The 70364-nt window shown below is 50.9% G+C and overlaps 2 protein-coding genes across 6 annotated transcripts; both read right to left on the bottom strand.

Annotated features, from left to right (window-relative positions):
* Positions 1-7167: 7167 nt before the first annotated feature.
* Positions 7168-22171, bottom strand: LOC137348515 (ER membrane protein complex subunit 9-like). Of its 5 annotated transcripts, none has more exons than XM_068013820.1 (6): positions 22031-22171; positions 18235-18466; positions 15243-15319; positions 13727-13796; positions 9641-9735; positions 7168-7666 (listed from the first exon to the last, which is right to left on the bottom strand). In XM_068013820.1, exons 2-6 carry the CDS (start codon positions 18436-18438, stop codon positions 7486-7488), a joined length of 627 nt encoding a protein of 208 aa, XP_067869921.1. In that variant the 5' UTR covers positions 18439-18466; positions 22031-22171; the 3' UTR covers positions 7168-7485. The 5 variants fall into 5 exon arrangements, with proteins under 5 accessions (XP_067869921.1, XP_067869920.1, XP_067869922.1 ...); XM_068013819.1 differs by lacking the exon at positions 22031-22171 and adding an exon at positions 21483-21525; XM_068013821.1 differs by lacking the exon at positions 22031-22171 and adding an exon at positions 19329-19399.
* A 6842-nt stretch (positions 22172-29013) lies between these two features.
* Positions 29014-59702, bottom strand: LOC137349116 (proteasome activator complex subunit 2-like). The gene is made up of 11 exons (XM_068014473.1): positions 59566-59702; positions 54236-54268; positions 52744-52806; positions 49754-49837; positions 43132-43189; positions 41724-41821; positions 40798-40866; positions 34489-34556; positions 30568-30622; positions 29645-29731; positions 29014-29305 (listed from the first exon to the last, which is right to left on the bottom strand). Exons 1-11 carry the CDS (start codon positions 59605-59607, stop codon positions 29222-29224), a joined length of 741 nt encoding a protein of 246 aa, XP_067870574.1. The 5' UTR covers positions 59608-59702; the 3' UTR covers positions 29014-29221.
* Positions 59703-70364: the final 10662 nt, after the last annotated feature.

Below are 70364 nucleotides of genomic sequence, written 5' to 3' on the forward strand. Positions count from 1 at the left end.
ACCCTCCTCCACCTCTGGCCCCAGGCCAATGAGCGGTCCTGGGGAGACAGAGGTTCCTGACTCCGCAAATCCAGCCGGAGCCGAGACCGGAGGCGGAGAGAGGGAGCCAGCTCCCGCCCCGCCAGCGCCCACAGGCCCAACAGACAGGGCATTAGACAAATTGGTCTCTGGGTCGGGTACATCCTGTGCGGCAGCGACAGGCTGTTGGGTGAGCCCTGTTTTTATGTCCCCCAGATGGTGCAGGTGGGGAAGGAGGAGCTCACTAGGAATGAAGGGCGGGACATTTGACAAAACGTATGAGAAGGCCCCGCAACTGCCGAAGAGGGGCTTGCCATGGGGCTGAAGAGTCACGCCCACCCCTAAGAAACAAAGCAAACAAGTTTCTTTTTTAAAAAAAACTTAAACAATATGATGGGTGGGGGGAGGGGTTTGGGAGTAGAGGAGGATGGGGGTGAAAAGGAGAGGATAGATGGCCGAGTTTCGGAAGGGAGAGATGAGCTGTGAGGATGTTGCTGTCGAGCGGTAATTGGAGCACCTTACTGCAGAGTTCACAGTCCAGTATTCCAGTTAGGGGAGGGTCCTACGCCCGGGTCGACTAGAGCCACCCAGTTCTCTCTTTTCCTGCTGTTGTATAAAGACTTTCTTCAGCCGGGCGGCTCCAGCTGTCCGAGCCACACAGTTGGGGGTGGGGAGGGAGCCCCCTTTTGTGCAGGATGGAAGGTAAACACAAGAGCAAGTACAGGGGCTCCCTATAGAATTTGGCAGCCCCACCCCTGGATCTTCCGGCGCCTCCTCCCTCCCCCAACAGTCCAAACAAAAAACAGTGCTCTGGTGCTCTAACACCCACCTCTCCAGAATAACCGGCAGGTCTTCTCTGTTCTTGAGAAAATAGCAACAGTCCCACAGTTGAAGCAGTAAAGTTGCAGCTCTCTCCACTCCATTTTTTTTCTTTTTTTTAACAGAGGAATAGTGAGGGTGGGAGAGGTAGAGGGAGCTGTACTCTGCATCTAACCCCATTTTTTTTTGTGGCCTTTATACCCCAGGCCCCTTTTAAATTTTTCATGTCGAGGGGGCCTTTATATACATACTTATATTTTTAAAATAACTTTATTAAAAACAGAAATAAACAAAAACTCAAATTAAAATGCCATTTTCGGCGTCGACAATGCACTCCAGTCACTGCGGTGCCCACCAGTCGCGGAAGGCCTCAAGCGTACCGGCGGACACCGCATGCTCCTTCTCCAGGGACACCCGGGCGCGAACGTAACCGCGGAAGAAGGGCAGGCAATCGGGGAGGACGGAACCCCCGACAGCCCGCAGCCTGGACCTGTGAATTGCCTCCTTGGCAAGGCCCAGGAGCAGACCTACGAGGAGATCCTCCTCCTGGCCCACGCCCCTCCGCACCGGGTGCCCAAAGATCAGGAGCGTGGGACTGAAGTGCAGCCAGAACTTGAGGAGCAGCCCCTTCAGATACTCAAAGAGGGGCTGCAACCTCGCACACTCCGTGTAAACGTGGAACACGGACTCGTCCAGGCCGCAGAAAGTACAGGCGGCCTGGGAGTCCGTGAACCTACTTAAAAGTCTATTGCACGGGACTGCTCTGTGCAACACCCTCCACCCCAGGTCCACGATGTAAAGGGGGAGGACTCCCGCGTAGAGAGACCTCCATCGGGGTTTCTCCTCGCCGCCAGATGGCAACGCGGACCGCCAGGGCGTGTCCGGCCGGCTGACGAGGACGAGGAAGTGGAGAGTGTGCAGGAGCAGCCCGTACAGGAAACTCCTCCGCACTGACTGGAATGGCATGGAGGGCATTTCCAAGAGGCGGCTCGGGTTGTGCGGGACCGGCTCCCGAGGAGGGTTTCGGGGCCTGGGTCCGATGAGCAGTTCCGGCCGAGCAGGGGTCTGCTCGGCCGGGATCGCTCCGCACTCCCGGGGCGTCCCGGGGGTTTCGGCTACTCCTCCGCCCGCCGGACAGTCCCCGTTTTTTTTTTCTTTTTTTTCTTAAGGTGGCCTTTATACCCCAGGCCCCTTTTATATATTTTTCATGACGAGGGGGGCCTTTATTCCTCAGGCCCCCTTTATATACATACTTATATTTTTTTAAATAACTTTATTAAAACCAGAAATAAACAAAACTCAAATTAAAATGCCATTCTCAGCGTCGACAATGCACTCCAGTGCCCACCGGTCGCGGAAGGTCTCAAGCGTACCGGTGGACACCGCATGCTCCTTCTCCAGGGACACCGGGGTGCGAACGTAACCGCGGAAGAGGGGCAGGCCATCGATATAACCCCGTTTTGTTTTTTTTCTTTTTTTACCCAAGGTGGCCTTTATACCCCAGGCCCCTTTTATATATTCTATGTCGAGGGGGCCTTTATTCCTCAGGCCCCCTTTATAAACATACTTATATTTTTTTAAATAACTTTATTAAAACCAGAAATAAACAAAACTCAAATTAAAATGCCATTCTCGGCGTCGACAATGCACTCCAGTCCCTGCGGTGCCCACCGGTCGCGGAAGGTCTCAAGCGTACCGGTGGACACCGCATGCTCCTTCTCCAGGGACACCCAGGCACGAACGTAACCGCGGAAGAGGGGCAGGCAATCAATATAACCCCGTGCTGTACCTGTCCCGGGAGTGTTTGATGGGGACAATGTAGAGGGAGCTTTACTCTGTATCTAACCTGTGCTGTACCTGTCCTGGGAGTGTTTGATGGGACAGTGTCGAGGGAGCTTTACTCTGTATCTAACCCCATTTTTTTTTTCTTTATTATGCAATTTAGTCCCTTCCTCTTCAGGCCGAGAACAAAGAACTCCCGTTTCTCCAGCACCTTTCACCCCCTCAGGACGTCCCAAAGCCCCTCACAGACAATGAAGAACTTTCCGAAGTGTAGTCACTGTTGTAATGTAGGAAACTCGGCAGCCAATTTGTGCACAGCAAGATCCCACAAACAGCAATGTGATAATGACCCAGATCATCTGCTTTTAGTGATGTTGGTTGAGGCATAAATATTGACCCCAGGGACAACTCCCCTGCTCTTCTTCCAATGGGATCTTCTCATTTCACCTGGGAGTGTTTGATGGGGACAGTGTTACCAAGCTGTTACCAAGTCTCCAAGGGTTCAGCTGAGAGGAGGGATTTCATGAACTCAGCCTGTATTCCAGAAGGTGAAGAGGTGATTTGATTGAGGTTCTTAGGAATTTAAATGGAAGTGATGGGGTAGATGGAGTGAAACATTTCCCGCTGGCGAGGGAGTCTGGGACCAGGGGGCATTAACTTAAAATCAGAGCCAGGCCGTTGAGGAGTGAAGTTAGGAAACATGTTTTATACAATCGATCTTCAGAGGCGGGGAACTCACTCCCACAAGCAGCAGAAGATGCCAGCTCAGTTAGTAATTATGGATCTGAGTTGGAGAGATTTATGTGAGCCATGTGCATTAAGGGTTTTGGGAGCCAAGGCAGGTGGAAGCAGCTGGCGACACAAACCAGAAAAGGTCCCAATGAACGTCGGCACAGGCTCAAAGAACTGAATGGCCTCCTCTTGTACACACATGGAAACACACACTACGTTTTTAGCAAGAGTCAGGGGACAAGTCTTCAGGACTCCCTAACCTCAGGAGCAAATGCGCCTCAGTTGCAGCCCCCACCCCGCGATTGTGCACCCCGCTGGGATCAGCTCTAACTCAGCACAGACTGAGGGGAGGAGAGGATGGAAGCTGGGATCTTCCTGACTCGACTTGCCATTTTGATGAAAGGCAGGCGGCTCCGTGAAGGGTAGGCAGCAGACATTTGTAAAAATTCATTCACAGGATGTGATCATCGCTGGCTAGGCCAGCATTTATTGCCCATCCCTAATTGCCCTTGAGAAGGTGGTGTTGAGCTGCCTTCTTGAACCGCTGCAGTCCATGTGGGGTAGGTACACCCCCAGTGCTGTTGGGAAGGGAGTTCAAGGATTTTGACCCAGCGACAGTGAAGGAATGGCGATATAGTTCCAAGTCAGGATGGTGTGTGACTTGGAGGGGAACTTGCAGGTGGTCATGTTCCCATGCATCTGCTGCCCTTGTCCTTCTAGTTGGTAGAGGTCACGAGTTTGGAAGGTGCTGTCTAAGGAGCCTTGATGCATTTCTGCAGTGCATCTTGTAGATGGTACACACTGCTGCCACTGTGCGTCGATGGTGGAGGGACTGTTTGTAGATGGGGTGCCAATCAAGCGGACTGCTTTGTCCTGGATGGTGTCGAGCTTCTTGAGTGTTGTTAGAGCTGCACCCATCCAGGCAAGTGGAGAGTATTCCATCACACTCCTCACTTGTGCCTTTTTTTTTTCTTTTTTTTCCAAGGTGGCCTTTATACCCCAGGCCCCTTTTATATTTTTCATGTCGAGGGGGCCTTTATTCCTCAGGCCCCCTTTATATACATATTTACAAAAATAACTTTCTTAAAACCAGATAAATAAACCAAAAACTCAAATTAAAATGCCATTCTCGGCGTCGATGATGCACTCCAGTCCCTGCGGTGCCCACCGGTCGCGGAAGGCCTCAAGCGTACTGGCAGACACCGCATGCTCCCTCTACAGGGACACCCCGGCGCGGACTGACTTGTGCCTTGTTGATGGTGGACAGGCTTTGGGGAGACAGGAGGTGAGTTACCCGCCACAGACGTCCCAGCCTCTGACCTGCTCGTGTAGCCACAGTATTTATATGGCTGGTGCAGTTCAGTTTCTGGTCAATGGTAACCCCACGATGTTGATAGTGGGGGGATCCAGCAATGGTAATACCATTGAATGTCAAGGGGTGATGGTTAGATTCTCTCTAGTTTGAGGCAGTCATTGCCTGGCACTTGTGTGATGCAAATGTTACTTGCCACTTATCAGCCCAAGCCTGGATATTGTCCAGGTCTTGCCACATGTGGACACGGGCTGCTTCAGTATCTGAGGAGTTGCGGATAGAGCTAAACCTGAAGGTGAGATGAAGTCATGGTTGGGAGGAGGCCCCCGTGGAACATAAACCCCGGCAGGGAGCAGCTGGCTGAATGGCCTGTAAATACAAAGTCCCCCTTCCCCATGGCAAGATCCCACCAACAGCAATGCGATAAACAACCAGATCACCTGTTTGTTTTTTTTATAAAGCGACATTGAGTCGAAGGATAAATATTAGCCCCAGGACACCGAGGAGAGCTCCCTCCTGCTCTTCTTCCAACAGTGGTAAGCGGGATCTTTAACGTCCATCCGAGAGGGCAGTCGGGTCCTGGGTTTTAACGTCTCCTCTGAAAGATAGCCCCTCCGACAGTGCAAGCTGAGAGGAGAGAGGGAGGCCCACAGAGGCAATGACCCTTTAGAGACTCGAATCCATGCGACGTGGTGGATTCTGACATCATCCTCTTGTTACTCTGGGATTTAACTCCCTCTGTTTCAGTGGCAGGATATGTTGACAGGGTGGATAGGAGGAGGCTCGTGCAAAGCATCAACACCTTTTGGGCCGAATGGCCTGTTTCTGTGCTGTACGTACTGTGTGATTAAGCAGTGCAAATGCACTGGTGAATATATCATTTATTGTGAGGGGAATTAAATAAAACAGTAGGGAGGTTATGCATCAGCTATACAGGGCATTGGTGAGACCACATCTGGAGTACTGTGTACAGTACTGGTCTCCTTATTTAAGGAAGGATGTAAATGCATTGGAAGCAGTTCAGAGAAGGTTTACTAGATTAATACCTGGAATGGGCGGGTTGTCTTATGAGGAAAGGGTGGACAGGCTGGGCTTGTATCCGCTGGAGTTTAGAAGAGTAAGAGACGACTTGATTGAAACATAGAAGATCCTGAGGGGTCTTGACAGGGTGGATGTGGAAAGGATGTTTCCCCTTGTGGGAGAATCTAGAACTAGGGGTCACTGTTTAAAAATAAGGGGTCGCCCATTTAAGACTGAGATGAGGAGAAATTTTTTCTCTGAGGGTCGTGAGTCTTTGGAATTCTCTTCCTCAAAAGGCGGTGGAAGCAGAGTCTTTGAATATTTTTAAGGCAGAGGTAGATAGATTCTTGATAAACAAGGGGGTGAAAGGTTATCGGGGGTAGGTGGGAATGTGGAGTTGAAGTTACAATCAGGTCAGCCATGACCTTGTTGAATGGGAGAGCAGGCTCGAGGGGCCGAGTGGCCTCCTCCTGCTCCAAATTCGTATGTTTGTTTGTATGTGTTTAATCCTATTGAGAAGGGGAGCTGATAGTTGCAGAGAAATGAATTGTGTTGCAGGACTATGGGGGGGTGGGGTTGTGCACACAAGGGAGGGATCACAATGATCTATACAGGAAGGAATCGGCAGTAATGTGCGGCGAGACAGTGCATTTAACATCAGCAGCCATCCCAATGTAAAAATCAGGCAAAAATGGACGCTAAGCCCAAGAGGGTCGTCAGGGTGGAAGAGGTTACAGAAATAGGGAGGGGAGGCGAGGAGAACATTGGAATAGTCATGTCTAAGAGGTAACGAAGACATGGATGAGGGTTGATGGATGGAGGAAGGTGGGAGGATGGAGTGGGCCTGGAGGACCAAACAACTTCACCCCCCTCCCCCACCACACCACCAATCCCCCATCCCAACCCCCTGCTGGAAATGAGCACAAAACCTGCGTTAACAAAACAACCCAAAATAAATTGAGGCTTTCACGTGCGTGTCCGTGTGTGTGTGTGTCTCTTCCTCATTCCCCATGATAAATGCTCCTGTCTTTGCCTTTAAGGGACCAACATTCACTTTAGCTACTCTCTTCCTTTTTACATATTTGGACAAGCTCTTCTTCTCTGAGGAGGTTGTTAATCTTTGGGATTCTCTTCCCCAGCGAGCAGTGGAGGCTGGGTCATAGTATATATTCAAGGCCGAGTTAGACAGATTTTTGACTGACACGGGAGCCAAGGGTTACGGGGGAGGGCAGACAGAAAAGTGGAGTTAAGGCCACAATCAGATCGGCCACGATCTTAATGAATGGTGGAGCAGGCTCGAGGGGCCGAATGGCCTACTCCTGCTGCTATTTCTTATGTTATGTTCTTATGTTACAATTGCTCCCAATGAGAGGGAGGGTGGGGAACCCCAACATGAGCTGAGGGCAGGTAAACGATGAAAAAGACAGCAGGGATTGGGAGTGGGGTGGGGAGAAAGAGAAACACACAAACTGGAGTCGCACATGCGAGGTCCAAATGAGAAGCAGCTCAGTTTATTCTTAACCTGGACAGACAGATGGTGATCAAGAACCTCGTTTGGGTACAGGAAGCCCCCCCTGCGTCGCCATGTGCCTGGTTGGGGAGGGGTGGGGGAATGCACAGCCACCCTGATCTGTCCTGCTCCCTGTCTATCAAGGGGAGGCGGGGGGGGAACAACCAGCTCCGCCTCCACTCCTGGTCCTCCACCGCCTGGGAGCGGCTTGGCGAGGGATTTGACACCAGGCCCCCCCCCACCCCGCCGCACAAGGGTTTTTTGGGGGTGGGGGAGGGCAGCAGGGGCACGGTTACGCTCTGCCGTTGGCGGTGGGGGCGTGGGCCCCGACCCGCTCGTTGATGTGGCCGTTGGACCAGTCGCGCCGGATATCGTCCAGGTGCTCGTCGAAGTCCACCAGCCGGCCGTACGCCCGACCCTCCATCAGCTCGCTCACCAGGGACCGCGTGCCCACCCAGTCGCGCCACATCACCCTGCGGGCCAAAAAACACACACCGGGCAGGGTGTTACACCAAGCGCAAGCACTCGGACACAGCATCTCTGACCGGGGTGGGAGGGTCAGGCGCTGACCTTTCACCCTCTGGTGACCTGACCGGTGGAGGGGGGGGGGGTGGGGAAGAGGGTGGGTGGATTGGTCAAATTAAGCCCAGCTCCGAAACCAGGCAGCGCTCGACGTCCAAATGAATCGCTTCTGAAGCGCAGCCACCATTGTTGCGTTGGCTGCCATATAGCACACAGCAAGATCCAACAGACAGCAGAAGCACTGGTTAACTTTTTTTTTTAAAGATTGGTTTTGGTGCGAGGGAGGAATATTGGACACTTTGGTGAACTCCCTCTGCCTCTTCTCCCAATGGCGGCTGTGGGATTCTTTACCTCCCCCCGCAAGGGCAGATTGGGAGGGGCGGGGGTGGCAATCGGGCCCTCTTGTTGACGTCTCATCTGAAGCTGGCAATGCTACACCAGGTCTGCCGATCCCGACCATACAGCTAGAAGGGGTTGGTCTGAATAGCTGAGCTGATCCATTCAGGGGACTATGACTTGTTGGCATTCAGGAGGATTTGGGGCCCTTATACACAAAACACAGAAAGTTAACGTGCAGCTACAGCAAGCGATTAGGAAGGCAAATGGCAGGTTGGCCTTTATTGCAAAGGGGATTGGACTACAGGAATAAGGAAGTCTTGCTACAATTGTACAGGGCTTTGGTGAGGCCACATCTGGAATACTGTGTGCAGTTTTGGTCTGTTTACCCAAGGAAGTGTATACTTGCCTTGGAGGCAGTGCAATGATTCCTGGGATGAGGGGGATTGTCCTGTAATGGAGAGACTGGGTAAATTGGGTCTGTGCTCTCTAGAGCAGAGAAGAATCAGGTGTTTTGAAACATACAAGATTCCGGAGGGGGCTTGACAGGGTAGATACTGAAAGGTTGTTTCCGCTGGTCGGGCAAATTTAGAATACGGGGGACACAGTCTCAGGATAAGGGAAAGTGGAGTTGAGGCTGAAGATCAGCCGTGATCGGATTGAATGGTGAAGTAGGTTCGAGGGGACGATTGGTCAACTCCTGCACCTATTTCTTACGCTTTTGTGTTCTTATGTGAGCTGCAATGGTGTCACCCATGGCACCCCGGTGTGCTGGGACTAAATGAAAACTGGTCGTTATTGCACCGCTGCTTGCGGGATCTTGCTGTACGCAAGATGGCTGCAGCGTGTCCTGCATTACAGCAGCGACGACACCTCAAAAATGACCTCCCAAAGCAGTTTACAGGCAACCAAGTACTTTTTGAAGTGTCGTCACTGTTGGAACGCGGGGGAAACGCGGCAGCCAGGATACGCACAGCAAGCTCCCACAAACAGCAAGTGCGATAAAGTGTGACCAGTTAATCTGCTTTTGTGACGGTCAATGAGGGATAAATATTGGCTGCAGGACAACCGGGGAGAACTCCCCCGCTCTCAGATCGGATAACTCAGCAGGGCCAAATGGGTCGGTCAGAACCAGTGCTCTTGCAGCCCTGTGTGGGGCTCAGTACCAAATGTAACCCCCTGGCTGGGATCCCCAGCACAAGGCGGGGAGGGGAGGGGGGAGGGGTGCAGGGTTATGGAACCTGGGCCATTCCTGCTCTGTAATATTATACAGTGGGAGGTGAGGGCGCAAAATCTACACACCAGAGTACTGAGGGGTTGATGTATGAAATTATTAATTGTTTACCCCTCTGAACCCGGCCGCCCTGGGGGCCAGTGGTGCCCGCGGGCCTGGGTCCCGCCAGCCCAGGCCTGAGTTTTGTCCTGATGGTGCCGTCCTTGCTAGGACCCTCCCTCGGGAAAAGGGGGGAAACGCGCGCCCCCGTGTGACGCGACGGGGCGTATCGTACCGCAGGGGGGGCGGTGACGCAGGACGTGCCGGCCCATCGCTCTCTTGCTCTGAGGTCACCGAACCCGCCAAGGTCACTCACAGATTCTTGTCCTTGGGCGTCCACTTGCCGTCCTGCCGCTCGTGCACGATGACCGCTGGCCCGCCGTACTCCCCTGACAGCTTGGCGTTGTCCAGCTGGAGGAGAGAGTGGCGGCAGTGAATAAAACAACAGTGCACCTCACACTGACCCGACGGGATCAATTCCACCATCCTTTCCCCACCCACCCTCCCCTGCGATTCCCACACTGACCAGACAGATTATACCATTGTGTTAAACATTCCCTCGCCCTATGCCAGGGCATCGGACACACCCAAATGTTCATTACACCACTCAACATTCAGTTCTGGGCCCTTTCTGTGCTTTGGGCGTATAACTGCTTGATCGGTGAGCACCAGACAGAGCAGGAAGAGGCCAGGGTCCAGCCCCCTTCGCAAGAACGTAAGAAACAGGAGCAGCAGGAGGCCATTCGGCCCCTCGAGCCTGCTCCGCCATTCAAGAAGATCATGGCTAATCTAATTTTGGCCTCAACTCCACTTTCCTGCCTACCCCCATCCCCCCTACCTCCTCCCTCCCCCCCCACCCTCCCATAACTCCCTGGTAGATCAAAAATTAACTCAGTCTTGAATATATTCAGTGATCCAGCCTCCACAGCTCTCTGGGAAGAGAATTCCAAATATTAACAACCCTCAGCGAAGAAATTCCTCCTCATCTCTGTCTTAAATGGGAGACCCCTTATTCTGAAACTGTACCCCTTTGTTCTAGATTCCCCCACAAAGGGGGACATCCTCATAGCAGCTACCCTGTCAAACCCACCTCACAATCAGAATACGTTTCAATAAGATCACCTCTCATTCTTCTAAACTCCAACGAGTATCGGCCCAACTTGCTCACCCTTTCCTCATAAGACAACCCCTTCATCCCAGGAATCAGCCGAGTGAACTTTCTCTGAACTGCCTCCAATGCAACTATATCCCTCCTTAAATAAGACCAAAACTGTAGGCAGTACTCTAGACGTGGTCTCACTAACGCCCTGTACAGTTGTAGCAAGACTTCCCTACTTTTACACAGTTAGCTGAACCCTGCCAGGAGCAGTGGGGGGGGGGGGGGGGGGGGGGGGTGGTGCGGGGAATGAGGGCAGCTGAACTGGTCTCCGATGGGAGAGGACGGAGAGAGAATGGGCCACGGATCCTGCTACTGGTCAGAATCTGAAGACTACTGCTGGAGAGGTTACATGTGTGTAAATACAATGCAAGTACAGGATTAAATCTGGACTGTGATACCCCTCCCTCATCAGTGGGCGAAGGATCACCTCCCAGCTCCCCTAATCCCCGAGCACACTGACAGCCACAGGGTCTCACAGCATGCGGTAGTCAACGCTTTCAGGAGAGGAGGGGGAAATGCTGATGAGTCATAGAGGGCACGGAGGGAGGCTGTTCGGCCCATTGAGTCCATGCCTGCTCTCCATGGAGCTATCCCGTCAGTCTCCATCCCCTGTTCGATCCCCGTAGTCCTACAAGTTTATTTCCTTCGAGTGCCCATCCAATTTCCTTTTGAAGTCATTGATCGTCTCCGCTTCCACCTCACGCTTGTCAGTATTAAATTCCATCTGCCACCCGTCTGCCCATTCTGCTCATCTATCTATATCCTGTCGCAAGCAGTTCGTATCATCCTCACTGTTTGCCACTCCTTCAAATTTGGTATCATCGGCAAATTTGGAAATTCTACTCTGTATCCCAAGATCCAAGTCATTTAGATATAGTTTTTTAAAAAAAGCAGTGGTCCCAGCACTGACCCTTGGGGAACACCACTGTCTACCATCCTCCAGTCTGAAAAACAACCATTTTACCACAACTATAAATTTGTTAACCCAGCTTTTATGTGGTACTTTATCATAGAGTCATTGAGTTATACAGCACAGAAACAGGCCCTTCGGCCCACCGCGTCCACGCCGACCATCAAGCTGATCTATTCTAATCCCATTTTCCAGCACCTGGCCCATAGCCTTGTATGCTATGGCGTTTCAAGTGCTCATCTAAATACTTCTTTAACGTTATATATCAAACACGTACTTAAAAACCAGCTAGACTACATCTACCGCATTCCCTTCATCAACCTTCTCTGTTATTTCATCAAAAAATTCAATTAGATTAGTGAAGCCTGATCTGCCTTTTATAAATCCATACTGGCTCTCCTTAATTAATTCAAACCTCTCCAAGTGCCTGTTGATATTTTCCCTGATTATTGTTTCTAAAACCTTACCCACAACTGATGTTAAGCTAACTGACCTGAAATTTTTAGGACTGTCCTTACACCTTTTCTTGAATAAGGGTGTCCCATTTGCCACTCTTCAATCCTCTGGCACCTCCCCCATATCTAGGGAAGTTTGGAAGATTATGGCAAGCCCTTCCACTATCTCCATCCCCACTTCCTTTAGCAACCTGGGAGGCAAGCCACCTGGACCAAGAGACTCATCGACCCGAAGCATAGCCAGCCTTTCCATTACCTCCTCTCTCAATTTTTACCCTGTCCATTGCCTCTACTCTCTCCACTTCTACTGATATTTTGTCAGATTCCTCTTCCTTAGTGAGCACTCATGCAAAGTACTTATTAAATATTCTAGCATTGCCCTGCACCACTAAGCATTAATATTACTCTTTATCCCGAACAGGCCCCACTCCTCCTCTTACTACCTGCTTACTATTTACATGCCAGATGATGATTTTTGGGTTCCCTTTTATGTTGACGGCTATTCTATTCTCATATTCTCTCTTTTACCAGTCTTATTTTCCTCTTCACCGCATCTCTCCACTTATTATGTGGGGCCTGGTTCTCACTTGAAGAATTCAACTATCCTGCATCATCCACCCACTTTTTTTGTTTCATCATAAATTCTATCTCCCTCATCATCCAAGAAGCCCTGTTTTTGGTTCCCCCACCTTTCACCCTTGTTGGAGTCTGTACCTAAAGCATCTCTTCCTTAAAGATAACCCATTGTTCCATTACAGTTTTTCCTGTCAGTCTTTGGTCCCATTCTACCCTGGCTAGATTCCTTCTCATCTAGATCCCTAAAATTAGCCCTTTTCCAATCTGGACATTCTACCTTCTCTCGTTCTTTCCTTTTCTGCACGACTAGTCTCAACCTTATGATACAATGATCGCTCTTACCCAAGTGTTCCCCCACAGACACTTGATCCACTTGGCTCACCTCATTTCCCAGCACCAGATCCAGCAGTGCCTCCTTTCTATATTAAAATAAAAGCAAAATACTGCGGATGCTGGAAACCGGAAATAAAAACAAGAAATGCTGGAAACACTCAGCAGGTCTGGCAGCATCTGTGGAGAGAGAAGCAGAGTTAACGTTTCAGGTCAGTGACCCTTCTTCAGATGCCTCCCTTCTAGTTGGGCTGAGAGCTTCAACCCTCCCTCCCATTTCCTGCTGGGAAACAACGGTCCATGTCTTACCAGGAATTCAGGAGAAATTTCTTCACCCAGAGAATGTGGAAACTCACTACCACACAGAGAGAAATTGAGGGGAATAACGTAGATGCATTTAAGGGGAAGTGAGATAAGCACATGCATTTGTACAGCACCTTTCACAACCTTAGCAAGGCCCAAAGTGTTTTACAGCTTTAAATATAGGAAACGGGGCAGCCAATATGCACACAGCAAGATTTCACAAACAGCAATGCAATAATGAACCCAATCAGCTGATTTTTTTATTTTGTTTTAAGTGATGGAGGGATAAATATTGGCCCCAGGACACCGGGGAGAACTCCCCCCAAACCCTTCTTCAGAATAGGTGGATGTAAAAGATCCCACAGACCACCGAGAGGGCAGACGGAGCCCTCGGTTTTACCTCTCATCCAAAAGACGGCACCTCCGACAGTGCAGCGTTCCCTCAGTACTCCCGGTGCCTGTACTGATGGAGCGCTGCACTTGTCAGAGGTACCGTGTTTCAGACGAGACGTTAAACGGAGGGCATCGCCTGCCCTCTCAGGGGGACGCAAGGGCGAGAAAGATACGTTGCTCGGGTGAGGTGAAGTGAAGTGAAGTGCGGGGGAGGGGGGAGGGAGAGGAGGCTCCTGAGGAGCATAAGCGACGGTCAAATGGCCGTGGATCACTCACCATAATGAGCACAGCTCCTCTGAGGTGCTCAGCCACTCGGTCTCCAATCTTCACGGCGACTGAGTTTGGACTTTAACCGGGAAGAGAAAGAAAAGGACAGAAAAAAGGAAAAGATTAGAGAAAAAGTCAAGGCCTTTTTGCAGGTGAGCTGTGTGCCCCACTGCGTTCTTGGAGAGGTCTGATGTCTGCCGACTCATTCTCCGAGACGGGTTTCACTCAGCAGAAGAAGGCTTCCCCCCCACAGCACCCATTTTCTAAATAGCACTAGTCCCAATTTGGACATTATGTCGGCAGTTCCTTCATCGTTGCTGGGTCAAAACCCTGGAACTCCCCTTCTAACAGCACCGTGGGATTCGAACCCCTGCCCCCACAGCATTGGCCTGAAATACTAGCCTAGTGACATTACCACTAGGTCACCACCTCCCCTCTCCTATGTAACAAGCTCAAGGGGTTGAGCATTCTCAGCCCATGCGGATCAGCGCAGGTGCGAGAGGTTAAGAAGGGTCTGTGAAAGCGCCAGCCGTGACTCGGCGGGTCTCACACTCGAGTCAGAAGTTCGAGACCCCACTCCAGAGCCTCGAGCCCTCGAATCCAGGGCCGACACTTCCCCGGTACCAGTACTGAGGTGCTTTGGGGTCAAAATTTATCCCTCAACTAACATCGCTAAAAAAAAAACAGATGATCACATTGCTGTTTGTGGGATCTTGTGTGCAAATTGGCTGCTGCATTTTCCACATGACAACAGGAAGTATGGTTTAAAAACACTGGTTGTCAAACACTTTGACATCCTGAGGTTGCGAGAGGCGCTAGATAAATGCAAATCCTTTCTTTTCCGTCGTGCAGCACCGCAACGATCGCATCCCACCACCACACCAGGGAACGGATGAGGTAGATAGACAGAAACTATTTCCACAGGTTGGGAAGTCTAGGACTCAGGAACAGAGTCTAAAATTAAAGCCAGACCTTTCAGGAGTGAAATTCGGAAATACTTCCACAGGCAAAGGGTGGCAGAAGTTTGGAATTCTCTTCCTCAAACGGCAATTGATCAATTGTTAATTTTAAATCTGAGATGGAGAGATTTTCGTTGTCCAAAGTTATTAAGAGGTGCGGGACCAAGGCAGGTATATGGAGATAGATCGTTCGATCTTCCGTGATCTCATTGAATGGCGGAACAGGCTCGAGGGGCTGAATGGCCTCCTCTGGTTTCGAAGAGACACTGGGAAGGAACCCAGAGCGCTCCTGGTCTCCAAAAGCTCCCGGACTTTTCCCATGCAAAGCACTGGTGCCGGGCTGCACACTCTTCTCAACTGAACGTTTCGCACACGATAATACGGAGCATCTTTTGATGAAAGCGTGACAGAAAACGGTTTACGTTTTTCCAATCAGTCTCGCCACCACCTCCCACGGGCCGAATTAACCTGCCTCCTCCCCTGGCCATACCCAGACACCCCCTGCATCCCCACACCCAAAACCCCATCCGCCCACTCCCCAACGCAACACGCTGGCAGCCCCTTACCTGGCGTCCCTCACACGGTCGTTGGCCTGGTAATAACCAGCGATCACCTGGTTATTTGCTGCACTCCACAGATCAACCTTTAACAGCAACAGCACGTGATCAATGTTAATCTGTTAATTGTGTGTCAGGGGTTTGATTATACGCAGGGGAAGGGTCTTAGTTGAGCACTGATAAGCAGACGTTTACTGAGACTGGTTGCAGGGTTTTTTTTGAGCGTCATCTTTTTCGGGTTTTTTAAAAAAATCCTTTTGTTCTGCACAATAAATGTGAAACGGAGTAAATATAGGCTCCAGCATTATCCTTCCATAAAGTGCTTTCTGGAATTTAACAGTACATCCTCCTATATCATTCAGCCACTTTACACACCCATCTCAACATCAAGCATTTAGATAAGTAGTAAAAATCTCCCAACGTGCTTCACAGGAGCATAAATCAGACACCGAGCCACAAAAGAAGATATTAGGACAGGTGCTAAAAAGCTTGGTCAGAGAGGTAGGTTTTAAGGAGTGACTTAAAGAAGGAGAGGGAGAGAGAGAGATAGAGAGGCAGAGAGGTTTAGGGAGGGAATTCCAGAGGTTGGGGCCCAGGCAACTTAAGGCACGGCCGTCCAATGGTGGAGAGATTAAAATCGGGGGATACTCAAGAGGCCGGAATTAGAGGAGCGCGGAGATCTCGGAGGGCTGTGAGGCTGGAGGAGGTTACAGGAGATAGGGAGGAGGCGAGGAGGCCATGGTTGGATTCGAAAACAAGGAGGAGAATTTTTTTTTTTAAAAGAGGCATTACCAGACCGGGAGCCAGTGTAGCTCAGTGAGAACAGGGGGTGATAGGGGAACGGGACTTGGTGCAAGTTAGGACACAGGGCAGCAGAGTTTTGGATGACCTCAAGTTCATGGAGGGTAGTCTATGGGAGAGCAGCCGGGAGTGCATTGGAATAGTCAAGTCTAGAGGTAAGGAAGGCGTGATTGAGGCTTTCAGCAGATGAGCAGAGGCAGGGGCGGAGTCGGGCGAGGTTACAGTAGGCGGTCTAGCTAATGAAGAAATAACCCTCCCTCCACCTGCACCCTGCCCGACACCACAATAACAAGGACCCGGGAACACAAGCATCTCCCACCGGCAGCTCCACAGCACAGAAGGGGATTGCACCCCAGACTGTTCTGCTCATTAGATGTGAGTGATGGTGGGTAGACTGTATTTATGGCCCATCCTTAGTCACCTGGACAATATATACGGAAGGGTCAGTCAAGAAAAGGCTGACTGTTCCATCCAGCCTGCCCCAAGTAAATGGCCCCTCACATATCACAATACGGACCCTGACAATTGCACGTAATATGTCAGGAGAGGCGGAAGACTAGATTCAAAACAAAGGTCAATTGAGGAGGGGGGAGGGGAAAAACAATTTCTCTCTGACACCTGTTGTCAATTGAAGCTCGTTCAGGAGGGAGGAGTGCAGCGTACATTTACCACAATGATACCTGGACTCTAAGGGTTAAATTACGAGGTGAGATTAAACAAACTAGGGTTGTATTCCCTGGAATGTAGAAGGTTAACGGGTGATATGATGGAGGTTTTCAAGATATTGAGAGCAGACAGACACAATGAATCTAAGACCAGGGGGCAAAGTCTAAAAATTAGAGCCAGACCCTTCAGGAGTGAGGTTAGGAAACACATCCACACATAAAGGGTGGTAGACGTTTGGAACTCTCTTCCCCAAAACAGCAATTGATGCTCTATCAGTTGTTAATTTTAAATATGAGATTGATAAGAATCTTATTCAAAGGTATTAAATGATACAGGGCAAAGGCAGACATATGGGGTTGAGTCACAGATCAGCCACCATCTCAGCGAATGGCAGAAAGGGCTCGAGAGGGGCTGAATGGCCTCCTCCTGCTGCTATGTTCCTGGGAGATTACATTGATGATATCTACTTCATTGGGTGATCTCTGCCCCAGCCAGGAATTCATCCAGCTCCCTGTAGCCCCCGGTTAAGTAAGTGGGCAAAGACCTGGCAAATGGGGTATAAGGTGGGAAAATGTGAAATTGTCCATTTTAGCAGGAAGAATTTAAAAAAAAACATATCTAAATGGTGAGAGATTGCAGAGCTCTGAGATACAGAGGGATCTGGGTGTCCCAGTGCATGAATCACAAAAGGTTAGTATGCAGGTACAGCACGTAATTAGGAAAGCTAATAGAATGTTATCATTTATTGGAGGTTATGCTTCAGTTATACAGGGCATTGGTGAGACCACACCTGGAGTACTGTGTACAGTACTGGTCTCCTTATTTAAAGAAGGATGTAAATGCATTGGAAGCAGTTCAGAGAAGGTTTACTAGACTAATACCTGGAATGGGCGGGTTTGTCTTATGAGGAAAGATTGGACAGGCTAGGCTTGTATCCACTGGAATTTAGAAGAGTAAGAGGCGACTTGATTGAAACATATAAGATCCTGAGGGGTCTTGACAGGGTGGATGTGGAAAGGATGTTTCCCCTTGTGGGAGAATCTAGAACTAGGGGTCACTGTTTAAAAATAAGGGGTCGTCCATTTAAGACAGAGATGAGGAGAAATGTTTTCTCTCAGAGGGTCGTGAGTCTGTGGAATTCTCTCCCTCAAAAGGAGGTGGAGGCAGAGTCTTTGAATATTTTTAAGGCAGAGGTAGATAGATTCTTGATAAGCAAGGGGGTGAAAGGTTATCGGGGGTAGGTGGGAATGTGGGGTTGAAGTTACAGTCAGATCAGCCATGATCTTGTTGAATGGGAGAGCAGGCTCGAGGGGCCGAGTGGCCTATTCCTGCTCCTGATTCGTATGTTTGTAATCCATACCACCCGTCCCGTCTGGGATCAGCTGACTCGGTGCAGACAGGGTGAGGGTGGGGACGAGGGGGGGGGCACGGGGGAATGAATGGGTGGCATCTGGGATCTTCCTGCCCTGTGTGAGGGCTCAGTACTAGTAGTAGCCCATCCCTCCCTGGCCTCAACGGGATCTAGCGCACGCACCTGATTGAGTGCCACCTCCAACATGACAGTGAGGGCGAGGCAGTTGTGGAAGAGCGGGACGCAGTCCGTCAGGAGCAGGCACTCGCCGTCCGCCTCTGGCACCTTCTCCGCCAGCAGCAGGCCATTCACCGCGCAGGAGGGGTACTTGGCGGCATGGAGCTGCATCTTCACGTAGGCTTGCGCCGAGATCTCCACCTCGGCCATCTTCCGAAAGGGTGGACCAACGTGGTGCCTGAGGAAGGGGAGCGGGGAGTGGAGAGAGAGAGGAAAAAAAAGAGAATTACATGATATTCACAGCACAGAAACTGGGCAACTGCTCTGTGCTGCTGTTTACTTTTTTTTTTCCAAAATATACTTTATTTATAAAAATCTGTAAAAATTACCTTCCCAAACAGTTTAAAACAGCATCAAGTCAAAAAATACAAACAGTGCAAAGATGATCAGTTTCCTTCAATACAATCCTGAGTTGCCTCACAGCCCTTCCATTTCATTGTCATGCCATACACATTTTTACATTTACAGCACACAAAATTTCTCCGATACAGTTCGAGGGGTTTCCCATGGATCCAGCCCCTCAGTTCAGCTTGATGGGGGGGGACCTTACACAGTGGTCTTTCCCCATTGAGCCTTTGCTGCGGCTGCCCCAAGCTTTAGTGCGTCCCTCAGCACGTAGTCCTGGACCTTGGACTGTGCCAGTCTGCAACATTCGGTGGTGGACAACTCTTTGCTGCACACGAGCCTCCTCCCACCCCTCTTCATCTCACCCCTTCAGCTTCTATTCCGTTCTCCCTCATGTCCGTATCCAGCTTCCCCTTAAATGCATCCATACGATTCACCTCAACCTCTCCCAGTGGTAGCCAGTTCCAGGGGGGAGGCAGTGGCGTAGTGGTATCGTCACTGGACTAGTAATCCAGAGGGTCAGACTAAAGCCTGAGTGGGTTCCAATCCCACGACAGCAGATGGTGAAATTTGAATTCAATTAATAAATCTGGAATTAAACAAAAGCTAGTCTACTGGTGAAACCATTGTTGATTGTTGCAAAAACCCATCTCGTTCACTCATTCCCTTTAGGGTAGGAAATCTGCTGTCCTTACCTGGTCTGGCCGACATGTGAATCCAGACCCACAGCAATGTGGTTAACTCTTAACTGCCCTCTGAAATGGCCGAGCAAGACACTCAGTTTCTCAAGGGCAATTCGGTATTACCAATAAATGCTGGCTCACCCACATCCCTTGATCAAATAAATAAAAAAAACATTTTCACCACTCTCTGGATAAAGGAGTTTCTCCTCAATTCCCCATTGGACTTATTGGTGACTAATTTATATTTACGGCCCCAAGTTCTGGTCTCCCCCACCTCCCGCCCACAAGTTGAAACATCTTCTCTGCGCCTACTCTATCATAATCTAAAGACCTCACACACACACGTGGACCCACCTGCACACACGCATGCAGATACATGCATGGACACGGACATGTGTATACACAGACATGGACACACACACACACACACCCACACGTGTGGGCTCTGACATAGAGGCGCACTTGTGCACGTGGACCCACGCGCACACCTGATCTCAGATACAGAAATGTATCCAAGCACATAGAAAACACACGGACACACACACACATGTGGACTCATACATACAGATGCACTCACACACAGCTTCCGGTGCCAGTCACTGCAGCAGTGAGCAATAGCAGGAACCCCTTCTTTCCCCACTACCTCACCCAGCTCATTCAGCAGAGACCCAGTGGAGATGTAACCTGTGCCCAGGCTCAGTACCAACTGTAGCACCTCTCCTAACGCCCGTCCCCAGCTGGCATTGGCTCACTCAGCACACGGCGGGAGGTCAATGTAAGATAGCTTTTACAGGACTCTGCCATTTAGTGCAATGGAAGGGAATTGCTCACCACCAAGGGAGCAGATCCCACTCCCCTTTCACTGTGACCATGCCATGTATCACCATTTCAAACCCTGCCGTGCTCCCCCCCACCACGCATTTCTTATTGTACCCATTAAGCACGGGCAAATAAATTAGCAATAGCAACTGGATAAATGCCCACGGACGAAAGTTTATTTAAAAAATTGTATTTTCAATTTTTTGTTTAAAAACGAGGCGCCTTTTTAGACCCTGGTGAAATCCAGACCCATTGGGAATGTTTCCTGGCGCAACAAACGCCCAGCAGCACCAAGCATGGGCTTCTAGAAACTTCTAGCGCCTCGGGGCATGTGTTGATTTTTTCCACTTTTTTTTTTTGAGAGTGACCTGTGACTTTTCAGAACAGGAGGAGGCCATTCAGCCCCTCGAGCCTATTCTGCCATTCGATTATTTTGCACAAACTTCCAGCAGCTTCAGCCTTCTTCCCGAATCTGCCAGTGCCAATGGATGGAGAAGGAAGGCTGAGATGGGGGGTGGGGTGCATGCGAGGCTGAACGACCTCCTCCTGTTCCTGTGGCGGTGAGGAGAATAGGAGAATGTATTGTTTTTTGAAACTCAGCCCCCCCCCCCCCCCAGTCAGTAAGGTCAGGGGGCGGTGGCAAATAGGCGAATGCATTTAACATTCTACAAACTTCTGGCATCAAGGCGAGCAGGAGGCTGACGTGCCGTTCCTTCTGGAACTTTCCGCAGAGTGGCGTCTTTATTAGAAACTGCCACCTAAGGCAGGGGCTGGAGGAGGGGGTGTGGGGGGGGGGGTTTCTCCTTCCAGAGCCTTCAATCACCCACGTGACATGGTTTTCCACTGGCAGATACATGTCGGGTGGTGGGCGATCCCCTCCATTACCTGCCGTACCCGGGGGTGGGGGGCAAGGGGGTATCCCCATTTCTTTCTCAGAGGGTGGGCATTCAGCGGGAGAACTGGGGGTAGTGGGGGGGGGGGGGGAAGGGGCGGTGGGGAGGAAGGTCAGGTGGGCCTGTGAAATTGAAAGGCGGGACGATTGCTATCCCGTACCCACCATAGCCAGGGACATAGGGGGTGCCCCCATTTCCCACCAGGAAGGCAGGCATTCCCGAGTATCCTCGCCACCTGGGGATGAGGGGCACCACCCCCCCAATTTCCCTCAAGGAAGGCAGGCCATTCTCCTCCAGTACCCACTATACTTGGGAGCAAAGGGGTTGCCCCATTGCCCTCTGACCTCTTCTGCCATGTGCCAACCCAACAAAGAAAGCACCCAGTCAGCACCCTGGGGAATCTCCCCAAACCAGTGTATGAAATGTCAAGAGGGGGAAATGAGGCAATTCCCACCTATGAAATTCCCCCCCGGCTTTGCTGCACATCCCTTTCGACCGCCCCGCCCCAGCCTAGCAACGGCGGACCCTCCCTCCCATTCGGCTGATTGGTGGGCTGTCAGCACGCTGATTGGCTCAATGGCTATCAATCTAGCCCGCCCTGCGCTCTGAGTCGACGCACCGCACGTCCATCAGGCAGGCGGAGCGCCGATTGGTTCTAAACCAATCCTCCCGCCTTTCCATCGCACGGACCCACTAGCCCTTCCCCCACCCCAACCCTACTGCCGTGGTTCCCCCGTTGATTGGTCGAACGGTAACACGTTCCGCTCGCTGAGTGGCCAAGGCAATGGGGCGAGGGCGGGTCAGCGCTGTCCGACCGGTGTCCCGCGATTGGCCGCCGCTCCTGCCAATCAAATGCCGGGGTCAGGGAGGCGCTGCTCAAGAAAGAGAGGAGACAAGAGCGGCAACAAACTGAGAGAGCGGAGTGAAACCGGGACTGCCCATTTAGTGCCCAAACGGCAGCCGTACCTTCGGGGGGGGGGGCGTTATTTTTGTTATACTCACCTTTGCCTGTTTTGATACTTCAAAGCAGGGAAAAAGCCGCCTTTCGCTCTGGCCGAATTAATCACCTGGAAGAGTCCGCTCTGCCAAAATGGCGGCCTAGCAACCGTAGCCGGAGAGCGCGGCCATTTTGTCCCATTTGACCTCTGACTGGGGTGGGGGAAAGCAGCTCTTCTTTACTCGCTGATTGGCTGGAAACTCTGTCAACCATTTCGGCCGCTTCCGGAAGTTAATTCCGGCGATTGGCTGAGGGGGGGGGGCGGTCGCGGCCGCCGATTGGTTCGTGCCGACGTCAATCACCACTTTGTGGCAATGTCACAAGTGGCGGCCCGGTTTGAGACGTCAGCAGCCGATTGGCCAGAACCCCCCTGTCACCTGCGTGACGTAACAATGAAAGGTGGGGGAGGGGATTGGGAACGGGGAGCTGGATGTCAATAAAGGAGCCGCGGCGGAGGCAAGAGTGTCCCTCCCAGAGTCTCAGGCAGAGATTGGGCGAGTCCTCCAGCTTGTCAGTGGGAGGGTGCTGGTAGGGGAATGGGCTTCAGTGCAGCGAATTGGTTCCGGGGCCTCCTTCAGTTTGTGTTTAATCTTCATCAGGAGCCCAGAACTGAGGAGGGAGGAGACATAGAATCGCACAGGACAGAAGGAGGCCATGCGGCCCATTGAGTCTGTGTTGGCTCATTTGAGCAGCAATCCTGTTTGCCCCACAACCCCTGCTCTTTCCCCATATCCTTGCAAACTTTTTCCTTTAAGTGTTTACCCGGTTCCCTTTTGAAGGCTACTACTGAATCTACATCCAGGCTGTGCACTTCAAATCCTAACCACTCAGAATCACAATTGTTACTGTGGAGAAGGAGGCCATTCAGCCCATCGTGTCTGCAACGACTCTCCGACTGAGCAATTCACCTAATGCCATTCCCCCTGCTTTTCTGCCCGTAACCTTGTACATTCTTCCTTTTCATATAACTGTCTAATTCCCTTTTGAATGCTGCAATTGAACCTGCCTCCACCACACTCGCAGGCAGTGCATTCCAGACCTTAACCACTCACTGCGTAAAACATTTTTCCTGATGTCACTTTTGCTTCTCTTACCAAATACGTTAAATCCGTGCCGTCTCATTCACGAGTGGGAACAGTTTCTCTCTCTCCAATCTGTCCAGACCCCTTGTGATTTTGAATATCTCTGTCAAATCACCTCTCAGCCTTCTCTTCTCCAAGGAAAACAGTCCCAACTTCTCCAACCTGTCTTCATAACTGAAATTCCTCATCCCTGGAACCATTCTTGTGAATCTTTTCTGTATTCTGTCCAATGCTCTCACATCCTTCCTTCCTAAATTCTGACGCCCAGAACCCGACGCAATACTGTAGCTGAGGCCAAACTATTGTCTAATACAAGTTTAACATAACTTCCTTGCTCTTGTACTTTATGCCCCTATTAATAAAGCCCAGGATACTGTATGCTTTATTAACCGCTCTCTCAAAGTGTCCTGCCACCTTCAATGACTTATGCACATATACACCCAGTTCCCTCCGCTCCTGCACCCCCTTTAGAATTGTAACCTTTATTTTATATTGTCTCTCCATGTTCTTCCTACCAAAATGAATCACTTCACATTTCTCTGAATTGAACTTCATCTGCCACCTGTCTGCCCATTCCACCAACTTGTCTATGTCCTTTACAGTTCTACACTATCTTCCTCACAGTTCACAATGCTTCCAAGTTTCGTATCATCCACAAATTTTGAAATTGTGCCCTGTACACCAAGGTCTAGGTCATTAATATATATCAGGAAAATCAAGGGTCCCAACACTGATCCCTGGGGAACTCCACTACAAACCTTCTTCCAGCCTGAAAAACATCCATTAATCACTACTCTGTTTCCTGTCACTCAGCCAATTTCATATCCATGTTGCTACTGTCACTTTTATTTCAAGAGCTATAACTTTGATCACAAGTCTGTTGTGTGGAACTGTATCAAATGCCTTTTGAAAGTCCACGTTCACCACATCAACAGCATTGCCCTCACCAACCCTCTCTGTTACCTCTTCAAAAAACTTCAGCAAGTTAGTTAAACATGACTTTCCCTTAACAAATCCATGCTGGCTTTCCTTATTAACCCGCATTTGTCCATGTGACTATTAATTTGGTCTCAAATCATTGTTCTAGAAGTTTCCCCATCACGGAAGTTAAACTGACTAGCCTGTAGTTGCTGGGGTTATCTTTACATCCTTTTTTGAACAGGGGTGTAACATTTGCAATTCTCCAGTCCTCTGGCACCACCCAGAGTCTACGGAAGACGAAAATTATGGACAGTGCCTCCACAATTTCCACTCTCACTTCCCTTAGTATCCTTGGATGCATCTCATCTGGCCCTGGTGCCTTATCAACTTTAAGTATAGACAGCCTATCTAATACCACCTCCTTATCAATTTTAAATCCTTCTAGTGTATTAATTACCTCCTCTTTCCTGTGGCCTGGGTGGCATCTTCTTCCTTGTTAAAGAAAGATGCAAAGTATTCATTTACTACCTCAGCTATCCTCCTGCCAACATGCTTAAATCCCCCTTTTTGGTCCTAAATCGGCCCTACTCGACCTTTTACCACCGTTTTACAATTTATATGTTTATAGAAGACTTTGGGATTCCCTTTTATGTTAGCTGCCAGTCTCTTTTCATGCTCTCTCTTTGTTTTTCTTATTTTCTTTTTCACTTCCCCTCCAAACCTTCTATAGTCAGCCTGCTTCTCCATTGTATTATCCACCTGACATCTGTCATAAGCACACCTTTTCTTCTTCATCTTCATCTCTTTTGTCATCTAAGGAGCTCTGGATTTATTTGCCCTGCCTTTCCCCTTCGAGGGAGTATACCTTGACTGTGCCCGAACTATCTCTTCTTTGAAGGTAGCCCATTGTTCAGCCACTTTTTTTTCCTGCCAATCTTTGATTCCAATTTATTCAGTTCAGATCCATTCTGACCCCATTGAAGTTGGCTTTCCCCCTCGTTAATTATTCTCGCTCAAGATTGTTCTTTGTCCTTTTCCATAGTCAGCCTAAACCTTATGATACAATGATCACTGTACCCGAAATGCTCTCCTACTGATACTTGATCCACTTGGCCCACCTCATTCCCAAGAACCAGGTCTAGCAGTGCCTCCTTTCTCATTGGACTAGCAACATACTGTTGTAGAAAATTTTCCTGAACACACTCCAGGAACTCTTTGCCCCTCACTGCCCTTTACACTACTATTATCCCAGTCTTTGTTTGGATAATTAAAGCCCCCCATTATAACTACTCTATAATTCTTGCACCTCTCTGTAATTTCCTTGCAAATTTGATCCTCCACGTCCTTCCCACTAGCTGGTGGCCTATAGACAACACTGAGCAATGTAACACCACCTTTTTTGTTCCTTAGCTCTAGCCAAATAGATTCCGTCCTCGACCCCTCTGGGACATCCTCTCTCTCCTGCACTGCAATGCTCTCCTTAATCAATACTGCCACCCCTCCCCCTTTTCTTTCTTTCTTATCCTTCCTGAACACCTTGTATCCAGGAATATTTAACACCCAGTCCTGCCCTTCTTTGAGCCAGGTCTCTGTTATAGACAGAACATCATATTTCCACATGGCAACATCGCATGTCAACCGTTTGCGGAAAAGAGTTTTTCATCTTGTGGCCTCCTGCCCACTCCATTCTTTTGCCAATCACCTTAAATCTGGGCCCTCTGGTTATCAACCTTTCAGCCATTGGAAACAGTTTCTCCTTATTTCCTCTATCTAAACCCCTTCATGATTTTAAACACCTCTATCAAATCTCATCCTGATCTCCACTGTAAGGCTAACAAGCCCAGCCTCTCCAGACCCCAAATCTAGCTGTGAATGGTTTCTCCCACACCCCAAAAGGGCCACCTTACCATACCCAGTTTACAGAAGCACCTTCTTGCATTTACCTCAGGCCTTAATGTAAGGGGCAAGAAATCCAAGTTCAGAGGCTGGGAATTCTACGGCGAGTAACTCACCTCCTGACTCCCCAAAGCCTGTTCACCATCTACAAGGCACAAGTCAGGAGTGTGATGGAATACTCTCCACTTGCCTGGATGGGTGCAGCTCCAACAACACTCAAGAAGCTCGACACCATCCAGGACAAAGCAGCCCGCTTGATTGGCACCCCATCTACAACATTCACTCCCTCCACCACCGACGCACAGTGACAGCAGTGTGTACCATCTATAAGATGCACTGCAGCAACTCACCAAGGCTCCTTAGACAGCACCTTCCAAACCCACGACCTCGACCACCTGGAAGGACAAGGGCAGCAAATACATGGGAACACCACCACCTGCAAGTTCCCCACCAAGTCACACACCATCCTGACTTGGAACTATATCGCCGTTCCTTCACTGTCGCTGGGTCAAAATCCTGGAACTCCCTTCCTAACAGCACTGTGGGTGTACCTACCCCACATGGACAGCAGCGGTTCAAGAAGGCAGCTCACCACTACCTTCTCAAGGGCAATTACCTTTTGACCCTCCCCACAATTTGAAGGAATGGCGATATAGTTCCGAGTCAGGATGGTGTGTGGCTTGGAGGGGTAGTTGCAGGTGGTGGTGTTAGCATGCATTTGCTGCCCTTGTTCCTAAGAATATAAGAAATAGGAGCAGGAGAAGACCATTCGGCCCCTCGAGCCTGCTCTGCCATTCAATACTATCACGGCTGATATTCTGCTTCAACTCCACCTTCCCGCCCGCTCCCCTGGATTCCCTGAGAGAACAAAATTCTGTCTTTTTCAGCCTTGAGTATATTCGACAATGGAACATCCACAATCCTCTGGGGCAAATAATTCCAATGATTCACAACCCTTTGAGTGATGAAATTTCTCCTCCTCTCAGTTCGAAATGATCGCCCCCTTATCCTGAGACTGTGTCCCCGTGTTCTAGATTCCCCAGCCAAGGCAAACAACCTCTCAGTGTCTACCCTGTCAAACTCCTTCAGAATCCTGTATGTTTCAATGAGATCGCCTCTCATTCTTCTCAACTCCAGAGAGTATAGATCCAATTTGCTCTGCCTCTCATCATAGGACAACCCGCCCATCCCAGGGACCAATCTAGTGAACCTTCGCTGTACTGCCTCCAGTGCAAGTATATCCTTTCTTAGATATGGAGATCAAAACTGCGCACAGTATTCCAGATGTGGTCTCACCAAAACCCTGTACAATTGTCGGAAGTCTTCCCTATTCTTGTAGTCCAATCCCCTTGCAATGAAGGCCAACATGCCATTTGCCTTCCTAATTGCTTGCTGTGCCTGCATCAACATTTTCTGTGTTCTTTGTATAAGCACAACCAAGTCCCTCTGAACATCGACACTTACAAGTTTCGCACATTTTAAAAAATATTCTGCTTTTCTATTCTTATGACCAAAGTGAATAACCTCACACTTCCCTACATTAGTCCCTACATTCTTCAAAGTGGTGGAGGTCGCGGGTTTGGAAGGTGCTGTTGAAGGAGCCTTGGTGCATTGCAGCGGTGCCTCTTGTAGATGGTACACGCTGCTGCCGTTGCGCGTCGGTGGTGGAGGGAGTGAATGTTTGTGGATGGGGTGCCAGTCAAGCGGGCTGCTTTGTCCTGGATGGTGTCGAGCTTCTTGAGTGTTGTTGGAGCTGCACCCATCCAGGCAAGTGGAGAGTATTCCATCAACACTCCTGACTTGTGGATGGTGGACAGGCTGAGCATGTCCAGGCTGATGCAAGGGAACGCGCCAGTCTTTGGTGTGACCCTGTGACAGTACCTTAGACGGAGCAAAATGTCAGCCCTCTCCCATGGCTGCTAGCTCAGCTTCAACCAGACAGTTTCATCACCAAGACATCACCCGACTCCACCCCCGCCTCAGCACTTTCTGCTGCTGAACCCCTCATTCACGCCTCCGTTACCTCTAGACTCGACTATTCCAACTCACTCCTGGCTGCTCTCCCACAATCTACCCTCCGTAAACTTGAGCTCATCCAAAACTCTGCTGTCCCGTGTCCTAACTCACACCAAGTCCCGTTCCCCAATCACCCCCTCTGAGATCTCCGCGCTCCTCTAATTCCGCCCTCTTGAGCATCCCCCGATTTTAATGGCTCCACCACTGGCGGCTGCCTGGGCCCCGAGCTCTGGAATTCCCTCCCTAATCCCTCCTTAAAACCCCACCTTTGACCCAGCTTCTGTCACCCCTCCTTTGTAGCTTAGTGTTAATTTACAGCTGTGAAGAGGCCTTGGGTGAGTTTATTACATTCTTATTATTATTGGCTGTACCTCGCAGGCGAGAATGCTTGTCTTCCGTGAGTCCGAAGATGGCTGATGAGGTTGATTCCTTGTAACTCCCGCCTCCGTGCCAGGTCATGATTGGAAGCTTCCAGACAAAGCGGCCCTGCTCCCGTCACCATTCGCTGGTCGCCGCGGAGCTTGGAGTACGTATCAGAAAGGAAGACGCCTGTGGGTGACGTCTTCTAACCTGGAGCAACCGTTGCACACCAGCTTCCACGTGTATCGGGACAGAACGACACCTTGATCCAATGTCAAGGAAACCAAGACAATTGGGGGAGGGGGAGGGGGGGCGGGGCTTCATTCTACTGCAGCCTTTGTCCGTCAGAACGGCTGGTGAGATATTTCAGATGGCATCTCTTCCTCCGTTTAGGACTCGCTTGTCGGAGCTCCTGCAATTAAAGCTCGATATAAACGCAAGGAGTTGTTGTACGAGATTTCTGTATCACGCAATGGTTTGATGTCAAAGAGAGATTCGGGGACGGGAGAGGAGTGGGTTTGGGCTGAACGTCTCATCTGAAAGGTGGCAATCCACCCCGCCCGCCCGCCCGCCTGCCGTGCTCCCTCGGTACTGGCACCGGGAGTGTCGGCTCCGGATTGAGGGGAGCTCGATTCTCTGGAGTGACTTTCTGACTGAGAGAGAGAGCGAGACCGAGTGCGATAAGGAGGTGCAAAAACAGACACTGCTCTGTATTCAAAACATAAACTTTATTAGAGATCCATAAAACATGAAGCCACTTTATGAGACGATATGGGACTAAGTGCACAGATCACAGTGTCCAGACGATGTTGTCTTGCAGACTGGTTGCCTGTTAAAAGTAGTTAATGCCCTACCTCTCCACACCCACTCCACACCCCCTCCCCTTCCCCCCCCTCCGCCCCCGCACACTCATTGCTCCATTCAGTACATGGAGAAGGACTTTTCCTCGCCCTTAGGCTTGGTAAGCTTCTCTGCGTTCTTAATGATGATGTCCAGCAGCTCGACCTGAAAGGGAGAGAGATAGGGAGAGGTCATCAGAGAGAGGGAGGAGACGCTCGTCGCAACCCCACCCCTCAGGACGAGCCTGCAATCGACCCCGGGTACCCAGGGGGTGAAAGGTCAGTGTCCGACCCCTTGACCCCACCAATGCCCCCAATCATAGAGAGGAGGGAGTGCGCGAGAGTAACTGTTCCCCCACCCCCCCCCGGCCAGAGGGTGTGCATTAGTAATAGTCCCTCCCCCAGAGGCCGTGTGCCTGTAGTTGCACACGCCCCCCCCCCCCTCGCTGTACCTCCCCCACCCCCCACACCAGGGGTACCTACCCACTTCGTTCTCGCTACTTACGTAGAAGCCCCTGATGTCCATGATCATCGCTCTGATGTCCACGTAGGCGGCCTCGTCCTTCTCATGGACCAGCTGGCGGTAATCCATCTGAAATAGGCAACCGGAGGAACCATGAGAGGCCTGGCGTTCGGAGTGTGGGGGACACCCTGCAGGGCTCGCACTGGCATCCCCCCCGCCCCCAGCGCTATGGTGGTGGTGCCGGGTCGGCAGCTGTGATCTGGAAATTACTGCCCGTACGGGTGGGACTCTTAACAGAAACTCCCAACCCCTCGCGCAGGTGCAGATTTAAGTCCGCCTGTTCAGGCCAAGGTCTGGGCCCATCACCCCCAGCAGGCCCGAGGTCTGGGCCCAACCCCCAGCAGACCTGAGATCTTGGCCCACCCCCACAAACCGAAGTCTGGACTCAGCCACAGGGCCCGAGGATGGCCCATTGGCCCACCTCCCAGCAGGCCGAGGTCCGAGCCCATCACCCCAGTAGGCCTGAGGTCGGGGCCCACCCTCGCCACAGGCCCGAGGTCTGGTCCCACACCCCAGCAGACCTGAGGTCTGGGTCCATTTCCCCCCCTACCCCCAGGCCTGAGGTCTGAGCTCCCCCGCCTCTGCCACAGGCCCGAGGTCTGGCCCACACCCCAGCAGACCTGAGGTCTGGGTCCATTTCCCCCCCTACCCCCAGGCCTGAGGTCTGGGCCCACCCCCAGCAGGCCTGGGGTCTTGGCCCACCCCCGCAAACCCGAAGTTTGGAACCGCCCCGTCCCAAAGGCCTGAGGTTGGCTCATTGGCCCACCTCCCAGCAGGCTTGAGGTCTATGCCCACCACCTCAGCAGGCCGGAGGTCAGGGCCTGCCCCCCCCACCCCCCGCCTCACTAGGTCTGGGCCCACTGCCCCGCAGGCTAGCTGCCGGTTGACGCTGAGTGTTTACTTACCACATGTGTGTCCTTCGAAGCTTTGGCGACTGCATCTCCTCGTTCAGTGAAGTACCTAGAGTGACCAGAGAAGGGAGGAAAGTCACTGAGGGTTGTGTGCGTGCAGGTCATCCCTATGCAAAAGGCCAGAGAGGGATAGGGGCGGCAACCGGGTGGGAGTGTGTGATGTGTAAGTGTGTGTGTGTGTTATACAACCAGTAACAGGCCCTTCAGCCCACCCTGTCCCAAATCCCTTTCCTTTTTTTCCTTCAACTAATGATGCCAAAGCAATCTTTAAACGCCTCCCTGGTGTCTGCTTCAACCATTTACTCGGGTTTGTGCCTCTGCATAAAAAGGTTTCCCCAGCACTCTCCCCTTAATTTAATCCCGTATCTCTGTCCTCTCATCCTTGACCCTTCAACACCTGTTCTATCCGTGATCTCCCTGTTTTAAACATCTCGACCAAATCACCTTAAGCAACCCGACTTAATGAAAACAGCCCCAGTATTTCTCGATATTTGTACCTCCGCAGATATCAGTGTCTGAATAAATCCTGTGCTGTACTCTCTCTCAATATAAAACAAAGGGTACAATCCTAAAGGGGGTGCAGGAGCAGAGGGACCTGGGGGTATATGTGCACAAATCACCAAAGGTGGCAGGACAGGTTGAGAAAGTGGTTAATAAAGCACACGGGATCCTGGGCTTTATATATAGAAGCATAGTGTCCAAAAGCAAAGAAGTCACGAACCTTTATAAAACTCTGGTTCAGCCTCAGCTGGAGTATTGTGTCCACTTCTTGGGACCACACTTTGGGAAGGATGTGAAGGTTTTAGAGAGGGCGCAGAAATGGTTTACGTGAATGGATGAAGCATTTCAGCTCCGTGGACAGATTGGAGAAGCTGGGACAGTTCTCCTTGGAGAAGAGAAGATAAAGAGGCGATCTGATAGAGGTGTTCAAAATCACGAGGGGTCTGGACAGGGTAGAGAGGGAGAAAGTGGTTGAGAACCAGAGGGCACCGATTTAAGGTGACTGGCAAAAGAACCAACGGTGACATGAGGAAGAACTCTTTCACGCAGTGAGTGGTTCGGATCTGGAACGCACTGCCTGAGAGTGCGGTGGAGGCAGAGCCAATCGAGGCTTCCAAAAGGGAATTAGATAATTATCTGAAGAGGAAACAAGTTTGCAGGGCAACAGGGCAACATCCTTCCTGTAGCGTGGAGCCAAAGCAGCACCCAGCATATGCAGGTGTGTAAATGTGTGTGTGTGTACCTATGTCAATGTATGTACGTACACATGATCTGTGTGCATGTGTATATATGTTAGTGGGTGTACATGTCAGTGTATGCATTTGTACCGATCAGGGTCTCTGAGAGTTTGACAGGGGGAGATGGGAGGGGGCCATCTACCTCATCCTCCATCGGTGTGTATGTGTGCACGTGTGTGCATGAAGGAGCAGGCTGTGTGCACGTATGTAACCATGTGACAATCTATATCCATGACTTGGATGAAGGGACAAGAGTGTATTGCAGCCAAATATGCTGACGATACAAAGATAGGTAGGAAAGCAAGTTGTGAGGAGGGCACAGAGAGTCTGCAAAGGGATAGGGATAGGTTAAGTGAGCGGGAAAAAACTTGGCAGATGGAGAATAATGTGGGAAACCGTGAGGTTATCCACTTTGGCAAGAAGAATCGAAAAGCAGAATATTATTTAAACAGAGGGAGATTGCAGAATGCTGCGGTACAGAGGGATCTGGATTTTCTCGTTCATGAATCACGAAAAGTCAACATACAGGTACAGCAAGTAATTCAGAAGGCAAACGGAAGCTGGCCTTTATTGTAAGGGGGCGTTGGAGTATAAAAGTAGGGAAGTCTTGCTACAACTGTACAAGAGGTTGGTGAGACCGCACCGAGAGTACTCCGTGCAGTTTTGGTCACCTTATTTAAGGAGGGACGTACTTGCATTGGAAGCAGTTCAGAGAAGGTTCACTCGGCTGATTCCTGGGATGAAGGGGTTGTCTTATGAGGAAAGGTTGAGCAGGTTGGGCCTGTACTCATTGGAGTTTAGAAGAATGAGGGGTTGATCTGATTGAAACATGTCAGGTTTTAAGGGGGTTTGACAGGGTAGATGCTGAGAGGATGTTTCCCCTCGTGGGGGAATCTAGAACTAGGGAGCAGAGTTTCAGAATAAGGGGTCACCCATTTAAGACAGGGATGAGGAGGAATTTCTTCTCTCCGAGTGTTGTTAATCTTTGGAATTCTCTTCCCCAGAGAGCAGGAGGCTGGATCATTGAATAGATTGAGTTAGACAGATTTTTGATTGACACGGGAGTCAAGGGTTACGGGGGAGGGCAGGCGGGAATGTGGTGTTAAGGCCACAATCAGATCAGCCAGATCTTATTGAATGGTGGGGCAGGCTCGAGGGGCCGAATGGCCTACTCCTGCTCCTATTTCTTATGATCTTATGTGCATGTGGGAGAAGCAGGCTGTCCATACATGTGTGACCGTGTGTACCTGTGTGTGTGCACGTGTGTGACCGTGTGTGCGGGGGAAGAGGTTGTGTGTACACGTGTGACTGAGAGTGTGGGGAGCAGGCTCTGTATACACGTGAGACCATGTGCACGGGAGCAAGCTGCGTGTACACTTATAAGTGTGTGTGTCCGTGCGCTGGGGAGCAGGCTGTGTACATCTATGACCATATACACAGGGTAGCAGGCTGTGTGTACACCTGTAATTGTGTGCGCCTAAGCAGGGGAAGAGGTTGTGTGTACACGTGTAACTGAGAATGCGGGGGGGGGGGGGGGGCGGGGGGAGCAGGCTGTGTGTACACATGACCGTGTGTGCGGGGGAGTAGGCTGTGTATACACCTGTGACCGTGCATGCATAAGCGGGGAACAGGCTGTGTTTACATGTGAGACTGTGTATGTATGTGCTGTGTGTACACACAGATGTATGTGTATGGGGGAGCAGTCTGTGTGTATGTGCAGTAGCACCCTGTGAGAGTGAAGGGACAGGCAAATTCTCAATACCTCTAGAGCAGGCGTAATAACAGAAAGTGCTGGAAGTGCTCAGCAGGTCCGGTAGAATCAGTTGAGGGAGAAACAGAGTTAACGTTTCAGGGTCAGTGACCTTTCGTCAGAACTTGCAAAGATTAGAAAAGTAATGGGCTTTGAGCACGTGAAAGGGGGAGAGGGAAGAACAAAAGTGAAGGAGTGTGTTAGGGCAGAGATAGGGCAGGAGAGATAATAAATGACAAAGTGGTCACGGAATAAAAGGCAAAGGGAGGGGTAATAGTTGTAGTGAAAGACAAAGTATTAGCCCAGAGAGTGTTAATGACAGAATAATGAGCAGCTCCGTCCAAAAGCACAAACAGGAAAAACAAGTTTAAGACAGGCACGTGGTTAAAAAATTTAATTAAATTTTAAAAATGGCAGTCATGCTCTGAAATTTTGAACTCAAAATGTTGAGTCAACAATTTCAGACCTTGAGACCCGTTTTGATTGTTTTTTTTAAAAAAAACTAGTCTAAAACTAGTGCCAGTCTTAAAACTTGTTTTTCATATTTTTGCTTTTGGCCAGAGCTGTTCATTATTCTGTCATTAACACTCTCTCTGGACTAATGCCGGGTCTTTCACTGCAGCTATCAGCACTCTCTTTGCCTTTCGTTCCGTGACATCTTTGTCATTTAATCTCTCCTGGCCCTCGACCCTATCACGGACCTTCCCTTGTGTTCTTCTCCCTCCCCGCCCTCTTTCACTTGCTCAAAGCCGATTACATTTCGAACCTTTGCCGGTTCCGAAGAAGGGTCGCTGACCCTGAAACGTTAACTCTGCTTCTCTCTCCACAGATGCTGCCAGACCCGCTGAGTATTTCCAGCACTTTCTGTTTTTTATTTCGGATTTCCAGCATCCGCAGTATTTGGCTTTCATTCTAGAGCAGGCGTACTTGGTGATACTGGTCTGGAATCCCTCCACTTTGGTCTTCACTGCCGCGGTCCGCTCCAGAATCTTTTCCTGAGGGAAACACATTTAGAGGCCGTCACTCTCCTGATTATCAATCCAGCCCTCTCCTCCCCTTCCACTTCTACCTATCTCCCTACCTGGCCCTTCCAGCAAGGAATGTAAACAGACACCTCTTCCCCTGCCCCCCCCCACCCCCACCATAGTCAACCCGATATCCCCCCCGTTTCTCTCCACAGTGGGACGGCAGGGAGCTGATCGAAGGCTGCTCAACCTGGAAAGCCCTTGTCCTGCTTGCTCTGCCCAACTCATGTTGGGGAGATGGTGGTGCAGTGGTAATGTCACAGGGCTTGTAATCCAGGCGTCCAGGCTAATTTCCTGGGGACACGGGTTCAAATCCCACCACGGCTGGCAGGATTAAATTTAATTAATAAAGACCTGGAATTGAAGGCAAGTCTCAATAATGGTGCTGTGAAACTATCAACTGTCGTAAAAACCCATCTGGTTCACTCATGTCCTTTCGGGAAGGAAATCTGCCAGCCTTACCCGGTCTGGCCTACATGTGGCTCCAGACCTACAGCAATGTGGTTGACTCTTAACAGCCCTTTGAAATGACCCAGCGAGCCACTCAGCTGCCAAGGGAAATTAGGGATGGGCAACAAATGCTGACACCCACGTCCCATGAAAGAATTTTTAAAAAAAGTTCCCCCTCATCCCCCTGAAGTCTGCTGGCTTGTGGGGCGGAATCTACAGGCACCAGCTACTCTTTGGTACCTCACTCATGCAGCCTCCCCTCGTGCAGCAGCGTGGCACTCCTGGCTGGTCTCCCACATTCCACCCTCCGTAAACCCGAGCTCATCCAAATCTCTGCTGCTGCCCCGTGTCCCAACTCGCACCAAGTCCCGTTCCCCTGTTACCCCCACTTTGCTCGCTGACCTACACTGGCTCCTGGTAAAGCACCGCCTCGATTGTAAAATTCTCATCCTTGTTTTCGAATCCCTCTGTGACCTCGCCCCCCTCCCTATCTCTGTAACCTCCTCCAGCCCCCACGACCCTCCAAGATCTCTGCGCTCATCTAATTCCGGCCAATTGAGCACCACCACCACCCCCCCCCCGATTTTAATGGCTCCACCATTGGCGGCCGTGCCTTCAGCTGCCTGGGCCCCGAGCTCTGGAATTCCCTCCCTGAACCTCTCCGCCTCTCTACACCCCTCTCTCTCCTCCTTTAAGATGCTCCTTAAAAACCTGCCTCTTTGACCAAGCTTTAGGTCACATGTCTGAATATCTCCCAATGTGGCTCAGTGTCAGATTTTGTTTTATAACGCTCCTGTGAAGTGCCTTGAGCATGTTAAAGGCGCCACATAAATGCAAGTTGTTGTTATCATTGTCATGGAGCACTTGAAGGCTATTTGAACAGGGAGTGAGGTGGGGAATATGATAACTGATCCTAACGTGTCCTGACCTGATCGTCTCTCACACACACACACTGCACCTTACATTAAAACTGACCAGGAACAGGACCCTGCCTACTTTCAACTTCTCTCTGGTTGGGACTCTGGGGAGGGTACTGAAGCCAAAACACCACCCCCTACTCTTCCCAAACTAGGAACACTGAAAGGAGGGGAGCCATTCAGCCCCTCGAACCAGTTCCGCCATTCAGTGAGATCAGGGCTGATCAGTGACCTAACTCCAGAAACCCCCCTTTGCCCCGTATCCCTTCATACTTTTGGTTAACAAAAATCTATCAATGTCAGATTTAAAATTAATAATTGACCCAGCATCAATTGCCATTGGCGGAAGAGAGTTCCAACCTTCTACCAGCTGAGTGTGTAGAAGTGTTTCCTAATTTCACTGTGAAAGGTCCAGCTCTGTATTTAGACTTTGCCCCCTCGCCCTAGACTCCCCAACCAGCAGGAATAGATTGTCTCTCTCTACCCTACCAGTTCCCCTTAATATCTTGAAAACTTTGATCCTATCACCCCTCAACCGTCAAAATTCCAGGGAATACAACCCTGGTTTGTGTTATCTGTCCCGTAATTTAACCCTTGGAGACCAGTTATCATTCTGGTGAATCTACACTGCATTCCCTCCAAGGCCAATCTATCCTTCCTAAGGTGTGGTGCCCAGATCTGCTCACAGTACTCCAGGTGTGGTCTAACCAGGGCTTTAAACAGCTGAAGCATGACTTCAACCCCCTTGTATTCTAGCCCTCGAGATATAAAGGCCAGCATTCCATTAGCCTATTTGATTATTTTCTGTACCTGTCCAGGACATTTTAATGACCTGTGTACCTGAAGAGCCAAGTGTCTTTGGACCTTCACTGTTTCTAGCTTTTCACCATTTAAGAAGTATGTTGTTTTATCCATTTTAGGTTCAATGTGGATGATGTCACATTTACTTACATTGAAATCCATTTGCCACAGTTTCCCATTCACTTAAATAATGAATATTCCCTTTGTAATTTTATGCTTCTATCCACACTGCTTACAATGCTGCCTATCTTTGTGTCAACAGAAAACTTGGAGAGGTGGCTCTCCATCCCATCATCCAAGCTGTTAATGAGTACAGTGAGTAGTTTTCCAACACAGACCCTTGCCGGACATCACTAGACACATCCTGCCAATTCGAATACCTGCCCATTATCCCTACTCTCTGTCTCCTCCCTCTCAGCCCATTTCCTAACCTGGCCAATAACTTATCTTCAATTGCATGAGCTTCAACTTCAGTTAACAGTCTCTTCTGTGGAACTTTATCAAACGCCTTCTGGAAGTCCATAGAAATATCATCCATAGACATTCCCCTGTCCACTACTTTAGTCCGCTCTTCAAAAATATTCAGCCGGATTTGTCATGCATGACCTGCCCTTTACAAATCCACGCTCTCTCTCTGAGCAGCTGAAAATTTTCAATGTGTTCGGTCACCCTATCCTTAATTATAGACTCTAGCAATTTCCCGACAACAGACGTTGGGCTAACAGGTCTGTAATTCCCTGGTTTCCCCCTCTCACCATTCTGAAATAAAGGAGAGACATGCACAATTTTCCAACTTAAAGGCATCGAGAGAACTTTGTAAGATTATACTTAGGGCATCCTGACTTGGAACTATAATCGCCGTTCCTTCACTGTCGCTGGGTCAAAATCCTGGAACTCCCTTCCTAACAGCGCTGTGGGTGTACCTACCCCACATGGACTGCAGCGGTTCAAGAAGGCAGCTCACCACCACCTTCTCAAGGGCAATTAGGGATGGGCAACAAATGCTGGCCTGGCCAGTGACCCCCACATCCCATGAACAAATAAAATGTTCTCACCTACTTCCTTTAAAACCCTGGGATGGAATCCATCTGGTCCTGGAGATTTATCAATCTTTGGTGACATTATTATCTTCATTACTGTTAACGTTGCTTACGTTAATTTTATAGAGTCCCTGATTCATTAACAGTTCCCTTGGGACGTCGGCATGACGACATCTTCCTCTATTGTAAACCGCATCTACATAACCTCCCAACATTTAATTTTCTAAATAGTGGGAAGCTGGGAACTGTGGCAAAGCGGAGACATTGTACAGGAATCACCAACAAATAGTGGATGGGTACAAAAAAAAATGTAATTTGAAAGTGCTAATGGGATGTCGGCCTTTATCTCGAGGGGCTGGATTACAAAGGGGGTGGAAGGTCTGCTTCAGCTGCACAGAGCTATGGCCGGGCCCCGATCTGGAGAACTGTGTTCAGTTCTGGGGCACTGCACCTCAGGGAGGCCGGAGCAGCCTTGGAGAGGGTTGCAGAGATTCACCAGAATGACACGGGGATAAAGGGGTTAAATTACAAGGACAGGCCGTGTCGACTAAGCCTGTATTCCTTCGAGTGTAGAAGATTAATCAAGGTATACAAGAAGATTAAAGGATTCAATCGGGTCGATAGAGAGAAACTATTTCCTCTGTTTGAGGGGAGTTCAGACCAAGGGGGGGGGGGGGGCGCGGAACCTTATAATTTAGAGCCAGGCCGTTCAGGGGTGATGTCAGGAAACACTTCTTCACACAGGGGCTGATGGAAATCTGGAACTCTCTTCCTCCTCCTCCCCCCGCCCCCCCCAACAAAAAAAAAATTCAAAGCAGAGATTGATAGACTTTTCATCAGAACTGATGAAGGGTCACTGACCCTGAAACGTTAACTCTGCTTCTCTCTCCACAGATGCTGCCAGACCCTGCTGAGTATTTCCAGCGTTTCTCGTTTTTATTTCAGATTTCCAGCATCTGCAGTATTTTGCTTTTATTATATTGATAGACTTTTGTTAGGTAAGGCCTTAAGGGTTAGAGAACCAAGGCCGATTGATGGAGAAAAGATACAGATCTGCCATTGATCTAAATAAATGGCGGAACAGGCCCGAGGGGCTGAATGGCCTCCTCCTGTCCCTGTGTAACAGGCCCGAGGGGCTGAATGGCCTCCTCCTGTCCCTGTGTAACAGGCCCGAGGGGCTGAATGGCCTCCTCCTGTTCCCGTAAATACACCAGTAAATCGGGACAAACCCGCACGGATCTCCGCCCGACCTGTCCCCACCCACGCTCACACCTTCGTCTCCTGACGCCGCCCAGCAACGACATCATCGGTTCCTCTCGGCAACGGGGGAAAGGGAGGAAAGAAACGTCAGATGCCGTCCCCTCCGCGATCTCGCCCTTCGCGAGCCGGTCAGTTCCCTCGACTCACAGATCCCCCAAATTGCTAACCGGCACTCCCCTTTGGCGTCGACCCCCTCTCGATTTGCTGACGGCGGAAGGTGAGGTGTGCCCGCCCCGGTAAACCCGCCTCACCACGTTACCACGGACGCTTGCCGGCACACGCGCCCCCCCCGCAACTCCCTCGGAGGTGAGGCGCCGGGGCCAGCGGGCTCACCTGATTGGCGTGAAGGGAAACAATTATTCAGGGTAACGCAGTCTCAGTGGGGGGGGTGGGCAGGTGTTGGTTGTGGGGAGTCGGGAGGGGTGCGCAGCGGTGGGAGGGGTGTTCACAGCAAGGTGGATTAACTCCTTTCTATGAGGAAGCATTATGGGTATATCCTGGCAGGACAAAAATCACAAATGTGGCAGTCCTCTCAAAAGCAGAACTCCCAAGTGTGTTGTCACTAATCAAACGGAGGTGGCCTCGATGGATGGGACATGTCTGCAAGATGGAAGACGGTCACATACCCAAGGACCTTCTGTGTAGTGAGGTAGACGGGGCCAGACGACCAGTGGGGCACCCAAAACTCCACTTCAAGGATGCTTGCAAGTGTGACATGAAGGCCCTAAATGTCGACTATCGCACCTGGGAGTCACTATCTGGCGAAAGAGGGAAATGTCGACACACCCTGTGGACTGGTCTGCACTACCACGACGACCAGTTGTTACAGCAGCTCGGCAACAGGCGCCAACGTCAAAAACAACAACTCGCAGTGTCAACTCGGCAGCTTCACCTGCAGCACTTGTGGCAGAACCTGCCTCTCCAGGATCGGCCTTCACGGCCATCAGCGAAGGTGAACCAAGAGGAGACACCCCACCGAAGCGGATTGTTTGCTGCGAGTCCATCATCTTTCATAGAAGGAAGGACGCCGACCAGCCATGTCCCCGGCACGGGATGGGGCCTGGCCTGCTGCACAGCAACCCAACCCTTTCAACAGACTGTCCTTGGCCTGTGCCATCTCTCCGACTGGGCGAGGGGGGAGACCCAACCCCCACCCCCGACCCCACACCCCACCCCCTCCACAATCCACCAGCCTAACACAAAATAGGGGCCCTCAACAGTCAGCCGATCACACAGTCCATCAGCCGCGGAGAAAGACTCGCGTTCCTGTAGCACCTTTCCCCCGCCTCAGGGCGTCGCATAGCGTTTGGCACCCACTCGGCTACTTTTCTCCTTGAAGCGCGGTCACCGCTCTGATGTGGGAGACGAGGCGGGCAGTTTGCGCACAGCAAGATCCCACGGACGGCAATGCGACAACGAGCAGATCATCTGTTTGCAGTGGTGTCGCTCGGTGGATAGGCATTGTCTCCCAGGACACCGAGGAGAATTACCCCACTGCTCGGCTTCCAAACAGCGCCCGCGGGATCTCATAGTCCACCTGGGAGGGCAGACGGGGAAGGGTTCGATGTCTCTCCGAAGGAGGGCACGTCCGTCAGGGTGGCATGTCCTCAGTACTACGCCGGAGCATTAATCCAGCACAAAATAGGCCCCCCCGGTCCCCCGCATCATGTGTCATTCCAATTCATAAGGTAAGTCACACGAATAATTGACATCTCTGGGGGGCGGGAGAGGCCGCTGGCTCACCTGAATGGCCACTCCAAAATCATTCCCGTCTTCAATCTTCGGCACCTGGTACTGAATCCAGGTGGTCAGCTGGAAAAATGGGAATGGGACAAGACGTCAGTGGAAAGAAAGTGACGGCAGACGCTGTCTCTGGGAGAGCTCAGTGCCACACTGGGTAATGTAGAGGGAGCTCTGTATTGTACCTGTCTCTGGGAGAGCTCACTATAACACTGGGTAATGTAGAGGGAGCTCTGTATTGTACCTGTCTCTGGGAGAGCTCACTATAACATTGGGTAATGTAGAGGGAGCTCTGTATTGTACCTGTCTCTGGGAGAGCTCACTATAACATTGGGTAATGTAGAGGGAGCTCCGTATTGTACCTGTCTCTGGGAGAGCTCACTATAACACTGGGTAATGTAGAGGGAGCTCTGTATTGTACCTGTCCCTGGGTGAGCTCACTATGACACTGGGTAATGTAGAGGGGGCTCTGTATTGCACCTGTCTCTGGGAGAGCTCACTATAACACTGGGTAATGTAGAGGGAGCTCTGTATTGTACCTGTCTCTGGTAGAGCTCACTATAACACTGGGTAATGTAGAGGGAGCTCTGTATTGTATCTGTCTCTGGGAGAGCTCACTATAACACTGGGTAATGTAGAGGGAGCTCTGTATTGTACCTGTCTCTGGGAGAGCTCACTATAACACTGGGTAATGTAGAGGGAGCTCTGTATTGCACCTGTCTCTGGGAGAGCTCACTATAACACTGGGTAATGTAGAGGGAGCTCTGTATTGTACCTGTCTCTGGTAGAGCTCACTATAACACTGGGTAATGTAGAGGGAGCTCTGTATTGTACCTGTCTCTGGGAGAGCTCACTATAACACTGGGTAATGTAGAGGGAGCTCTGTATTGTACCTGTCTCTATGAGGTCTCCCCTGCTCCATCACTCACCGTGATGCAAGTCTCCTTCAGTGTCCTGAGTTCTGGTTTGACGCGCTGGATTAACGTTAGGATCTTCTCATTAGCTTTCAGCAGGCCACACTTTGGAGCTGTGTGTGAATAGATCAAAGGATTAAGTGGCCTGGTACGAGGAATTGAATTTCCCTGCCCCGTCAGCGTATGGGCCCTGATCCCAGTGCGTTCTGCGCCCACACAGAGGAGGGAGAGCCCAGATTTCATTCCCCCGCCCAACCCTTCCTCCCTTCCCTACCCCCCAAAATTGAGGCCCCTAACCAGGCAATTATCCCCCGATTGGGCCTCTTCCCACCACAGCCACAATTACCCATGCACCGGGTTTGCCCTGTCGCCAAGCGGGGAAGCACGACACGAAATTCCGTTCAACAGGCACTTTGTGCATGAACGAGGGACCGGGCATCAGGAAGAGGGGGGGTCTGCTGAGGGCCACCCCCCCCCCCCACCGCCTCCCCCCCACCACCCTAACCTACCTGAGGCCTGGCTCCAGCCACACTCCTCGGCCTCCGGTCGGCGCTCCCCCGAGCAGCAGGCACTTCCTTCCACTGCAGCCGCCGGCCTCTGATTGCCGGGCAGCTCACCAAGGACCGGGACCTCTGGCGACGGGATCCGAAATCCTGCAGAAGGCCCGCCGCTGTCCGCTGAAGTGCCTGACTGGCGCTAAATTTGGCAGGCCTTCCGGAAAAGAGGATAGAAGTCCACTGCCCCGCCCCCAACCCCTGCCCGGGTACGGTCACAGTCCGACCTGAGGGTTTGATTCCCCCCGACTGTCGGGGAGACAGTGGTGATGTCACTGGGCTTGTAATCCAGGGGTCCAGCCTAATTTCCTGCGGACACTGGTTCAAATCCCACCACGGCAGCTGGTGGAATTTTAATTCAGTTAATTAAAAAAAAAATCTGGAATTAAAAGCTAGTCTCAGTGATGGTGCCGTGAAACTTTCATCGATTGTTGTAAAAACCCATCTGGTTCACTGATGTCCTTTCGGGAAGGAAATCTGCTGTTCTCACCCGGTCTGGCCTACATGTGATTCCAGACCCACAGCAATGTGGTTGACTCTTTACTGCCCTCTGAAATGGCCGAGCAAGCCACTCCGTCGTCAAGGGGCAATAGGGGATGGGCAATAAATGCCAGCCTTGCCAGCAACAACCACATCCCGTGAAAGATGATGAACAATTCACGACTGTCCGATCTTCCCAAATTGGAAATGCTCGGGCACGTTGTGGGTGGGGCTCCTGTCTCCCAGCTGGGCAAGGGGTGGGGGGGAGTGGGGTGGGTGGGGGAGGCGTGCGAGCTGTCAGCACCTGCGGGGGAGGGAAGGGACAGGCCGTTGAACCGACGCCATTTTAAATCCTCCGTCCGGCCCCGTAAGGCAGCAAAGTCACTCACGTTTCTCCTTCTTTTTCTCCTTCCCTTCCTCCGTCTCCGACGCTTTGCTGTCGCTCTCCTGCAGACGGACACAACAGCCGGGTTTAAGAGGAGCCAGTCAGCTCGGAGCTCGCGGGGTGGGTGTCGTTTCAATGTAACTCAGCAATTGGATGAGGATTCACCCGTCCGCCATTTTGAGGGAGGCGATTTAAAATGGCGGCCGGAGGGAAGCCACACACAGGAACAGGAGGAGGCCATTCAGCCCCTCGGGCCTGTTGCACAATACCTTCAGGTTGGTAAAAGGGGGTGGGGCTTGTTAGGGACCAAAAAGTGGACTTACACATGCAGGCAGGGGGCATGGCTGAGGTATTAAATGAATATTAAATGAAATTAAAGGAAGAAGATGCTGCCCAGGTCGTGTTGAAAGAAGTGGGTTGAAAACTGACAAGGAGAACAAAGAACAGTACAGCACAGGAACAGGCCATTCGGCCCTCCAAGCCTGCGCCGATCTTGATGCCTGCCGAAAATAACACCTCTGCACTTCCGGGGCCCATATCCCTCTATTCCCTTCCTATTCGTGTATTTGTCAAGATGCCTCTTAAACGTCGCTATCGTATCTGCTTCCTCCACCTCCCCTGGCAGCAAGTTCCAGGCACTCACCACCCTCTGTGTAAAAACCTTGCCTCGCACATCCCCTCTAAACTTTGCCCCTCGCACCTTAAACCGATGTCCCCTAGTAACTGACTCTTCCACCCTGGGAAAAAGCTTCTGACTATCCACTCTGTCCATGCCGCTCATAACTTTGTAAACCTCTATCATGTCGCCCCTCCACCTCCATCGTTCCAGTGAAAACAATCCGAGTTTTTCCAACCTCTCCTCATAGCTAATGCCCTCCAGACCAGGCAACATCCTGGTAAACCTCCACTGTACCCTCTCCAAAGCCTCCACGTTGTTCTGGTAGTGTGGCGACCAGAATTGCACGCAATATTCTAAGTATGGCCAAACTAAGGTTCTGTACAGCTGCAGCATGACTTGCCAATTTTTATATTCTATGCCGCGACCGATGAAGGCAAGCATGCCGTATGCCTTCTTGACTACCTTATCCACCTGCGTTGCCACTTTCAGTGACCTGTGGAACTGTACGCCCAGATCTCTCTGCCTGTCAATACTCCTAAGGGTTCAGCCATTTACTGTATACTTCCCACCTGCATTAGACCTTCCAAAATGCATTACCTCACATTTGTCCGGATTAAACTCCATCTGCCATTTCTCCGCCCAAGTCTCCAACCGATCTATATCCTGCTGTATCCTTTGACAATCCTCATCATTATCCGCAACTCCACCAACCTTTGTGTCGTCCGCAAACTTACTAATCAGACCAGCTACATTTTCCGCCAAATCATTTATATATACTACAAAGAGCAAAGGTCCCAGCACGGATCCCTGCGGAACACCACTAGTCACATCCCTCCATTCAGAAAAACACCCATCCACTGTTACCCTCTGTCTTCTGTGACCGAGCCAGTTCTGTATCCATCTTGCCAGCTCACCTCTGATCCCGTGTGACTTCACCTTTTGTACCAGTCTGCCATGCGGGACCTTGTCAAAGGCTTTACTAAAGTCCATATAGAAAACATCCACTGCAATTCCTTCATCAATCATCTTCGTCACTTCCTCAAAAAACTCAAATTAGTAAGACACGACCTCCCCTTCACAAAACCATGCTGTCTCGCGCTAATAAGTTTGTTTGTCTCCAAATGGGAGTAAATCCTGTCCCGAATAATCCTTTCTAATAGCCTATAATTTCCTGGATTATCCTTGCCACCCTTCTTAAACAAAGGAACAACATTGGCTATTCTCCAGTCCTCTGGGACCTCACCTGTAGCCAATGAGGATGCAAAGGTTTCTGTCAAGGCCCCAGCAATTTCTTCCCTTGCCTCCCTCAGTATTCTAGGGTAGATCCCATCAGGCCCTGGGGACTTATCTACCTTAATACTTTGCAAGACACCCAACACCTCCTCCTTTTTGATAATGAGATGACTGAGACTATCTGCACTCCCTTCCCTAGGCTCATCATCCACCAAGTCCTTCTCCTTGGTGAATACTGATGCAAAGTACTCATTTAGCACCTCACCCATTTCCTCTGGCTCCACGCATAGATTCCCATCTCTGTCCTTGAGTGGGCCGACCCTTTCCCTGGTTACCCTCTTGCTCTTTATATATGTATAAAAAGCCTTGGGATTTTCCTTAATCCTGTTTGCCAATGACTTTTCATGACCCCTTTTCGCCCTCCTAACTCCTTGCTTAAGTTCCTTCCTACTGTCTTTATATTCCTCAAGTGCTTCATCTGTTCCTAGACTTCCAGCCCTCACAAATGCTTCCTATTTCTTTTTGACTAGGCTCACAATATCCCGTGTTATCCAAGCTTCCCGAAACTTGCCAAACTTGTCTTTCTTCCTCACAGGAACATGCTGGTCCTGGATTCTAATCAGCTGACGTTTGAAAGACTCCCACATGTCAGATGTTGATTTACCCTCAAACAGCCGCCCCAATCTAAATTCTTCAGTTCCTGCCTAATATTGTTATAATTAGCCTTCCCCCAATTTAGCACCTTCACCCGAGGACTACTCTTATCCTTATCCACAAGTACCTTAAAACTTATGGAATTATGGTCACTGCTCCTGAAATGCGCCCCCACTGAAACTTCGACCACCTGGCCGGGCTCATTCCCCAATACCAGGTCCAGAATGGCCCCATCCCTAGTTAGACTATCTACATATTGTTTCAAGAAGCCCTCCTGGATGCTCCTTACAAATTCTGCCCCATCCAAGCCCCTAGCATTAAGTGAGTCCCAGTCAATATAGGGGAAGTTAAAATCACCCACCACCACAACCCTGTTACCTCTACATCTTTCCAAAATCTGTCTACATATCTGCTCCTCTACCTCCCGCTGGCTGTTGGGAGGCCTGTAGTAAACCCCCAACATCGTGACTGCACCCTTCCTATTCCTGAGCTCCACCCATATTGCCTCGGTGCATGACCCCTCTGAGGTGTCCTCCCGCAGTACAGCTGTGATATTCTCCTTAACCAGTAATGCAACTCCCCACCCCTTTTACATCCCCCTCTATCCCGCCTGAAGCTTCTAAAGCCTGGAACATTTAGCTGCCAATCCTGCCCTTCCCTCAACCAAGTCTCTGTAATAGCAACAACATCATATTTCCAAGTACTAATCCAAGCTCTAAGTTCATCTGCCTTACCTGTTTTACTTCTCGCATTGAAACAAATGCACTTCAGACCACCAGTCCCGCTGTGCTCAGCAACATCTCGCTGCCTGCTCTTCCTCTTAGTCCTACAGGCCTTATTTACTATGTCCTCCTCATTTATTTCACTAGCTGTCCTACTGCTCTGGTTCCCACCCCCCTGCCACACTAGTTTAAACCCTCCCGAGTGACGCTAGCAAACCTTGCAGCCAAGATATTAGTGCCCCTCCAGTTTATATGCAACCCGTCCTTCTTGTACAGGTCCCATCTGTCCCTGAAGAGAGCCCAATGGTCCAGATATCTGAAACCCTCCCTTCTACACCAGCTGCTCAGCCATGTGTTTAGCTGCACTATCTTCCTATTTCTAGCCTCACTGGCACGTGACTCAGGGAGTAATCCTGAGATTACAACCCTAGAGGTCCTGGAGGAGAAGGTATTGAATAGACTGTCTGTACTTAAAAGTTGATAAGACGCCAGGATCGGATGAGATGTATCCAGGGATGCTGAGGGAAGTAAGGATGGAAATTGCAGAGGCACTGGCCATAATCTTCCAATCCTCCTTATATACAGGGGTGGTACCAGAGGACTGGAGAATTGCAAATGTTATACCCTTGATCAAAAAGGGTGTAAGGATAAACCCAGCAACTACGGGCCAGTCAGTTTAACTTCGGTGGTGGGAAAGCTTTTAGAAACAATAATCTGGGACAAAATTAACAGTCACTGTGACAAATGTGGATTAATTAAGGAAAGCCAGTACGGATTTGTTCAGGGCAAATCGTGTTTAACTAACCTGCTTGAGTTTTTGATGGGTTAACAGAGAGGGTTGATGAGGGGACTGTGGGTGATGTGGTGTACATGGACTTCCAAAAGGCATTTGATAAAGTGCCACACATAACAGACTTGTCAGCAAAGTTAGAGCCCATGGAATGAACAGGATACAGAATTGGCTGAGTGACAGGAAACAGAGATTACTGGTTAAATCAACGTTTTTCAGGCTGGAGGATTGTTTGTAGTGGAGTTCCCCAGGGACCAGTGTTGGGACCCTTGCTTTTCCAGAAATATATTAATGACCTCGACCTTGGTGTAAAGGGCACAATTTCAAAACTTGCGGATGATACAAAGCTTGGAAGCATTGTGAACTGTGAGGAGGATAGTGTAGCACTTCAAAAGGACATAGACAAGTTGGTGGAATGGGCAGACAGGTGGCAGATGAAGTTCAATGTAGAGAAAAGTGAGGTGATTCATTTTGGTAGGAAGAACATGGAGACAATATAGAATAAAGGGTACAATTCTAAAGGGGGTGCAGGAGCAGAGGGACCTGTATATATGCGTAAGTCATTGAAGGTAGCAGGACAGGTTGAAGAGCAGTTAATAAAGCATACAGTATCCTGGGCTTTATTAATAGGGGCACAGAGTACAAGAGCAAGGAAATTATGTTGAACTTGTATAAGACAACAGCTCAGCCTCAGCTGGAATATTGTGTCCAGTTCTGGGCACCACACTTTAGGAAAGACGCGAGGGCATTGGAGAGAGTACAGAAAAGATTCACGAGAATGGTTCCAGGGATGAGGAACTGCAGTTATGTGGAAAGATTATGGAAGTTGGGTACTGTTTTCTCTGGAGAAGAGAAGGCTGAGAGGAGATTTGACGGAGGTGTTCAAAATCACAAGGCGTCTGGATGCTGGTGGAAGGATCGAGAACGAGAGGGCATAGATTGAAGGTAATTGGCAAAAGAAGCAATGGTCACATGAGGAAAAAGACGTTTTAGTGCAGGCGAGTGGTTAAGGTCTGGAACGCGCTGCCTGAGAGTGCGGTGGAGGCAGGTTCAATTGAAGCATTCAAAAGGGATTTAGACTTACATGAAAAGGAAGAACGTGCAGGGCTTACTGGGATTGGCACTAGGTGAGTTGCTCCTTCAGAGAGCCAGCAGAGACACAACGGGCCGAATAGCCTCCTTGTGTGCTGCAACCATTCAATGATTCTATTCTATAACAGGAAGAGGCCATTCAGCCCCTTGGACCTGTACATGAACTCCATCGCCTGCGCTCCATCACCTGATGCCCTTCCCCAACAAAAAACCTATCGATCTCAGTCTTGAAAATGTCAAGTGACAACCCCCACACCAACAGCTTTTTTGGGGGATGAGAGATTCACAAGGATAAGGAAGCACAGTGTTATCAAGCAGCCATGAAGTGACATCAGAAGGTGTAATTACTGGAGTATACAGGGGAAGGCACAGCGATAGAGGGTGAACCTTTAACTCAACCATACTGCTAAATGTGGCCCTTATTCTCTCTCACTCTCCCGCTCTCTTTCCATTCCACACACCATCCCATCCTTTTTTTTTTATTCATTCAGGGGATGTGGGCGTCACTGGCCAGGCCAGCATTTATTGCCCATCCCTAATTGCCCTTGAGAAGGTGGTGGTGAGCTGCCCTCTTGAACCGCTGCAGTCCATGTGGGGTAGGTACACCCACAGTGCTGTTAGGAAGGGAGTTCCAGGATTTTGACCCAGCGACAGTGAAGGAACGGCGACATAGTTCCAAGTCAGGATGGTGTGTGACTTGGAGGGGAACTTGCAGGCGGTGGTGTTCCCATGCATCTACTGCCCTTGTCCTTCTAGTTGGTAGAGGTCACAGGTTTGGAAGGTGCTGTCTAAGGAGCCTTGGTGAGTTGCTGCAGTGGATCTTGTAGATGGTACACACTGCTGCCACTGTGCGTCGGTGGTGGAGGGAGTGAGTGTTAGTGGATGGGGTGCCAATCAAGAGGGCTGCTTTGTCCTGGATGGTGTCGAGCTTCTTGAGTGTTGTTGGAGCTGCACCCATCCAGGCAAGTGGAGAGTATTCCATCACGCCAGCCGTGGCTCAGTCCCGAGTCCGAAGCTCATGATTTTGAGTCCCCGCTCCAGACACTTGAGCCCCATAATCCAGGGCCAATACTCCCAGCGCTGGGACTGAGGGAGCGCTGCCCTGTCGGGGGTGCCGTCTTTCGGATGCGGCGTTAAACCGAGGACTGTGTCTGTCCTCTCAGGTGGATATCAAAGATCCCACGGCTGCTACTGGGAAAAGAGCGGGGCGGGTAGCGGGGGGAGTTCACACCAGTATTCTGGGGCTAACATTGATTCCTGAGACTGATTATCCGGTCATTTATCACATTGCTGTTGGCGGGATCTTCCTGTGCACAACTCGTCCTCCTTCCTTCCTGCTCTTTTCAAACGTCGTGAGCGCCCCTGCAACCGTGGGCTCCGAGCGAGTGACCTTTCAGTGGGGTCATAGGGCATGGGGTCGAGGGCCCAGGACACGCTTTGCAGCAAATGCCTGCCCCTCCCCCACACCCCACCGCTGTCCTCCCCACCCCCAATCCCCCGGCCCCCAGCCGCTAACCTCTTCCTTCTTGGGCGGGTCTGGGATCGGGATGTCCAGCTCTCCGTGAGTCAGCGATAAATCCGCGAGGTTCAGAATGTCGGCCTGCAACGGATGGGAACAAGACAGATCAGAGACCAGTTCCAACAGCTCCCCTCTATCCTCGCCCGGCCCCTGTCCAACCTATCCCTCGGGCTGGAGACCTGACCTCCACTAACCCGCAGACCCGAGGAACCATCGTTATGATATTTTACAGCACAGAAACAGGCCCTTCGGCCCAGCCTATTGTTTAGGCCCCACACAAGCTTCCTCTCACCCCCATCAGCCTAACCCTCTATTCCTTTCTCCCTCATTTCTTCATCCAGCTTCCCCTCAAATGCATCGATACTGTTCACCTCAACCACTCCCTGTGCCAGCGAGTTCCACTTTCTCACCTCTCTCTGGGGAAAAAGGTTTATCCCAAATTCCCGATTGGATTTATTACTGAATAGCTTACAGTTGTGATCCTCAGTTTTGGTCTCCCTCACAAGTGGAAACATCTTCTCTATCTCTACCCTATCGAACCCTTTCTTAAAGACCTCTATCAGGTTGACCCCCTCCGCCTTCTCCTCTCGAGAGAAAAGAGCGGCAGTCTGTTCATTTTTTCCCCTGATATGAACTCACGGTTCTGGTATCAATGCAAGCTCGAGGAACAGCATCTCATTTATCGATTAGGCACGATACAGCCGACTGGATTGAGCATTGAGTTCAATAATTTCAGAGCATGACTGGGCCCCCTCCCCTTTTTTTATTTTTATTTTAGTTTGTTTCATCATTCATTTTTTTCTAACCATGTGCCTGCCCACTGTTTTTTGTTTCATGTTCGTGCTTTTGCCTAGGGCTTTCATTATTCTGTCATTTAACACCCTCTCTGCACTAACACTTTGTCTTTCAACACACTATTAACACACCCTTTGCCTTTGCCCCCATGACCTCCTTGTCAGTTATTCTCTGTGACTGTCTGGTCCTATCAACACCTCCCCTTTTGTTCTCCTTTGCCCCGCCCCCGCTTTATTTGCTTAAAACCTATTACATTTCGAACCTTTGTCAGTTCTGATGAAGGGTCACTGACCTGAAACGTTAACTCTGCTTCTCTCTCCACAGATGCTGCCAGACCTGCTGAGTATTTCCAGCATTTCCTGTTTTTATTTCAGTTCTGGTATCATCCTCGTGAATCTTTTTTTGCATCTTTTCCATTGCCCCTATCTCCTCTATATAATTTGGAGCGCAGAACTGTGCACAATAGACCAATAGAATGGGGATGTGGGCGTCACTGGCCAGGCCAGCATTTATTGCCCATCCCTAATTGCCCTTGAGAAGGTGGTGGTGAGCTGCCTTCTTGAACCGCTGCAGTCCATGTGGGGTAGGTACACCCACAGTGCTGTTAGGAAGGGAGTTTCAGAATTTTGACCCAATGACAGTGAAGGAACGGCGATATAGTTCCAAGTCAGGATGGTGTGTGACTTGAAGGGGAACTTGCAGGTGGTGGTGTTCCCATGCATCTGCTGCCCTTGTCCTTCTAGTTGGTCGAGGTCTTGGGTCTGGAAGGTGCTGTCTAAGTAGCCTTGGTGCGTTGCTGCAGTGCATCTTGTAGATGGTACACACTGCTGTCACTGTGCGTCGGTGATGGAGGAAGTGAATGTTTGTGGATGGGGTGCCAATCAAACGGGCTGTTTTGTCCTGGATGGTGTCGAGCTTCTTGAGTGTTGTTGGTGCTGCACCCATCCAGGCAAGTGGAGAGTATTCCATCACACTCCTGACTTGTGCCTTGTAGATGGTGGACAGGCTTTGGGGAGTCAGGAGGTGAGTTATTCACTGCAGGATTCCCAGCCTCTGACCTGCTCTTGTAACCACGGTATTTGTATGGCTACTCCAGTTCAGCTTCTGGTCAATGGTAGCCCCCAGGATGTTGATAGTGGGGGGATTCAGCGATGGTAATGCCGTTGATTGTCAAGGGGAGATGGTTAGATTCTCTCTTGTTGGAGATGGTCATTGCCTGGCACTTGTGTGGCGCGCATGTTACTTGCCACTTATCAGCCCAAGCCTGGATATTGTCCAGGTCTTGCTGCATTTCTACACGGACTGCTTCAGTATTTGAGGAGTCACGAATGGTGCCGAACATTGTGCAATCATCAGCGAACATCCCCACTTCTGACCTTATGATTGAAGGAAGGTCATTGATGAAGCAGCTGAAGATGGTTGGACCGAGGACACTACCCTGAGGAACTCCTGCAGTGATGTCCTGGAACTCAGATGATTGACCTCCAACAACCACAACCATCTTCCTTTGCGCTTGGTATGACTCCAACTAGCAGAGAGTTTTCCCCCTGATTCCCATTGATTTCAGTTTTGCTCGGGCTCCTTGATGCCATACTCGGTCAAATGCTGCCACGATGTCAAAGGACAGTCATTCTCAATATTACTGAAGAAGCCTGAGGCCTACACTTCTTCCCAAAATGGCCGACACACCAGTGACTCTGTGCACCGGCTGTGTAGGAGGCCCCGCCACTTATTTAAATTACGGCCCTCCTTCCCCAAAGTGCATCTTGTGTGCCCGTGGTTAGGGGTGGGTGGTGGGAAGGGGCGGGTGGGTGGGTGTGGGGCTTTGCTGCAGTCCCACGGCGCCTGCTTTAAACAACAAATAAAGCAGGAACCGCTTCCTGAGGGCCCCTCCGTCTCCTTTCATCCCCCTCCTGACCACCCCAGTGAGCACTTCCCGCTGCTTGGAGCAGCGAAGCAGTACCGCATTGAGCTGAACTGGCATCGCCAGGCGAGCACGTGCAGCGACTGAGGAGATCCGCCTGTGGGGGGAAGAGGGGGTGGTCTTGCAGTCCAGGGGGCAGGGTGTCCCCAGATTGTTGTTTCCTGGGGAGCTGCATGCGGGGTGTCCCCTCCCCCTCCCCCTCTCCTCTCCTCTCCTCTCTGAGGATCTCTTGGCTGAGCTCTGGGTGTTCGGAGGGCGACGCACTTACCCCCAGTAAATTGTCCAGCTCTGCTATTTTACTTGGTAAATGGGTGGAGATGAGAAGCACAGCCTGTGTAGAAAAAGGCGGAGGATCAAAACAGTGCAAATGCACACACGCACAACCCCCGACATATAGTCACACACAAACACACAGACACACCCTGACATATAGACACAGGCCACTTGACTCTGAAAAATAGTCCCTGGAAATGTTTTTTTTTAAAGGGGCACTGAGAGGTCTCGTGAGGAAAACAAGCCTTTCCTGGAAACCACCTGACTTCCAGCAACAGCAACAAACCATTTCGGGAAACCAACTGACTTCCAGCAACAACAAGCCTTTCCAGGAAACCACCTGACTTCCAGTTTGGCGCCTGGAGAAGCTGTTTACAAAGAAGTGACAGGTCAAGATTAATGGAGGTCAAAAAGTTGACCTGTTGTTGGTTTCGTTTTTGAATTGTTTTGAGTTGGCGTTGAACAGTATAAAAAGGGAGAGAACTTCCGAGGAGAGAAGAGAACATCCAAGAAGAGAAGGCCACCAGCTTTCCAGTGCCTTTCTAAAACACCCTGAGAAGTCCACTGTGTCAACTCATCTCTGCTTCATATAGACACACACACACCGACATATAGACACATACACACCCCTGACATACACTCATCCTGACATATAGACACACACACACTGACATATAGACACATACACACCCCTGACATACACTCATCCTGACATATAGACACACACACACCGACATATAGACACATACACACCCCTGACATACACTCACCTTGACCTATAGACACACACACACCGACATATAGACACATACACACCCCTGACATACTCTCACCCTGACCTATAGACACACACACACCGACATATAGACACACACACACCGACATATAGACACACACACACCCCTGACATACTCTCACCCTGACCTATAGACACACACACACCAACATATACACACACACACACCCCTGACATACTCTCACCCTGACCTATAGACACACACACACCAACATATAGACACATACACACCCCTGACATACACTCATCCTGACATATAGACACACACACACCCCTGACATATAGACACACACCCCTGACATATAGAAACACACGCACACACGACATATAGACACACACTCACCCCAACATATAGACACACACTCACCCCAACATATAGACACATACACACCCCTGATATATAGACACACACACACCCCTGATATATAGACACACACACACCCCTGATATATAGACACAGACCCTCAAAACCCTCCCTAGACAACTATCAAGGAAGATTTGACACTGAGTCACATGGGGGGGGGGGGGGGCTAATAGGACAGGTGACCAGAAGCTTAGTCAAGAAGGTAGGTTTTAAGCAGAGTCTTAGAGGAGGAAAGGGAGGTGGAGAGCTGGGAGGATGCATCCCCATACGGACATGCACAGAAAAATAGACACACATACACACATACTTCACCGCACCATCACTAACCTCAGAGCAGATCTGACTCCGGAATTCCTGCACCTGGGGGAAGAGAGAGAGATATATTAAAACCAGCCTCACACTTTCCTGTTCACTACTAAGATATTGCTACACCTGCTGGCATCATTTACAGCACGGGGTTAGATACAGAGTAAAGCTCCCTCTCTGTATCAAGAGGGTTTCTCAGGGGTGTGCTGACCATTGTTATATCAAGAAACTAGAGTGAAACAGAGTGGCTGGAAGACTTAGGGCTGGACTCTCACCCAATGGGCAGGTCCCAGTTTCTCAGCTGTCACTTGACAATGTGCCTTTCACCAGCAGCAACATTACCTACTTCAGGTTAGCACCATCTCTACCCTTGTTTTCAAATCCCCCTGTGGCCTCGCTCCCTCCCTATCTCTGTAATCCCCTCCAGACCCCACAACCCTCCGAGACCTCTACGCTCCTCTAATTCCGGTCTCTTGAACATCCCCCGATTTAATCACTCCACCACTGGCGGCCGTGCCTTCAGCTGCCTGGGCCCCTAGCTCTGGAATTCCCTTCCTGAACCTCTCCGCCTCTCTACACCCCTCTCTCTCCTCCTTTATGACGATGCTGAGGATGTCGTGGACAGCACGTTTAGCGAGTTGGTCACACCGCAGGGAATGGCTGCACAGGCAGTAAAGGGATGGGTGACCACCAGGCAGAGTAGTAGGCGCAGGCAGGTAGTGCAGGAGTCCCTTGTGGCCTCCGCCCTCTCAAACAGATATACTGCTTTGGATACTGTTGGGGGGGAATGGCCTCCCAGGGGAAAGCAGCAACTGCCAAGTTCGTGGCACCACGGATGGCTCTGCTGTACAGCAGGAGAGGAAAAAGACTGGGAGATCCATAGTGATAGGAGATTCAATTGTAAGAAGAGCAGACAGGCATTTCTGTGGCCGCAAATGAGACTCTAGGATGGTGTGTTGCCTCCCTGGTGCTAGGGTCAAGGATGTCTTGTAGTGGCTGCAGGACATTCTGAAGGGGGAGGCTGAACGGTGAGAGGTCGTGGTACACATTGGTACCAACGACATAGGTAGAAAGAGGGATGAGGTCCTGCAACAAGAATTTAGGGTGCTAGGAAGCAGATTAAAAAGCAGGACCTTAAAGGTTGTAATCTCTGGATTACTCCCGGTGCCACTTGCTAGTGAGTATAGGAATAGGAGGATGGAGCAGATGAATGCGTGGCTGAGGAGATGGTGCAGGAGGGAGGGCTTTAGTCTCCTGGATCACTGGGTCTGTTTCTGGTGAAGGTGGGACCTGTACAAGTTGGACGGTTTGCACCTGAACCGGAATGGGACCAACATCCTTGCTGGGAGGTTTGCGAGTGCTGTTGGGGGGGGGGGGTTTAAACTAATTTGGCAGGGGGATGGGATACAGAGTGGAGGTACAGTAGGGGGTGATGTTCAGTCAAATATAGAAGAGAAACTGAGTCAGTCTGGAAGGCAGAGCAAATAAAGACCCGTTAATGCACAAGTGAATAATGCAAGGCTGGATTGCATCTATTTTAACACAAGAAGTCTTACTAGTAAGGCAGATGAATTGAGGGCGTTGATTAGCACATGGGATTATGATATTATTGCTATCACAGAGACATGGTTGAGGGAAGGGCAGGACTGGCAGCTCAATATTCCAGGGTATAGAATCTTCAGGCGTGACAGGGGAGGGGATAAAAGAGGAGGTGGAATTGCACTGTTGATCAAGGAGTCAATTACTGCAGTAAGGAGGGATGATATCTCAGAAGGTTCCTCAAATTAGGCCATATGGGTAGAATTTAAAAACAAAAGGGGGGCAATCACTTGGCTGCGAATGTACTACAGGCCTCCAAACAGTCAGGAAGAGATAGAGGAGCAGATATGTAGACAAATCTCAGAGAGGTGTAAAAATAATAGGGTAATAATAGTAGGGGATTTCAACTTCCCCAATATCAACTGGGATAGTCTTAGTGCAAAGGGCTTAAAGGGGGCGGAATTCTTAAAATACATCCAGGAGAGCTTTTTGAGCCAGTATGTAGATAGTCCGACAAGAGAAGGGGCAGTACTGGACCTAATCCTAGGGAATGAAGCTGGACAATTGGTAGAAGTGTCAGTGGGGGTGCATTTCGGGGATAGTGACCAAAACTCTGTAAGATTTAAGGTAGTTATGGAAAAAGACAAAGACGGTCCGGAAATAAAGGTACTGAATTGGGGCAAGGCCAATTTCAATTTGATAAAACAGGATCTGGCCAAAGTGGACTGGGAGCAGCTACTTGTAGGAAAGTCTACATCAGACCAGTGGGAGTCATTCAAAGAGGAAATAGTGAGAGTTCAGGGCCAACATGTACCCGTTAAGGTGAAGGGTCGGACCAATAAGTCCAGGGAACCCTGGAAGTCAAGGGATATAGAGGATTGGATCAGGAAAAAAAGGAGGCTTATGGCAGATTCAGAGTGATGAAAACAGCGGAGGCCCTCGAGGAGTATAGAAATGTGGGGGGGGGGGAAACTTAAAAAAGTAATTAGGAGGGGGAAGAGGGGACATGAAAAAACACTAGTGGGCAAGATAAAGGAAAATCCCAAGGCATTTTATAAGTATATTAAGGGCAAGGGGATAAGCAGGGAAAGAGTAGGGCTCATTAGGGACCAAAGTGGCAATGTGTGTGTGGAGCTGGAGGACATAGGTGAGGTTTTAAATGATTACTTTTCATCTGTGTTCACTATGGAGAAGGATGATGTAGGTGTAGAGATCAGGGAGGGGGTTTGTGATATACTTGAACTAGCATTGATAGGGAGGAAGTATTAGCTGTTTTAGCGGGCTTAATAGTGGATAAATCCCCAGGCCCAGACGAGATGTATCCCAGGCTGTTATGTGAGGCAAGGGAGGAGATAGCAGAGGCTCTAACACAAATTTTCAAATCCTCTCTGGCCACAGGAGAGGTGCCAGAGGACTGGAGGACAGCGAATGTGGTACCATTATTCAAGAAGGGTAGCAAGGATAAACCAGGTAATTAGAAGCTGATGAGTCTAACATCAGTGGTAGGGAAACTATTGGAAAAAATTCTGAGGGACAGGATTAATCTCCACTTGGAGAGGCAGGGATTAATCAGGGATAGTCAGCATGGCTTTGTCAGGGGGAGATCGTGTCTAACAAACTTGATTGAATTTTTCGAGGAGGTGACTAGATGTGTAGATGAGGGTAAAGCAGTTGATGTAGTCTACATGGTCTTCAGTAAGGCTTTTGATAAGGTCCAGCATGGGAGATTGGTTAAGAAGGTAAGAGCCCATGGGATCCAGGGCAATTTGGCAAATTGGATCCAAAATTGGCTTCGTGGCAGGAGGCAGAGGGTGATGGTCGAGGGTTGTTTTTGCAAGTGGAAGCCTGTGACCAGTGGTGTACCACAGGGATCGGTGCTGGGACCTTTGCTGTTTGTAGTGTACATTAATGATTTAGACGTGAATATAGGAGATATGATCAGTAAGTTCGCAGATGACACAAAAATTGGTGATGTCGTAAATAGTGAGGAGGAAAGCCTTAGATTACAGGATGATATAGATGGGCTGGTAAGATGGGCGGAGCAGTAGCAAATGGAATTTAATGCAGAGAAGTGCGAAGTGACACATTTTGGCAGGAAGAACGAGGAGTGGCAGTATAAACTAAAGGGTACAATTCTAAAGGGGGTGCAGGAAGAGAGGGACCCGGGGTTACATGTGCACAAATCACTGGAGGTGGCTGGCCTGGGGTAGGGTTGGGGGGTGTAGGGGCAAACGAGGCCTCTGGCACTAACCCCCTTCCCATCCGCCCCCTCTCCAAACGGAGGGCATCAGCTGCCGCCAGCCACCTCGGTGAGGGGTTTCCCCTCCGCAGGGGCGGGCCTGGTGGGTCGATTGAACTCGGTACCTCTGCAGACCGAGCCCTCCGACGGTGGCAGGGCCCACCTCTGACGGCCTGCGAAGGCCGCAGCCTTGGGGCCCGCCCGCCATCCCCCATCGGACAGACGACCACCCCATCCACCCCAACCCCTGCCGGGCACCCTGGCAGTCAGGGCAGGGTTCGGGACCCGGAAATGCTGCCGACTCGCACTCGGGGCCCAGGATCCCGCCCGTTGCGTCCAATTCCGGCAGGTGCACAACAGGGAGGTTGTCAAGGTCCTGAGCCCCACACGCAGAGTGAGGAAGAGTCCGGGCCTCCATCCACCCTCCCCCCTCCACCTCCCCTCCCCCCCCAACGATGGTATTTTCAGAGGGGAAGGGGGTGTTGTGTAGCTACCACCCTTAAGAGACAACAAAGGGACAGAGGGAGAATGGCAGGTTTCACTTTCACTGAGAGGTACTGGCTCTGCTCCAGTTACATGACTCAGGGCTTCACGAGACCTGCGAACGCTGGTTATCGCAGTGCAAAACAGCCAATAGGTGCTTGGAACAAACTCGCACCTCCACCCCCCCCCACTCCTCCCCGCCCCCAAACCCCCGCCACTCCTCCCCTCCCCCAACAATGAATGTTATACTTAACCCCCAAAGTGCGGAACAACCCAGGGGTATGAAACCTGGGATCTTCCTGCACTGCGTGTGGGGCTCAGGACCAATAGTAGCCTCTCTCTACTGTCTGCTAGCACACCCGCACCACCCACCGTTTCCCCCCCCCCCCCCACCTCAAGACTGAGAGCTTACTGGAATGAGATCACGAGATCTGTGCAGGGTAAGGGAGCTCAGGTGGGTAGATGGAGTTCAAGTACAGGCCAGCCCAGATCACAATGAGTGGCGGAACAGGCCCGAGGGGCTGAATGGCCTCCTCCTGTCCCCGTGTAACAGGCCCGAGGGGCTGAATGGCCTCCTCCTGTCCCCGTGTAACAGGCCCGAGGGGCTGAATGGCCTCTCAGATCTGCTACCCATCTCTCTCTCTCTTGCTCCCCCTCCCTCTTCAATCCCCCTCTCCTCCCTCACTGCCCTCTCTCGCCCCATCACTCTCTCACTCCTCCCTCCTCCGTCTCACTCTGCTCTCTCCCTCCCTTCTGTTTCTGCACCCCCCCCTCTCTCTCTCTCTCTCTCTCTCTCTCCACCCAGCACCGCACCCTCTTCTTCTCCCTGCCTCTACTTTCTCTTTCAATCTGTACATCGCTTCCTGGTTTCTGTCTGTCTCCATTTCTCTTCCTGACTTTGTTTTTCTCTCTCTCTCTCTCTCACACACACACACACTCCCCTCCACGATCACCCTTTCTCCCTTTACCTCCTCCCCTCTATCTCTCCTCTGTTTCCTCTCTCTCTCTCTCTCCCGGTGCTCTTATCTCCTCCTGGATGTAAACTCGCCTCTCGCTCTGCTGCTGCGCGCAGCCCAGTCCTCTCCCTTACCTTTGCCTGTGCTGCATTCTTCACCTTCAGGACAGTAGCCATTGCCTGCCTTGTACTAGAGATCCTGCAGCTCCAACTAACTCACACCGGTCAGACTCAAACTCCCCTCTCAAATACTTTCAGTTTCTCTGACAAGAACCCGCCTTCCCTGGCACTGCTGATTGGCTCTCACCCGCCTGTCACTCACTGCTCCAGGGACCGACACAGCAAATCACCACCTCCCTTCCTCCCCCCCACCCCCACCTTCCCCATGTTTTCCCTGAAACGGGAGAATTTGGAGGGGATTTCAGAGAAATGGAAACAGGTTAGTGGAGGGGAGGGGAGGAGGAGGCCATTCAGCCCCTCGGGCCTGTTCCGCCTGATCTATCTCTGAACCTTTGCTCCAAGGGCGGCACAGTGGCGCAGTGGTTAGCACCGCAGCCTCACAGCTCTAGCGACCCGGGTTCGATTCCGGGTACTGCCTGTGTGGAGTTTGCAAGTTCTCCCTGTGTCTGCGTGGGTTTTCTCCGGGTGCTCCGGTTTCCTCCCACAAGCCAAAAGACTTGCAGGTTGGTAGGTAAATTGGCCATTATAAATTTTCACCAGTATAGGTAGGTGGTAGGGAAATATAGGGACAGGTGGGGATGTTTGTTGGGGATATGGGATTAGTGTAGGATTAGTATAAATGGGTGGTTGATGTTCGGCACAGACTCGGTGGGCCGAAGGGCTTGTTTCAGTGCTGTATCTCTAATCTAATCTAAACATGTCTTGTTATCTCATCCATGGGAAAACCTCTGAGCCTCAGCCTTGAAAAGCCCCGCGGGCAAAGGGGGAAGCCCCAGGTTTATACCACGCTTTGTGAGAAGTAAGTTCTTTTCAGGGAAGAAAAGCCTCCTGTCACATTGGGCGGGCAGGCGAGCGCAGGAGCTTCTATTGTGACAGCTCGTCCTCCCCTCAATAGAAACGTGCAATTGAGAGACTTTCCCTAAGGTTCCCCCTCCCCCTTTTCCCTCAAGTCCTCGGCTGACGGAGGAAGTCAGAGGAATGGTGTGAGAAACGAACTGGCTCTGCCAGGGTCAGGGTCAGGGTCAGGGTCGGGGTCGGGGGCGGATGCGGGATCTTTTACCACCGCCTGAGAGGGGCCGATGGGGCCCTGGGTTTAAGGCCTCATCCGAGAGAACGGCACCTCTGCCAATGCAGCTCTCCCTCAGTACGGGCACCGGGAAGTGAGGGCCCTGGATTCGAGGCTCTGGAGTTAGGGACTCGAACCCTCCGCCTTCTGACTCGGAGGCGAGCGTGAGACCGGCCCCCCCCCGCCCCCCCCCCCCCACCGTGTCACGGCTGACGTTTTCACAGGCCCTTCTCAACCCTTCGCACCTATGCTCGTCCGCATGGGCCGAGAATGTTCAACTGCTCGGGCCTGTTACACAGGAACAGGAGGAGGCCATTCAGCCCCTCTAACCTGTTACACAGGAACAGGAGGAGGCCATTCAGCCCCTCGGGCCTGTTACACAGGAACAGGAGGAGGCCATTCAGCCCCTCGGGCCTGTTACACAGGAACAGGAGGAGGCCATTCAGCCCCTCGGGCCTGTTACACAGGAACAGGAGGCCATCCAGCCCCTCTAACCTGTTACACAGGAACAGGAGGAAGCCATTCAGCCCCTCGAGCCTGTTACACAGTAACAGGAGGAGGCCATTCAGCCCCTCGAACCTGTTACACAGGAACAGGAAGAGGCCATTCAGTCCCTCGGGTCTGTTACACAGGAACAGGAGGAGGCCATTCAGCCCCTCTAGCCTGTTACACAGGAACAGGAGGAGGCCATTCAGCCCCTCTAGCCTGTTACACGGGAACAGGAGGAGGCCATTTAGCCCCTCGAGCCTGTTACATAGGCCGCGGCCCCCCTCCCTATCTCTGCAATCTCCTCCAGCCCCACGACCCTCCGAGATCTCTGAGCTCCTCTAATTCCGGCCTCTTGAGCATCCCCTGAATTTAATGGCTCCACCATTGGCGGCCGTGCCTTCTGCTGCCTGGGCCCCAAGCTCTGGAATTGCCTCCCTAAACCTCTCCGCCCCTCTACCTCTCTCTCTCCCCTCCTTTAAGATGATCCTTAAAACCTCCCTCTTTGACCAAGCTTTTGGTCACCTGGCCTAATATCTCCTTATGTGGCTCGGTGTCAAACAGAGCTCTAAAACGGTCCTGTGAAGCACCTCGGACTGTTTTATGACATTCAAGGCGCTATATAAATGCATGTTATTGTTGCCGTTTTGTGATTTTTGTAGCTGGGCTCGCAAAATTTCTTTGCTCCTCCACCGTTCCAGTGTTCAAAAGTTGTCCAAGAATGCCCCAGCGAGACCTGGGCCTAGATTTAAGACACCAAGTGGTCTCCAAAGCTGGGAGGGGATGCGCTCATCAGTGGACAGTGTTTGTGCCATCACTATCAGCCGTGGTGAGGTGTGGGTTTCCTGGGGACAGGTGCAAGGTTAGGCGGGCGGGGGGGGAATGGGGGTGGCTGCAAGGTACTTGATCGGTCTTGGATTTTGAGTATTGCTGAAAGCAGAGACATTTTGTCTACATTTTTCATCTTGCACTCATCAGGATAATCCGCAAGAATACCAATGTAAGGGAAGCAACAAATTTACACTGTATGAGAAGACAGTGCCGACTGGTTGGCAAGTGGACTCTGATTGGGTGAGGCGTTGCCGAGGAGAATGCACCAGTTTATGGTGACTGACAGTTAACTGCCCAGCTTTGTTTGAAATTTAAACCAGGCGGCTTGACTCTGATTGGCAGTTAACTGTCAGTCACCATAAACAGGTGCATTCTCCAGGGCAACGCCTCTACCAATCAGAGTCCACTTGCCAACCAATCAGCACTCTCTTCTCATAGAGTATAGGTTTTTTGCTTTCCCTTGCATTGGTGTTCTTGCGGATTGTCCTGATGAGCACAAGACGAAAAACTTTGACTAAAATTGCTGAAAACAGAGACATTTTTTCTCAAGTTTGGTCTTGGCGGTGGGAGAGAGGGAAAGAAGTTGGCCAGTGGCCCTGCTCCCAATCACAATAATGTACTATCTGAATTCAAATTCCCAAACCAGCTATGGTGGGCTCATGATTCACATACAATAACATAACCACAACATCACCATGACAACAACTTGAGTTTATATAGTGTTCTTAACATAGTAAAACATCCCAAGGCATTTCATCGGAGAAATAAAGTTAAACACCGAGGCACGTAAGTAGATAGCCGGACACATGGCCAGAAGCTGGGTCACACAGGTCAGTTTTAAGGAGCGTCTTAAAGGAGGAGAGACAGGGGTGCAGAGAGGCAGAGAGGTTTAGGGAGGGAATTCCAGAGCTTGGGGCCCAGGCAGCGGAAGGCACGGCCGCCAATGGTGGAGCCATTGAAATCGGGATGTGCGAGAGGCCAGAATTGAAGGAGCTCAGAGATCCTGGAGTCAATAGGGCACTGAAAGAGGAAATTCAGCCCATCAAATCCATGCCAGCTCTCTGCAGGGCACTCCAGTCAGTCCCACTCACTCGCGCTCTCCCCCCCCCCCCCCCACTCCATCCCCATAGCCCTGCAAGTCTATTTCCCTCAAGTCCCCATCCAATTTCCTTTAGAAATTATTTATCATCTCCACTTCGACCACTCTTGTAGGCAGCGAGTTCCAGATCATTAACACTCACGATGTTAAAAAAAAATGTTCTTCTTCACATCCCCCACCGCATCTCTTGCCCAAAACCTTCAATCTGTGTCCCATAGTCCTTGTACCATTAGTTAATGGGAACAGTTTTTCTTTGTCTACCTTATCTCAGCATGTCATAATCTTGTACACCTCTATCGACTCTCCCCTCCATCTCCTTTGCTCCAAGGAGAACACCGGTTTCTCCAACCTAACTTTGTAACTAAAAGCCCCCATCCCTGGAACCATTCTGGTAAATCTCCTCTGCACCCTCTCAAGGACCCTCACATCCTTCCTGAAGTGTGGCGACCAGAACTGGACGCAATACTTCAGCTGGGGCCTGACCAGAGCTTTATCAGCATAACTTCCCAGCTTTTGTACTCAATGTCTCTGTTTATGAAACCCAGGATCCCATATGCTTTACTAACCACTCTCTCAATATGTTCTGCCACCTTCAAAGATCGATGCACATGCACCCCCAGGTCCCTCCTGCACACTCTTTAGAACTGCACCATTAAGTCTATATTGCCTCACGCTATCCCTTCTGCCAAAATGCATCACCTCACACTTGTCAGTACTAAATTCCATCTGTTTCCATCCTGTGAGTATACCTATGTCAGACGGACTGCAACGGTTCAAGAAGGCAGCTCACCACCACCTTCTCAAGGTCAATTAGGGATGGGCACCTCCCCCATATCCAGGGAAGACTGGAAGATTATGGAAAGCCCTTCTTCTATCTCCACCGCCACCTCCTTTAGCAACCTGGGATGCAAGCCATCTGGACCAGGAGACTTATCTACCCTAAGCCTTTCCAGTACATCTACTCCGGAGGGTTGCAGAGCTGGAGGAGATTACAGGGATAGGGAGGGGCGAGGGCATGGAGGGATTTGAATACAAGGGTGAGAATTTTATAAATCGAGGCATTGGCAGAGTGGGAGCCAATGTAAGTCAGTGAGCACAGGGGTGATAAGGGGCGTGTTGGGGCACAGACATGACCGTACTCTTGTTAGCTGAGAGCAGTGGTGGTGGGGGCAAGGGTGGGGCGGCGGATTGTAACCCCATCTCCACTTAAAACTGGGGGTTAGATCCCTCTACATGACACACTGCCCCAACCGTCCTCCTATAGACCCCTACCCTTTCGTTTCACAAAATCCCCAATTCTTACAGCACAGCAAGTGGCCATTGGGCCCATCGCCCCGTGCCCTGACTCTGCGAAAGAGCCCTTCTCATTCGTCCCAATCCCTGCAGCCCATTGACCGGGTGCCCTCTCCCTGAACAGGCTCTCCTCTTCGTGCCATGTCAAATATTTTTCTCCTCTTTTTTATATGTAGCGTGGATTCTGCGGCCCTCACTTCCACCTTTGTCCTAATGGAAAGTTTCTTTCAGTCCCTCTCCATCAGTGAGGCCGTCTCAGTGAATCTCTTCGTCACCCTAGCTACGGCCTCAACGTCCTTCCTAAAGGAAGGTGCCCAGAACTGGGCCCAATAGTTAGGAACGTAGCAACAGGAGGGGGCCATTCAGCCCCTCGAGCCTGCTCTCCCATTCAGTGAGATCTTGGCTAATCTGCAACCTAATCTCATATACCTGCCCTTGCCCCGTATCACTTAATACCTTTGGTTAACAAAAACCTATCAATCCCAGATTTAAAATGAACAATTGATTGAGCATCGGCTGACATTTGTGGCAGAGAGTTCCAAACTTCTACCACCCTTTGTGTGTAGAAGTGTTTCCTAATTTCACTCCTGAATTTCAACAGGCGGTAAAAAAGGCAAATGGTGTGTTGACCTTCATAGCGAGAGGATTCGAGTACAGGAGCAGGGATGTCTTGCTGCAATTATACAAGGCCTTGGTGAGACCACACCTAGAGTATTGTGTGCAGTTTTGGTCTCCTTATCTGAGGAAGGATGTTCTTGCCACAGAGTGAGTGCAGCGAAGGTTTAACAGACTGATTCCTGGGATGGCAGGACTGACGTATGAAGAGAGATTGGGCCGATTAGGCTTGTATTCGCTAGAGTTTAGAAGAATGAGAGGGGAGCTCATAGAAACCTACAAAATTCTAACAGGACTGGACAGACTAGATGCAGGAAGGATGTTCCCGATGGTGGGGGAGTCCAGGACCGGGGTCACAGTCTGAGGATAAGGGGTAATTTATTTAGGACTAAGATGAGGAGGGATTTCTTCACCCAGAGAGTGGTGAACCTGTGGAATTCTCTACCACAGAAAGCAGTTGAGGCCAAATCATTAAATATATTCAAGAAAGAATTAGATATAGTTCTTAGGGCTAAAGGGATCAGGGGATACGGGGAGAAAGCGGGAACAGGGTACTGAGTTTAGATGATCAGCCATGATCGTATTGAATGGTGGTGCAGGCTTGAAGGGCCGAATGGCCTACTCCTGCTCCTATTTTTCTATGTTTTCTATGTTTCTATGTATAACTAGGGCTTTGTACAGCTGAAGCATGACTTCTGCCCCCTTGTATTCTGGTCCTTGAGGTATAAAGGCCAGCATTCCATTAGCCTTTTTGATTATTTTCTGTACCTGTTCTTACGTAGCGAGTGGTTAGGATCTGCCTTAGGGTGCATTCAATCGAGGCCTTCAAAAAAAAAAGAGAACTGGATAATTACCCGAGGAGAAAAAAATTTGCAGGGCTACAGGGGGAAAAGGCAGGGGAGTGGGTCTCGGTGAGTTGCTCTTGCAGAGAGTTGGCATGTACACGAAGGGCCGAATGGCTGTAAACATTCTATGACATTCTAATGATCTGTGTCTCTGGACGCCCCCCCCCCCGCTCCCGTCCCCTTGGCCCTTTACTGTTTCCAGCTTTTCACCATTTAGTAAGTACCCTTCTCTATCCTTTTTAGCTCCAAAGTGGACGGCCTCACACTCTCCTACGCTGAAATCCATTTGCCACAGCTTTGCCCATTCACTTAAACAATCAATATACAGTCATAGAGTTATACAGCACAGAAACAGGCCCTTTGGCCCATCGTGTCTGTGCCGGCCATCAAGCACTTATCTATTCTAATCCCATTTTCCAGCACTTGGCCCGTAGCCTTGTATGCTGTGGTGTTTCAAGTACTCATCTAAATACTTCTTAAATGTTGTGAGGGTTGTAATCTCTTTGTAATGTTACGCTGCCGTCGACACTCCATTTGAACTGCGGCCGATGGGAATATTTGCACAGGTTCAGGACGACCGCCACCTCGGCTGCTTCTTTCTACACGTCAAACTCCGATCCTTCAAATGGATTCCATCGGTCAGGCTTTGCATTGTTGCTGAAAGGGCACCTCCCAGCCTCACTGGGGAGCCTCTGGGTGATGCTGTCACAGAGCCCAGGGTCCTCCCAGTCTCTGGGTGGCACTGTCAATGAGCCCAAGGTCCTCCCAGTCTCTGGGTGACGCTGTCACTGAGCCCTGAGGTCCTCCCAGTCTCTGGGTGACGCTGTCACTGAGCCCTGAGGTCCTCCCAGTCTCTGAGTGGCGCTGTCACTGAGCCCTGAGGTCCTCCCAGTCTCTGGGTGGCGCTCTCACTGAGCCCTGAGGTCCTCCCAGTCTCTGGGTGACGCTGTCACTGAGCCCAAGGTCCTCCCAGCCTCCAGGTGGCGCTGTCACTGAGCCCTGAGGTCCTCCCAGTCTCTGGGTGATGCTCTCACTGAGCCCTGAGGTCCTACCAGTCTCTGGGTGGCGCCGTCACTGAGCCCTGAGTTCTGAAGAAGGGTCACTGACCTGAAACGTTAACTCTGCTTCTCTCTCCACAGATGCTGCCAGACCTGCTGAGTGTTTCCAGCATTACTTGTTTTTAGTTCAGATTTCCAGCATCCGCAGTATTTTGCTTTTAACGGAGCCCTGGGGTCCTTCAGTCTCTGGGTGGCGCTCTCACTAAGTCCTGGGGTCCTCCCAGCCTCCAGGTGGCGCTCTCACTAAGTCATGGGGTCCTCCCAGTCTCTGGGTGGCACTGAGTCTGAGGTCCTCCCATTCTCTGGGTGGCACTGTCACTGAGTCCCAGGGTCCTCCCAGTCTCTTCTCCATTACACCCACCACCTTGTCCCCTCCCCATGGCATCTCCCCCTGCAATTGCAGAAGGTGCAATACCTGCCCATTTACCTCCTCTCTCCTCACTATCCCAGGCCCCAAACACTCCTTTCAGGTGAGGCAGCGATTTACTTGTACTTCTTTCAATGTAGTATACTGTATTCACTGCTCACAATGTGGTCTCCTCTACGATGGGGAGACCAAGCGCAGACTGGGTCACCGCTTTGCGGAACATCTCCGCTCAGTCCGCAAGCAGGACCCTGAGCTTCCGGTTGCTTGCCATTTCAACACTCCCCGCTGCTCTCATGTCTGTCTTGGGATTGCTGCAGTGTTCCAGTGAACATCAACGCAAGCTCGAGCAACAGCATCTCATTTACCGATTAGGAAGACTACAGCATGCCGGACTGAACATTGAGTTCAATAATTTCACAGCATGACGGGTCCCCTCTTTTATTTTTATTTTTAGTTATTTTTTTTCTTTTTCCTTTCTATATTATTTTTTCTGTGTTTATTTTATTTTATTTCATCATAGTTTGTTCAGTTTGCTTACCCACTGTTTTTTTTCATGTTTGCACTTGCTGCTGTTCAATATTCAGTCAATTAACACCCTATCTGTACTAATGCTTTGTCTTTCAACACACCATTAACATATTGTTTGCCTTTGCTCCATGACCTTCTGGTCAGCTATTCTGTGACCTTGTCCTATCTACACCTTCTCCTTTGTTATCTCTTGCCCCACCCCTGCTTTACTTGCTTATAACCTTTGACATTTCTAATATTTGCCAGCTCTGAAGAAGGGTCACTGACCTGAAACGTTAACTCTGCTTCTCTTTCCACAGATGCTGCCAAACCTGCCGAGTATTTCCAGCATTTCTTGTTTTTATTTCTGCTGTCACTGAGTTCTGGGGTCCTCCCATTCTCTTCTGTCACTGATTCCTGTGGTCCTCCCAGTCTCTGGGTGGCGGATTCACTGAGTCCTGTGGTCCTCCCAGTCTCTGGGTGGCGCAGTCACTGAGTTCCGAGGGTCCTCCCAGTCTCTGGGTGGCGCTGTCACTGAGTCCTGTGGTCCTCCCAGTCTCTGGGCGGCGCAGTCACTGAGTCCCGAGGGTCCTCCCAGTCTCCAGGTGGCGCTGTCACTGAGTCCTGTGGTTTCACCCCCCTCCCCCCCCAGTCTCTGGGTAGCGGTGTCACTGAGTCCCGGGTTCCTCCCAGTCTCTGCTGTCACAGAGTCCCGGGGTCCTCCCAGTCTCTGGGTGGCGCTGTCACTGAGTTCTGGGGTCCTCCCAGTCTCTAGGTGGCGCTGTCACTGAGTCCCGGGTTCCTCCCAGTCTCTGCTGTCACTGAGTCCCGGGGTCCTCCCAGTCTCTGGGTGGCGCTGTCACTGAGTCCCGGGTTCCTCCCAGTCTCTGCTGTCACTGAGTTCTGGGGTCCTCCCAGTCTCTAGGTGGCGCTGTCACTAAGTCCCGGGTTCCTCCCAGTCTCTGCTGTCACTGAGTCCCGGGGTCCTCCCAGTCTCTGGGTGGCGCTGTCACTGAGTCCCGGGTTCCTCCCAGTCTCTGCTGTCACCGAGTCCCGGGGTCCTCCCAGTCTCTAGGTGGCGCTGTCACTAAGTCCCGGGTTCCTCCCAGTCTCTGCTGTCACTGAGTCCCGGGGTCCTCCCAGTCTCTGGGTGGCGCTGTCACTGAGTCCCGGGTTCCTCCCAGTCTCTGCTGTCACTGAGTTCTGGGGTCCTCCCAGTCTCTAGGTGGCGCTGTCACTAAGTCCCGGGTTCCTCCCAGTCTCTGCTGTCACTGAGTCCCGGGGTCCTCCCAGTCTCTAGGTGGCGCTGTCACTAAGTCCCGGGTTCCTCCCAGTCTCTGCTGTCACTGAGTTCTGGGGTCCTCCCAGTCTCTAGGTGGCGCTGTCACTAAGTCCCGGGTTCCTCCCAGTCTCTGCTGTCACTGAGTTCTGGGGTCCTCCCAGTCTCTAGGTGGCGCTGTCACTAAGTCCCGGGTTCCTCCCAGTCTCTGCTGTCACTGAGTTCTGGGGTCCTCCCAGTCTCTGGGTGGCGCTGTCACTGAGTCCCGGGTTCCTCCCAGTCTCTGCTGTCACTGAGTTCTGGGGTCCTCCCAGTCTCTAGGTGGCGCTGTCACTAAGTCCCGGGTTCCTCCCAGTCTCTGCTGTCACTGAGTTCTGGGGTCCTCCCAGTCTCTAGGTGGCGCTGTCACTGAGTCCCGGGTTCCTCCCAGTCTCTGCTGTCACTGAGTTCTGGGGTCCTCCCAGTCTCTAGGTGGCGCTGTCACTAAGTCCCGGGTTCCTCCCAGTCTCTGCTGTCACTGAGTCCCGGGGTCCTCCCAGTCTCTGGGTGGCGCTGTCACTGAGTCCCGGGTTCCTCCCAGTCTCTGCTGTCACCGAGTCCCGGGGTCCTCCCAGTCTCTAGGTGGCGCTGTCACTAAGTCCCGGGTTCCTCCCAGTCTCTGCTGTCACTGAGTCCCGGGGTCCTCCCAGTCTCTGGGTGGCGCTGTCACTGAGTCCCGGGTTCCTCCCAGTCTCTGCTGTCACTGAGTTCTGGGGTCCTCCCAGTCTCTAGGTGGCGCTGTCACTAAGTCCCGGGTTCCTCCCAGTCTCTGCTGTCACTGAGTCCCGGGGTCCTCCCAGTCTCTAGGTGGCGCTGTCACTAAGTCCCGGGTTCCTCCCAGTCTCTGCTGTCACTGAGTTCTGGGGTCCTCCCAGTCTCTAGGTGGCGCTGTCACTAAGTCCCGGGTTCCTCCCAGTCTCTGCTGTCACTGAGTTCTGGGGTCCTCCCAGTCTCTAGGTGGCGCTGTCACTAAGTCCCGGGTTCCTCCCAGTCTCTGCTGTCACTGAGTTCTGGGGTCCTCCCAGTCTCTGGGTGGCGCTGTCACTGAGTCCCGGGTTCCTCCCAGTCTCTGCTGTCACTGAGTTCTGGGGTCCTCCCAGTCTCTAGGTGGCGCTGTCACTAAGTCCCGGGTTCCTCCCAGTCTCTGCTGTCACTGAGTTCTGGGGTCCTCCCAGTCTCTAGGTGGCGCTGTCACTAAGTCCCGGGTTCCTCCCAGTCTCTGCTGTCACTGAGTTCTGGGGTCCTCCCAGTCTCTGGGTGGCGCTGTCA

The sequence above is a fragment of the Heterodontus francisci genome, chromosome 34 (assembly GCF_036365525.1).
Source record: "Heterodontus francisci isolate sHetFra1 chromosome 34, sHetFra1.hap1, whole genome shotgun sequence".
In the NCBI taxonomy this organism is placed as follows: domain Eukaryota; kingdom Metazoa; phylum Chordata; class Chondrichthyes; order Heterodontiformes; family Heterodontidae; genus Heterodontus; species Heterodontus francisci.

Excerpts from the sequence above, each read along its gene's own strand:
- LOC137348515 (XM_068013819.1), bottom strand. The coding sequence starts at position 21,514 with ATGTGCAGCAAAGCCGGGGGGGAATTTCATAG. Across the intron at positions 15,320-18,234 it reads TGGAGGTGGCACTCAATCAG|GTTGATCTGTGGAGTGCAGC; the intron begins GTGCGTGCGCTA and ends TTGCTGTTAAAG. Across the intron at positions 7,667-9,640 it reads ACGCCCAAGGACAAGAATCT|GGTGATGTGGCGCGACTGGG; the intron begins GTGAGTGACCTT and ends TTTGGCCCGCAG.
- LOC137349116 (XM_068014473.1), bottom strand. The coding sequence starts at position 59,607 with ATGGCTACTGTCCTGAAGGTGAAGAATGCAGCACAGGCAAAG. Across the intron at positions 30,623-34,488 it reads TTCCAGACCAGTATCACCAA|GTACTTCACTGAACGAGGAG; the intron begins GTACGCCTGCTC and ends TGGTCACTCTAG. Across the intron at positions 29,732-30,567 it reads CTTCGAAGGACACACATGTG|ATGGATTACCGCCAGCTGGT; the intron begins GTAAGTAAACAC and ends TGCCTATTTCAG.